Source organism: Aegilops tauschii, chromosome 1, assembly GCF_002575655.3.
Source record: "Aegilops tauschii subsp. strangulata cultivar AL8/78 chromosome 1, Aet v6.0, whole genome shotgun sequence".
NCBI lineage: Eukaryota > Viridiplantae > Streptophyta > Magnoliopsida > Poales > Poaceae > Aegilops > Aegilops tauschii.
In genome coordinates this window covers 5,423,252-5,495,340 of record NC_053035.3, presented here as the reverse complement: position 1 = coordinate 5,495,340, position 72,089 = coordinate 5,423,252, and the positions used below count along the sequence as shown (strand labels likewise).

The window sequence follows — 72,089 nt, the reverse complement described above, 5'->3', positions numbered from 1 at the left end:
AGTGACGTGCTTTTCCATGAACCATTTTATACGGAGACATACCCATAGGATTTTTATATGCAGTTCTATAGGCCCATAATGCATCATCAAGTTTCTTGGACCAATTCTTTCTAGATCTATTAACAGTCCGTTGCAAAATTATTTTGAGCTCTCTATTACTCAATTCTACTTGATCACTAGACTGCGGGTGATAAGGGGATGCAATTCTACGATTAACATCGTACTTAGCAAGCATATTACGGAAATCACCATGAATAAAATGTGAACCACCATCAGTCATTAAATATCTAGGGACTCCAAACCTCGGAAAAATAACTTCTTTAAGCATTTTAATAGATGTGTTATGATCGGGACTACTAGTTGGAATAGCTTCTACCCACTTAGTAACGTAATCAACAGCAACTAAAATATGTGTATATCCATTATAGGCAGGAAAAGGTCCCATATAATCAAAGCCCCAAACATCAAATGGTTCAATTACAAGTGAATAGTTCATAGGCATTTCTTGACATCTACTAATATTACCAATTCTTTGACATTCATCACAAGATAAGACAAACTTACGGGCATCCTTGAAGAGAGTAGGCCAATAAAAACCGGATTGCAATACCTTATGTGCAGTTCTATCTCCAGCGTGGTGTCCTCCATAAGCTTCGGAGTGAAACTTGCGTAGGATCTATTCCTGTTCATGCTCAGGTACACAACGTCTAATAACACCATCTACTCCTTCTTTATAAATATGTGGGTCATCCCAAAAGTAATGTCTCAAATCATAGAAAAACTTTTTCTTTTGCTGGTATGTGAAACTAGGCGGTATAAATTTAGCAACGATGTAATTAGCATAATCAGCATACCATGGAGCAGTACGAGCAGTATTTATGACATTTAATTGTTCATCAGGAAAGCTATCATCAATAGGTAGTGGGTCATTAAGAACATTTTCTAACCTAGACAAGTAGTCTGCAACGGGGTTCTCAGTTCCTTTTCTATCAACAATATGCAAATCAAATTCTTGTAGCAAGAGAACCCATCTAATAAGTCTAGGTTTAGCATCTTTCTTTTCCATAAGATATTTAATAGCAGCATGATCCGTGTGAATAGTTACTTTAGAATCGACAATATAAGGTCTGAACTTATCACAAGCAAATGCGACTGCTAAGAATTCTTTTTCAGTAGTAGCATAATTTCTCTGAGCATTGTCTAGAGTTTAACTAGCATATTGAATAACATTTAATTTCTTATCAACTCTTTGCCCTAGAACAGCACCTACAGCATAATCACTAGCATGACACATAATTTCAAAGGGTAAATTACAATCAGGTGGCTGAACAATAGGTGCAGAGATCAATGCTTTCTTAAGTATTTCAAATGCTTCTACACAATCATCATCAAAAACAAATGGTATCTCTTTTTGTGATAAATTAGTTAGAGGCCGAGAAATTTTTGAGAAGTCCTTAATGAACCTCCTATAAAATCCGGCGTGACCAAGGAAACTTCTTATACCTTTGATGTCCTTGGGACATGGCATCTTTTCAATAGCATCAACCTTGGCTTTATCAACCTCAATACCTCTTTCAGAAACTTTATGCCCCAAGACAATACCTTCATTAACCATAAAGTGACACTTTTCCCAATCAAGACAAGATTAGTTTCTTCACATCTCTGCAAAACTCGATCAAGGTTGCTCAAGCAACCATCAAAAGAGGATCCATAAACGGAAAAATCGTCCATGAAAACCTCACAAATATTTTCACAAAAGTCAGAGAATATAGCCATCATGCATCTTTGAAAGGTAGCAGGTGCATCACATAAACCAAAAGGCATACGTCTATAAGCAAAAGTACCAAAAGGGCAAGTAAAAGTAGTCTTTGATTGATCATTGGCTGCACAGGTATTTGAGATAAACCAGAATAACCATCTAGAATGCAAAAATGTGTATGTTTGGATAATCTTTCTAGCATTTGATCGATAAATGGTAAGGGGTAATGATCTTTTTAAGTAGCCTTATTTAATTTGCGGAAATCAATTACCATCCTATAACCTGTAATAATTCTTTGCGGGATCAACTCATCTTTATCATTAGGAACGACGGTAATACCTCCCTTCTTAGGGACACAATGGACAGGACTTACCCACTGACTATCAGCAACAGGATAAATTATACCTGCCTCAAGGAGCTTTAGTATTTCTTTTCTTACTACTTCTTTCATCTTAGGATTCAGCTGTCGTTGATGATCACGAACTGGTTTGGCATCTTCCTCCAAATTTATTTTATGTTGACATAGAGTGGGACTAATGCCCTTAAGATCATCAAGAGTATATCCAATAGCAGCACGGTGCTTCCTCGGAGTTTTCAATAATCTCTCTTCTTCATGCTCTGAAAGGTTAGCACTAATAATAACAGGATATATCCTTTTCTCATCAAGATAAGCATGTTTAAGAGTATCAGGTAACAGTTTAAGCTCAAAAATGGGATCACCCTTGGGTGGAGGAGGATCCCCTAGGATTTCAACAGGCAAATTGTGTTTCAGGATGGGTTCCTGTTTAAAGAATACTTCATCTATTTCCCTTCTTTCATTCATAAACATATCATTTTCATGGTCTAGCAAATATTGTTCTAAAGGATCACTGGGAGGTACGGAAATAGAAGCAAGACCAATAATTTCATCCTTACTAGGTAATTCCTCTTCACGGTGTTGTCTACGAAATTTAGAAAAGTTGAACTCATGAGACATATCACCTAGACCAATAGTAACAACATCCTTTTCACAGTCTATCTTAGCATTAACGGTGTTCAAGAAGGGTCTACCAAATATAATGGGACAAAAGCTATCTTGTGGGGAACCAAGAACAAGAAAATCAGCAGGTTATTTAGTTTTCCCACACAAGACTTCAACATCTCTAACAATTCCCATTGGTGAAATAGTATCTCTATTGGCAAGTTTAATTGTGACATCAATATCTTCTATCTCAGCAGGTGCAATATCATGCATAATTTCTTTGTATAAGTCAAGAGGTATCGCACTAGAGCTAGCACCCATATCACATAAGCCATGATAACAATGATCTCCTATTTTAACAGAAATAACAGGCATGCCTACCACAGGTCTATGTTTATCTTTAGCACAAGGTTTGGCAATTCTAGCAGTTTCATCACAGAAATAAATAACATGCCCATCAATATTATCAGCCAAGAGATCTTTAACAATAGCAACATTAGGTTCAACTTTGATTTGCTGAGGAGGTGTATAAGTTCTAATATTGCTTTTACGAACCACAGTTGAAGCTTTAGCATGATCCTTTATTCTAACAGGGAAAGGTGGTTTCTCAACATAAGAAGTAGGAACAATAGGATCATTATAAGTGATAGTCTTTTCTTCAACTTTAATAGGTGCAGCTACTTTTACTTCTATGGGAGGATGATATTTAAACCACTTCTCCTTAGGGAGATCAACATAAGCAGCAAAAGATTGATAGAAAGAAGCTACTATCTCAGAGTCAAGTCCATATTTAGTGCTAAATTTACAGAAAACATCGGTATCCATAAAAGATTTAACACAATAAAACTTAGGTGTCATACCTGACTCCTTACCTTCGTCGAGATCCGAATCTTCAGAGTTGTGTTTAATTCTTTCCAATAAATCCTATTTGAATTCAATAGTCTTCATCATAAAAGAGCCAGCACAAGAAATATCGAGCATGGTGCGATTGTTATCAGAAAGCCGAGCATAAAAACTTTGAATAATTATTTCTCTTGGGAGCTCATGATTGGGGCATGAATATAACATTTATTTAAGCCTCCCCCAAGATTGAGCGATGCTTTCTCCTTCGCGAGGCCAAAAATTATATATATAATTGCGATCACGATGAACAAGATGCATAGGATAAAATTTCTGATGAAATTCCAATTTCAATCGTTTGTAGTTCCATGATCCCGTATCATCGCATAGCCTATTCCATGTGAATGCATCTTCCTTCAAAGATAAAGGGAAGACCTTCTTCTTAATAACATCACCGGGCACACCTGCAAGCTTAAATAATCCACAAACTTCATCCACATATATTAGGTGCTCATCAGGATGCTTTGTTCCATCTCCTGCAAAAGGATTAGCTAGCAATTTTTCTAACATACCCGAAGGAATTTCAAAGTAAACATTTTCATCTTCAGTAGGTTCAGTAGGTTGAGGAGCAACTCTTTGCTCTACTGGTTGGGGTGAAGATACCCCGAACAAGCCCCTAGAGGATTACTTTCCATAGTAACAAGTGACAGTAAATTCAGCACACTATATAAATTTTTCCTTACCAAAGGCGCTTCACTCCCCGGCAACAGCGCCAGAAAAGAGTCTTGATGACCCACAAGTGTAGGGGATCTATCGTAATCCTTTTGATAAGTAAGAGTGTCGAACCCAACGAGGAGCAGAAGGAAATGATATGCAGTTTTCAGCAAGGTATTCTCTGCAAGCACTGAAATAATAGGTAACAGATAGTTTTGTGATAGGATAATTTGTAACGAGCAACAAGTAACAAAAGTAAATAAAGTGCAGCAAGGTGGCCCAATCCTTTTTGTAGCAAAGGACAAGCCTGGACAAACTCTTATATAGAGAAAAGCGCTCCCGTGGACACATGGGAATTATCGTCAAGCTAGTTTTCATCATGTTCATATGATTCGCGTTCGGTACTTTGATAATTTGATATGTGGGTGGACCGGTGCTTGGGTGCTGCCCTTACTTGAACAAGCATCCCACTTATGATTAACCTCTATTGCAAGCATCTGCAACTACAACAAAAGTATTAAGGTACACCTAACCGTACATTGAAACATATGGATCCAAATCAGCCCCTTACGAAGCAACGCATAAACTAGGGTTTAAGCTTATGTCACTCTAGCAACCCAGCATCTAATTATTACTTCCCAATGCCTTCCTCTAGGCCCAAATAATGGTGAAGTGTCATGTAGTCGACGTTCACATAACACCACTAGAGGATAGACAACATACATCTCATCAAAATATTGAACGAATATCAAATTTACATGACTACTAATAGCAAGACTTCTCCCATGTCCTCAGGAACAAACGTAACTACTCACAAAGCATATTCATGTTCATAATCAAAGGAGTATTAATATGCATATAGGATCTGAACATATGATCTTTCACCAAATAAACCAACTAGCATCAACTACAAGGAGTAATCAACACTACTAGCAACCTACAGGTACCAATCCCAGACTTAGATACAAGAATTGGATACAAGATATGAACTAGGGTTTGAGAGGAGATGGTGCTGGTGAAGATGTTGATGGAGATTGCCCTCTCCCGATGAGAGGAGCGTTGGTGATGATGATGGCGATGATTTCCCCCTCCCGGAGGGAAGTGTCCCCGGCAGAACAGCTCTGCCGGAGCCCTAGATTGGTTCTGCCAAGGTTCCGCCTCGTGGCGGCGGAGTCTCGTCCCGAAAGCTTGCTTATGATTTTTCTTCGGACGAAAGACTTCATATAGCAGAAGATGGCCACCGGAGGACCAACAGGGGCCCACGAGGCAGGGGGGCGCACCCAGGGGGGTAGGGCGCGCCCCCCACCTCGTGGATAGGTGGTGGCCCCCCTGACGTATTTCTTCCGCTCAGTATTTTTTATTATTTCCAAAAATAACTTTCATGGAGTTTCAGGACTTTTGGAGTTGTGCAGAATAGGTCTCTAATATTTGCTCCTTTTCGAGCCCAGAATTCCAGCTGCCGGCATTCTCCATCCTTATGTAAACCTTGTGAAATAAGAGAGAATAGACATAAGTATTGTGACATAATGTGTAATAACAGCCCATAATGCAATAAATATCGATATAAAAGCATGATGCAAAATGGACGTATCAGCAACCCCTCCGCCGAGGATAACGGGCCAGGTGGTGGGTCCTTGTGGCGTCACCAGTGGCGGAGGATCTTGAGATCCCGCTCGCTGGGTCGTCGCAGGATGCACATGGCGGTCGGAGCTTGCTCCAACATCGATGGCGCTTGACGCGGGACCGTGGCGGCTGTTGCCGTTATATGGGCGGCAACAGCGGTTGGCGCAGGGGTCGGTGCTTCCTGTAGTTCCCAGAATCAGGGCAGTGGCCCCTCTTCATCCATGGCGGCAAACTCCATGGTCGTGTGGGCAACGCGGAGTTCGAATCTCGAGGTGGTTATAGTCTTTCTGAGGCTGGTGGCAGTATGGGACATCCCCTCAATCAAGAGATCGGGTTCGATGCGGCTCAGTAGGTGACACATGTGCCGCTTTCGGAGTTGTCGGGCAGTGCCTATCGTTGGCAGGTGAAGCCACCAGTGGATGCGCTATGCGTGGATGCTACACACAAAGTCTTATGCGGAGATTTCATCTCATGCCTGCTACTGGCAGGTCATGCATGGTGACTGTAGTGGCGGTCGCCAGTAGCCGGAGGTAGGCGGTATTGGACGTCTTTGTCTTCCTACATTTCATTACGTTTTTTTCTGTGCTAAAGTGGATATATATATATATATATATATATATATATATATATATATATATATATTATAGAAAATTCTGAAAATGTATGCCCTAAGTTCAAAAAATCTAAACTATGGCCCCCATCGACCACCCTTAGGCCGAAGAGTTACTCTTCGACGTTCTTTTGGCCCAAGTGGATCTTTTCGGCCACCATTAGATCGAAGAGAGTTGTTTACTTCCGGCCCAAGATCACTGAACCAAGGCCGAAGAGCAAACTTCAGTCTACTCCAGGCCAAAGAGTGCTAGGGGTCCCATTTCTTCGCGTAAACGGGTGGGCGAACATGCATGTCCCCTCTCTTCGGTTTCCACAAGGCTGAAGAGAGCTCTTCGGTTTTCTTTCGGCCGAGGATTTCCTTTTTTCCATTTTGATTCCTTATTCAGTACATTGTTTCTCCCCTTAACTATTTAACGTTCCCGCTACTTTCTCCCGCCATATTCTAGTTCCCGCTCCTTTTCCCCGACATATTCACGTTCCTGTTCTTTTTACCCGCCATATTCTCGTTCCCGCGCTTTTTTCGCACCATATTCTATTTCCCGCTCTTTTTTCCCGCCAACCCCTTACCCTCATTCTATAAAACCAACCCCTCGCCTGTTGTCTTCTTCATATTTGCTTAGCAAATATGTCCAGTCATGTTCAGGCCCAAGAGTGCTGCATCAGCGAGGGGTGGCACGAGTTCCAAGAAAGTGGATGAAGACGATGATGATGACTTCATGCCAAGCAAACGACCTCAGAACAGAGGCAAGGCTCTTGTTGCATCTGAGAGTGGTGGTAGTAGGTGTAAGAAAGTGAAGAGCAACGATGATGACTTTATGCCAGGCAAGAAACCTAAGAACGGACCCAAGGGTTGTGCCAACACAGAGAGTGGTAGATCAAGTAAGAGCTTAGCATCATTGAAAGGGCGCCGATGCTGGTTACGATTCCGCTAATGAGTTTATGCCAGGGAATCAAGTTCAGGTAACATTCGGACGCAATCGTCAAGACCTTTGGAAGCCCCATGTTAGCGAGAATAGTGATGATGACTGCATGTAGTTTTTCCACGACGTTGCGGGATCAGTTTGTAGTGTCTAATTATAATGTACTATGTTATTCTAGTGTATGAGCATTATGTTGTATCTTAATTTCATGTTGTAGCGTGTCGCAATTTCTATTGTTTTTCAATCTCTTCACCAGAGTTGTCATATGAAGTAGAAAAGATGAAAATAACATGAAAAAAAATATGCCAAATACATAGACAATGGCTCACAAATGTAAGCAAGTGCGATAGTAACACATACATAAAAAAGTATATCTTATACATAGATAATGACTCACACATGAAAAAAGTCAGAAACTATCATGGATGGACATATGTGTCATACATAGATAATCATATCACTCCTTGGGATGACGATGAAGTTGTGGCTTCCCCTGACGAGGACCGGAAGGCGATAAGAGATGAGTCGGTGGACCAGGCTCATGATAACCACGGCCATAGATACACTCATCGTTCGTTGTCTGTGTCTCCTGTGTGGGTAGCGGTGGTGGAGTCTGAAACACTATCTTACTGGAGTCATAAGTTCGTGCAGCTTAGTCATCGTGATCGTTGAAGCCCTCTAACAACGAACCAACACCACTTAGGATCGGTTCCTGCACGAAATGCATGAACTGTGGCGATTGCTTGCTGACTACAGTGGAGTTGCACATGTAAAATTGATTTGTGAACCTGCAATGTTGAAAAGAAAGTACAAAGTAGTCTTACATGGTCCCATTGGTTGATACCAGGACGAGCTTCCTGGTTGTGAAGGAGTTGGCGTGGGGGTGAAGCCATCGTCGTGGTTCCAAATGATGCACCGAGGGACGTGGCCGAGGATGTGTTGGACGAGGAACTACAACATCCGAAGATCGTCTACATGTAACTGATGCGTAAATCCCTCGTAGTTTCTCATCAAAACGTCTCAGCCATGAGAGGTGCTCTGGCCGTGGGATAGTACCCACTGTTTCACTATGGCAATCTTTAGTTGCCTGAAAAACCATACACAACTCTTAAAGTTCTCACTGATTGCTCTCTGACTATAGCGCCAGAAAAGCTCCTGTCTGCTAGGACTATGTTCTTATTTCCCCAAAGAGGAAGGGATGATGTAGCATAGAGAAGGTAGGTATTTCCCTCAGTGAATAAACCAAGGTTATCGAACCAGTAGGAGAACCAAGCAACACAACGTAAACAACACCTGCACACAAATAACAACACCTCGCAACCCGACGTGTTAACGGGGTTGTCAATCCCTTTCGGGTAACAATGCCAGAAATTTATAATAGATTGAAATAATAGATCGCAAATAAAATAAAGTGCAACAAAGTATATTTGTATTTTTGGTTTAATACATCTGAATAAAAATGCAAAGGAAAAGTAGATCGCAAGCAAATATATGAGAAAGAAGACCCGGGGGCCGTAGGTTTCACTAGTGGCTTCTCTCGAGAAAAATAACGAACGGTGGGTAAACAAATTACTGTTGGGCAATTGATAAAACTTGAAATAATTATGACGATATCCAGGCAATGATCATTACATAGGCATCACGTCCAAGATTAGTAGACCGACTCCTGCCTGCATCTACTACTATTACTCCACACATCGACCGTTATCCAGCATGCATCTAGTGTATTAAGTTCATGGAAAAATGGAGTAATGCAATAAGAACGATGACATGATGTAGACAAGATCCGTTTATCTATTGCGTAGATATAGATCCCATCTTTTTATCCTTAGTAGCAACGATACATACACGTCGGTTCCCTTTCTGTCACTGGGATCAAGCACCGTAAGATCGAACCCACTACAGGGCACCTCTTCCCATTGCAAGATAAATAGATCATTGGCCAAACAAAACACAAATATCGGAGAAGAAATACGAGGCTATAAGAGATCATGCATATAAGAGATCAAAGAAACTCAAATAACTTTCATGGATATAAAAAGATATAACTGATCATAAACTCGAAGTTCATCAGATCCCAACAAACACACCGCAAAAAGAGTTACATCATATGGATCTCCAAGAGACCATTGTATTGAGAATTCAGCGATAGAGAGAAAGCCATCTAGCTACTAACTATGGACCCGAAGGTCTACAAAGGACTACTCACGCATCATCGGAGAGGCACCAATAGAGGTGGTGAACCCCATCTGAGATGTTGTCTAGATTGGATCTGGTGGTTCTAGACTCTGCGGCGGCTGGATGAATATTTCGTCGACTCCCCTAGAGTTCTGGGATTTGGGGGTATTTATAGAGCAAAGAGGCGGTCCGGGGGCACCCGAGGTGGGCACAACCTACCAGGGCGCGCCTGGGCCTCCTAGCGCGCCCTGGTGGGTTCTCCCCTCCTCGGGACTCCCCCCAGGTGCAACCAGGCCCAACTTCTTCCTTTTGGTCCATAAAAAGTCATCTTGAAGTTTCCTTGCATTTGGACTCCGTCTGATATTGATTTCCTGCGATGTAAAAACATGGAAAAAACAACAACTGGTACTTGGCACTATGTCAATAGGTTAGTACCAAAAAATGATATAAAATGACTATAAAATGATTATAAAACATCCAAGATTGATAATAAAACAGCATGGAACAATCAAAAAGTGTAGATACGTTGGAGACGTATCACTCACCTCCACAAATGTCGTAGCAAGTGGGATCATTTTTTCATTCACATCCACAACACTAGCAGTAAGGATCTACCCTCTATATTGACCGGTCAAAAACGTACCATCCACACACATCATGGGATGGCAATGTCAGAAAGCTTGATGCATATAGTAAAAGAGAATAATACTCGATTCAACACCTTAAAACATGGTATACTAGGTAGAAATATGTGTTGTAAGCCAATATAAGTGTCGGGATTCCTCTCCTCCAATGTACGAAGTAGACATACAACATAATTGTATGAGTCTATGAATGTCCCAAAACTTTCCTTCATATCCTTCTGCTTAGCCCTCCAACCCTTCCCGTAAGGAATGTCATACTTCCATCTAACCTTTACTGATGAATGGATTTGTTTTGCTTCCATGTCTTTCTTCTCCACTATCTCAGTACACATGAGTTGAGAAATGAGAGTTCAAGTCAGGTTTGGATGATTCACCAGAATGTTCTTCCTGAGAGAGTTATGTGGGACTTTATCAATGACAACCCAGTGGATGTTCCCCTCGGCACATGCCCGTGCACCTTCCTAGGACAACCATTTTCAACACGTTTCACTGTATAGCTTGCTGGACTTGATATATGTTTCCAGAAAACCCTCTGCGTAGACATATCCCACTTTGTCATTGTATACTTCAATGTATTCTTTGTATCATACATAGCCCCTATATGGACTTTGTTGAAATGGTATTGCCATGGAGTCTCATAGCCATTACTGACCATAAGGCCAACCGATATATCCTGATCCCATGAAGAAAAAATGGCACCTCCACTTCTTCGTCAGAATTATCAGAATCTAGATCCTTCACCAATCCATCCCCATCATCCTCCTCTATCACCCTCTTCATTTCCTCCCCTGCCTCATCCCCACCAGCAAAACTACTACCGGAAAATATTGTGGACTGACCATGCAAATTGTGTACCACATAATGTGACTCTTCCACAGGATGGCTAACATCAACATCTACGGGTTGTGACCCGGATGGATCAATCTCGTTTGATGCTTGACTGCCCTATCCGGGTTCATACCCCCACCGACTTCAACGGTATTCTCCTCCTTTGAAGTGAATCCCCACAACACCCTTCTTGATACTGATGCATATGTAATTAATTCTGAAGTAAGTCTTTCTTAGTACATTTGTACTCACGGTTCCTTAATTAATGTTTTTTGCAGAGGAGGCTTTAGTATCACTAGTAGTTCCACATGGAGTTCAACATTGACCGAGCAGCTTGTTTTCCAGCTACGATCGTGTACCCTTGGGAGGGTCTTGTAGATAGTCAGGCTTCTCAACCTTCTTCTGTTTTAGTTGTCTGCACTCCGACATGTTTATGCTTCCGTTGCTCTTATGACTTTGTATGTTGGGTCGTGAGACCCATGCATGATTGTAATGTCATGTTATGTATGGCTCTTCCGAGCCTTGTCTATACTTCGAGTCATAGAGCCATGTTGTGATGCCATATTATATATACACATATCATGCATATTGTGTGTACGTTTGAAATGCATTGGTATGTGTGGGATTCGACACCTAGTTGTTTGCCTTCGGTAGCCTTCCATATAGGCAAATGACTCTTTGCGCTTGCACTGAGCCTTGGTAGTTCGCTACTGCTCTGGACACATCGATTGACTGACATCTATCCTTCTTTGCTCCCATGTCCTCATACATCCATTTTGCATCATGTTTTGATACTGTTATTTATAATGTTTTATGCATAATAATGCCTTTGGGAGAAATTCTAATGCCTTTTCCCTCATAATATGCAAGGTTTACATAAAGAGGGAGAATATCAGCAGCTGGAATTCCGGACCTGAAAAACCACGCCAAAGCTACCTCACAACTCCAAATAAGCTGAAACTTCACGAAGATTTTTATGGAATATTTGAGAATTATTGGAAAAAATAACTACTAGAGAGGGCCCGCCAGGTGGGCACAACCCACCTGGGCGCGCCATGGAGCCCAGGCGCGCCCTGGTGGCATGCCCCCTCGGCCCATCTCCGGTGTCCAACTTCTGGTATATAAGTCATTTTGACCTAGAAAAAATCACGAGAGGTATTTCGGGATGAAGCGCCGCCATCTCAAGGCGGACCCTGGGCAGGAGCACTTTTGCCCTCCGGCGGAGCGATTCCGCCGGGGGAACTTCCATCCCAGAGGGGAGAATCATCATTATCATCATCACCAACAACTCTCCCATATTGGGGAGGGAAATCTTCATCATCTTCAACAGCACCATCTTCTCTCAAACCCTAGTTCATCTCTTGTGTTCAATCTTTGTATCAGAACCTTAGATTGGTGCTTGTGGGTGACTAGTGTTGATTACATCTTGTAGTTCATTACTATATTGTTTATTTGGTGGAATATTATATGTTCAGATCCATTATGCTATTTAATACCCCTTTGATCTTGAGCACGATTATCATTTGTGAGTAGTTACTTTTGTTCTTAAGGACATGGGAGAAATCTTGTTGCAAGTAATCATGTGAACTTGGTATGTGTTCGATATTTTGATGATATGTATGTTGTGATTCCCTTAGTGGTGTCATGTGAACGTCGACTACATGGGACCTCACCTTATTAGGGATTAAGGGAATTCATTATTGAGTAGTTATTAGATGATGGGTTGCGAGAGTGTCAGAAACTTAAACCCTAGTTTATGCGCTTCGTAAGGGACTGATTTGGATCCAATAGTTTAATGCCATGGTTAGATTTTATCGTAATACTTTTCTCATAGTTGCGGATGCTTGCGAGGGGGTTAATCATAAGTAGGAGGTTTGCTCAAGTAAGAACAACACCTAAGAACCAGTCCATGCACATATCAAATTATCAAAGTAGCGAACACGAATCGAATCAACATGATGAAAGTGACTAGATGACATTCCCGTGTACCCTCCAGATGCTTTGCTTCTTATAAGAGACTGTTTTGGCTTATCCTTTGCCTCAAAAGGATTGGGCTACCTTGCTGCACTTTTGTTACCATTACCGTTACTTGCTCGTTACAAATTACCTTGCTATCAAACTACTCGTTACTTATAGTTTCAGTGCTTGCGGAGAATACGTTGTTGAAAACCACTTGTCATTTCCTTCTGCTCCTCGTTGGGTTCAACACTCTTACTTATCAAAAGGACTACGATTGATACCCTATACTTGTGGGTCATCATGTTCCTACGAGGAAATGTCACGCAGTGCTTACTAGAGTCCTTGTAGCTTGCTACAACACGTTTACACACGCTGATGACCCACATGTGCATTGCTGGGTTACCTATGTTTGTCCTTGTATGTTTGTGCCACATTGGTTTACGACTAGTCATGTCGACCAGGGTTCTTTATCATATGGATACTAGCAACATAATCATATATATGAGCCAAAAGACGCAAACGGTCTCGACCAAGGTAAAGGTGGCAGCCGTGGGTTACCGTGTGTGAGGCCACAAAGTGATATGATGTATTACATGCTAGATTCGTGTAACCTAGGATCAAGATCCAGATAGCGTTGGTATCAAAGACTGACTCACTTTAGGATTACCAAGCGAAACTGGTCGATGTCGAGTCTAGAAATTGCTTTAGTTATATAGAGGAACGCCCCGCTAGCACCATCTAGGCGCGTCAAGGAGGAGGTGGCAAGCAGGATGTGGCTGCGCGTGTGCGAGCGCACGGCGAGCACCCGCCCCCAGTCCTCCTAGTGGGATGGTTGTGGGTGACTGGTACTGAGCACCAGATGGCTGCACAGTGCTGGGCCAGGTAAGATCTTTTCCTTTTCCTTTTTCTGTTTTCTGTTTTTCTGTTTTTGTTTTGATTTAGATTACGGACTAAAGCATTTTTGTAAATTCTGAAAATTATTGTGGATGCTAACTGAATTAATCGAGAGCCCCACATAAGGTTTTAGAATATTTGGAACAATTAAATTATGTATAGCATTTAAAATGGCTCCAATTCAAATAATTTTGCGCTAATTCAAAATCCAAAAATACTTATAAATATGTTCATCATTTTTGGCAGAAGCTTTCACCTTTTTCAAAAATACTGAACTATTCTGAAGGGCAATTTGGGTTCGTTGATTTTTTTTATTTGAACCTAGTATATTAATGTGTTTCTAGGGTTTATTCAATCCCCATTTAAAATTCAAATAAATTTAAACATGATGCAACACAGGAAAGGCTACCCTAATGCATGCCAGAACTAGGATGTGACATTCGGCCAGAAAAACACCGAAGACCACCTATTCAGTCTAAGGGTGGCCGATGGGTCATAGTTTTGCTTTTTGAAATTAGGGCATACATTTTCTAATTTTTTTAAAAAAATAATATTTAAAAACTCGTTGAAGTGCCCCTTTAAACAATAAGAAATCTCCCTGCAATTGTTAATCTATCGGCGGGTGACGAGAGGGGCAACCCTTGCCGCTGGCGACTCCTTCCTAGCCACCCATCCCCCACCCTCGCCGCCACCAGCAAGTGCCTGCAGGCAAAGCCAGGTGGCGTCGGCGGCGGCGGGTAACTCTTCCTCCTCGATTCGGCGCTGGGCCAGCGAGGGTAGGCATATTTGATGGGGACGCGTATTTTCATGGGGCCCATGACGCGGCGGAAGGAGCGGGCCGCGGCGGCGTGCGTTGTGCGGCAGGGTCGCGCACGAGGGCTAGCCACACGATGGCTGCAAGGTCAGGGGCCGCGGATCTGTTGTAGGCGGCGCCCGTGGGTGGACAGTGGCGCCCCAGCGTGCGTGTTGGGTGGCATGCGGCGGCTAGGCAGGGCGTGGCAGGCAACGACGGTCTACAAGCCGGTGCTTGTGCTGGCGGCGGTAGGGCACGCCCCGGCATGTTCGAGTTGGAGGCTCCAGCTTGCTGGCCTCTTCGGGTGACGCAAGGCGACCTCTTCCCTGGCATGCTGTTGAGGGCTTCGTGTCATGCCTGGCCGTTGGCGGCTGTAGTGACGTGCAGGGGCTCCGGCGGCCAGTGTTATGGTGGATCTAGGATTAGGGTGTGGAGGGCCTCGAGGGCTAGACCAGATCCGACCCGTGGAGGCCCGCCGCTCCGGTGGCCCGTCTTATTGGGCTGCCCCGGCGACGATGCTGGCTAACCCCAATGATCCGCGCGCCCCGACCGAGGTGGAGCTCCCTGTGTGTTGATCGGCATGAGGGATGTTCGGTCATGACTGATGGCAGTTCCGCTCTGACGTAGTCCGTGTCCGGCTACCGGTCCTAGGTCGTCATGTTGCTTCATTGGTGGTGGTTGGTTCATCTTGGATGTCGGAGCGACGGCCTTGGATGGTGAGGTTGCACGGGTGGCTCTACGGCGGGCAGCATGTTAGCAGTGGTGGCGCCTTCACCTGGCTGGGTGGGTAGCAAGGGGAGGGGTGGCGGGTGGCCCTAGTGCCGTTGTCACAACGCTTCGGCAATGGTGATCCCCTAGCTAGTATGGATGTGGAGGCCTAGCGTGAAAGGCCACGACTCCCCCTCTTGGGGTGTGTCGGCAACCTTGAGTCCGTAGGTGGCACTTGTGTGGGTCCGAGCAAAAACTCTATGCTCCGGCGCCGGCAACGACGGCACCTACAGATGTCGCTTCCCTCTTGGGGGCGTTGCATGGGTTTCCTCAAGGTGCCAGGGGTCCGGGGTGAAAACCCTAGTCCATCTCTTGGACTCGACGATGGTGGCGCTCGGTGGCATTACCCTCTTGAGAGCATTGTTGTGGACTATCAGTTCCTGACGACCGCAGATGGCTTCTAGCGTCGGGTTTGCCTTCTCGCTAGCGAGGGGTGTTGTCGATGACCGCGTATCGTTTAGCCGTGTCCTCGTGGTATCCTTTCTCGGTCCTTGCCATCCCTTGGCAGGAGCGGCACTCCACGGCCCAGAGCGAGGGGGTCGTGTCGACGATAAGTCATTCCTCTCCGGAGATGGCTCGGTGTGTTTAATGTGCTTACCAACATATAGCCCTGGAGTGTTTTTTCTCAATCATCATCACTTACTACACAGACACAGCCTCGATACGAAATTATCACGACTCAATAAGGAAAATACTCCTGCCGGTCCATCTTCCCGAAGCTGCATCGTGATTCTTCGGACGCTCATGAATCACTGCGAGCTGATCTGCACCCACCGAACGCCACATCTCTGCTGTTGGAACAAGCTAGTTCTGCAATGTCCGCTTTGCCCTCACTTCCCGCCGGCAGCACGTAGATATCTTCATCCACACTCTTTGGGTCTCCAGTCAGCGCTCCATTGCCGGCCTACGCCGTCGGCTTCATTCGCCTCCACTACACGGGCTTCCTCGTACGGGAAGATTTGTAGCCTGAAATCACAACCAGGGGTTCCGTCACACGGATCAATGAAATACCGGTCTCGAGTAACTCACCTGTCAATTGCCGCCGCCACCGCAAGAACCCGAGAAATCACCCAAGGTGTGCAGATCTTTCCTTTTTCCCCACCACCACCACATCGTCTCAGGGGACCCGAGGTGGTAAGTCGACTGCATTCACTCGTGTCTGCTAGCAAGTGGTCGTCGTCGAGTTCCTGTACCACGTAGTACAGACGGATTTCCGTGTCATGTCCGATTGGCACTGCCTGTGCCCCAAACTGTCCACCTCGCGACTGTGGATCTTCACGTGACGCGCAGCCAGACGTATAGGATATAGGGAGTCATTTGGAACGGAGAGCCAAAACGAAATTAGTCAAATGGCCGCACCGAGACACCTACAACCATATGAGACAATGTGCACTTCAATTACAAAGCGTCCACTTGGAGATAGGGAAACAGTATACGTCAGGACGTCCAGACTATTGCAAGTGGAGCATTATCTTGTGTATTTATGTCAGTACATCCAATGCAGTTTTCCAAGGTGCCGTTCCAGCCGCTGTGGCCTTGGCAAATGATACGAATTTTCTTTCCAAATACTATAAAAATTTGCAGCAATGCAAATTAAACAATTACCTCCACTGACTAGATGTCGGACAACACATACACCTGCCGTTCAACAACAAAATATAATAATTCATCTCAAGCACCTACCGCTCATGGAGGGCCACAATATTGGTTGGTTCTCGTGAATATAGAATAATGCATCACATGCTTACTGCTGAAGAGAACAGACCCACAGGCAAGTGGTTATTTTCTTGTCCATCTTCTAGTGACTCCTCTAATTAAAATTTGAGTACATGATTGATTCACAAGTGGTCACAATCTGCTGGCAGATGATTATTTATTTTTCATATGGACATATATAATAATATACTGACATGGTAAAAGACAACATAGCAAAGATATGTATAAGTGTACAATCCAGTTTGGTGAGCTTAATATAATTCGTTATTGTGAGACGGTGAAACCCAGCATAAGAATCAGATGATTTGTTATTGTGAGCCCTATGAGATTCTTTTTATCAGCTTAACAAGGTCGGCTTGACGAAATCCTAACTTTTTGACCATGCAACAGAGGCAACCAAGACAAAGAGAGCTAAAACAGCAGTAACGTACATGCTACTCCCTCCGTTCCAAAATAGATGACTCAACTTTGTACTAACTTTGTACTAACTTTATACTAAAGTTAGTACAAAGTTGAGTCATCTATTTTGGAACGGAGGGAGTAGAAGATAATTCCAGTGCCCTTTTACATGAACTTCCTAAGAGCTTTCTTCTCGGACATCAAAGAGAACGGAACTTCCATGCCAACTACAGGAGGAAATTTGATGATTACTTCAAGTGGCATCCACGTAAAGAACAAGGTTATTCAGCTAGGACAGCACAGATATACATCACTTTCAGGCCACACAGCTGAATTCTGCTTCCTGACCCTCCTGATTCACGCATCTGGCACGTACATGGGTGTGCCTGTTAAGTTGTGCGAATCGGATCAAAGAAGAGATGGACGAACAGGATTGATAACTTATGTTGACGGGAAGGCCGGACTACGTGATTTTGTCAGGATTGATAACTCTGACATTTTTGTTTTCCCTTGTCAGGATTGATAACTCTGGCATTTTGATTTTGCACATAATATTATTGGAGATTACAGGAGCATATTTTGAGAATTAGAACAAATTAGGCAGCGCAACAACATATTTGTTCCACAGATTAGCACAGTCCTCATGCTGAGACCAAAATAGCCCAAATAGCCCCCAAAAGAATAATACACGGATTAGCTGAATATTCGGGATTAACACATTCACAAATTAGCACATTTTTCGGTCTTAAGCCTAACTTTGCAACCATACAGTAGAAGCAACAAAAATAAAGTTAGAGCTAGAACAACAGTGACGTTAGAAGATAAATTACAGTGCCCTCTTATTGATCACTGCCTATGGCAATATGAATGAGGTCTGGGAACTCGGTCTGCTCCAACGCACATTTCCTCCGATGTGCATATGAAATGTGACAGTACAAGACAGAAGAGACGCCGATATATAGGGAAGACAGGATACTTTAATTTACTTGGATATCACTCTAGTCCACCGAGCTGACGAACTTCGTAAGAGCTGTCTTCTTGGACATCAGAGAGAACCGGAACTTCCAAGCCAATTGCTTCTCCTGTACATGTATAGCGGGCATAGGCGGAAATTCAACAATTATTTGAAGTGACATGCACATACACAAAGCTATTTTCAGCTAGAAAAGTCACGAAATCTACAGCACTGTCAGGCTACGCAGCTGAGTTCAGCTTAATGAGATCCATATAGAATTCTTTTTATCAGCTTAATGAGATCGGCTTATAACTAACTAAAATCAGATGAAGCCTAACTTTGTGACCATACAACAGAAGCAACAAAAATACAGACAGAGACCTCAAACAACAGTGGCGTTAGAAGATAAACTCCAGTGCCCATTTATTGATCGCTGCCTATGGCCATATGAATGAAATGAGATCCGGGACTCGGCCAGCTGCAACATGCCTCTAGAAAGAACATTTCCTCTGATGCACATAAGAAATACGACAGCACAAAACAGAACAAACACTGAGACTATACAGATGACTGGAGGCTGTAACTAACTTGGATATCGCTGCACCCAAGAGGGACTTCTCGGACATCAGAGGGAAACTGAATGTCCTCCACTCCACCTGCATAGCGCGCAAAGGCGGAATTGATGATTATTTGAACTTTTGAAGTCACATCCACAGAAAGCACAGAGTTATTCATCTATCAAAGCCACATATGTACATCGCTGTCAGGCTACGCAGCTGAAATCTTCTTCCTGACCCTCCTGATTCAGGCAGGTAGCATGGAGATGGGTACGCCTCTCGAATCCATGTGAATCGAATCGCTGGGAGAGACGGACGGACATGATTGATACCTTGCGTTGACGGCGAGGGGAGGCCGGACTGGCTGCCGTCGACGTACGGCCCGCAATCGACGGAGGAGCTTCAAAAGTGACCTTTTTGTTGAGCGGTGGCAGTGGTGGTGGGGGCCCGATGCGAACAGCAGCCGAGTGAACTAGTTTTTTTTATGGACAAGTGAACTAGTTTACATACATAAGCAAATAGCCACTAAAAAAAGCAATCAGATTAATCGGTTCTTAAAAGAAATATTTCGGACAAAACAGATAATTAAGACACATAGGCTAATGCATGAAACACTCAAATCATAAAGGTGCTTATAAACAGATAAAATACAACATCTAGACCTTCCTGGCACGCTTGATCATGACACTGTGGCTGTCCGTGTACTCGTCGGTTAAGGGAAGCAGACACGCCCTCATGTCCAAGATCTGCCTGTACATGTCGTAGCATGTGTATGCGTCCTTGGCCGTGTAGGTTATGTAGGCTAGATTCAGAGGTACATCCTGTTAGGAATAAGCAACTTGTATTCCCATGAGGCCATAGGCCGATATATATACATGTACAGGTGTGGTACATATGCAGGAAACCCCTTATACTACGGGATAAATACAAAGGGGTATACATGACTTATATTATAACTCTAACACCCCCCCTCAAACTCATGGTGGAGGAACAACGCTGAGTTTGGAGAGATAAAAGCCATGTTGTGCTCTAGTCTGGGCCTTCGTCAGGAAATCCGCCAACTGTAACTCGGAAGGCACATACTGAAGAGCAACGACCTGATCCTGCACAGCAGCGCGCACATATAAAGCATCAACACCAATATGCTTAGTGAGCACATGCTTCATAGGATCGCGCGCAATGCTGATAGCACGTGTACTGTCAGATAAGAGCATAGTCGGTGTAGTGACAGAAACACCAAAGTCCTGAAGTAACCACCGTAACCAAGTCACCTCTGCCGTCAAAAGAGCCATAGCTCGCAACTCAGCCTCAACACTCGAAAGGGAAACTGCAATCTGTTTCTTCGTCTTCCAGGCAATGAGAGAACCGCCAAGAAAAACACAGTAAGCAGAAAGCGAACGGCGATCAGAAGGATCACTAGCCCACGTAGCATCCGCATAGGCCTGAAGCTGTAAAGAACTGGAGCTAGGAAAGAAGAGACGGTGAGAGATCGTACCCCGAAGATATCGGAGAACACGAAGGAGATGACTATAATGAACCGATGTGGGAGCAGAAACAAACTGACTCAGGATATGAACCGGATAAGAGATGTCCGGACGAGTGACAGCTAGATAGACAAGACTGCCAACGAGATGACGATAACGTGTCGGGTCAGGGAGAGGATCACCATCAGTAGCACGAAGGTGAACATTGAGCTCCATAGGAGTCTCAACAGTGCGCTCGTCAGAAAGAGCAGCACGAGCAAGAAGATCCTGGATATACTTTTCCTGGGATATAAAAAAGCCATCAGAGGTAGAAGAGACTTCAATCCCAAGAAAATAGCGAAGAGGTCCAAGATCAGACATAAGAAACTGCTCACTAAGACGGGCCTTTACAAAGGCAATATACTCGGGGTCATCCCCAGTGATGACCATATCATCAACATAGAGAAGAAGAAGAGTCCGGCCACGAGGAGAAAGGTGAATAAACAATGCGGGATCATGAACACTTGCTGAAAAACCAGCAGTAGTGACCACAGAAGCAAAACGCTCAAACCAGGCACGAGGGGCTTGCTTAAGGCCATAGAGAGAGCGACGAAGACGACACACCATGCCATCAGGAACAGAATACCCAGGTGGTGGCTGCATGTACACCTCCTGACGCAGCTCACCATTAAGAAAGGCATTCTTAACATCAAGCTGAGATATAGACAAGTGGCGTGCAGAGGCAACGGCAAGAAGTGTACGAATAGTGGTCATATGGGCCACAGGAGCAAAAGTCTCATCATAATCACGACCATGCTCCTGCTGAAAACCACGAGCCACGACACGAGCTTTGTGACGCTCAAGAGAACCATCGGAGCGAGTCTTAACCTTGTAGACCCACTTACAAGTGATGGAACGGACTCCGGGAGGAAGAGAAACAAGATCCCAGGTACCGGTGCGTTCAAGAGCAGCAATCTCCTCCGCCATCGCAAACTGCCATTCAGGATGAACAACAGCCTGACGGTAAGAAGTCGGCTCAAGAACAGCAGCACCAGCGGTGGGAAATCCAAAGCGATCAATAGGCGGACGAGGACGAGAACGCAAACCATAAGTAGGCTGAGAGAAAGAGGACGACTTATCCAAGGAAGCATCCACAGGTCGTGAACGACGAGTGTAATGCTGCGGAAGAGATGGAACAAGAGAAGGAGGAATCGCCAAGGTAGAATCAGGGGGTGGCGACGAAGAAGTCACCGGAGATGAAGGTGTAGAATCCGGTGACATGCTAGGTGAGGAGACCGGGGAAGATGGTGGCGGTGAATCGACGAGGGGTGGAGAAGCAGAGGGAGTGGGACGAATAGGTACAGGCGCGACGGGAGGGAGAGGGGAGTCAGGAAAAGTGAGAAAAGAGATATCCTCCACTGAAAAGACCGAGGAAGATGGTCGTGGGTAAAAAGGACGAGACTCATCAAAAGTCACATCTCGAGAGATACGCATCCGACGACCGACAGGATCCCAACAACGATAGCCCTTATGCTCATCACTGTAGCCTAAGAAGACACACTCAACAGACTGAGCGGTCAGTTTGGTGCGTTCGCGAGGGGCAAGAAGAACATAGCAAACACAACCAAACAAGCGAAGCATCGAATAATCGGGAGAGCGATCAAACAGACGCTCAAAAGGAACACCACCCTGCAAAGCAGCAGATGGCTGAAGGTTGATGAGATAGACAGAAGTGGAGATAGCCTCGGCCCAAAAATGAGGCGGAAGAGAGGCGGCGATCATCATAGCACGAGCCGTCTCAAGAAGGTGACGATGCTTGCGCTCAGACACACCATTCTGAGCATGAGCACCAGGACAAGAGAACTGGGCAAGAGTACCCTGCTCAGCAAGGACACCACGCAACATCTTAGAGATATACTCACCAGCGGAGTCAGCACGAAAAACACGAATGGGTGAAGAGAACTGAGTATGAACCATGGCAGCAAAACGCTTATAAATAGACAACACCTCACTACGTGAAGTCATGAAATAAAGCCATGTGTAACGAGAAAAATCATCGATGAAAATAATATAGTATTTATGACCACCTTTTGAAGTGAAAGGAGCCGGACCCCATACATCAGAATGGACTAAATCGAAAGGACGCTGAGACACTGACTCACTATGAGAATATGGTAGCTGAATCTGCTTGCCAAGACGACAACCCTGACACTCTAAAGAGACATCTCCTGAGACAGACCCCAGAAGGCCTCGACGAACTAAAGACGATAATCGAGAACCACACAGATGACCAAGTCGATGATGCCACTGCTTGAAGGAACCAGTAACAGAAGCGACAGCAGCGGAGGAACTGGCGATGGTGGTGGCAGCGGAAGGAACATGAAGCCAGTCCAACTCCCAAAGACCCTGAGAATCACGGCGGCGAGGGCCAGCCCCAACCAGAGTGTGCGTGCGACGATCCTGGACAGAACAAGAGTCAACATCAAGGATGACACGACAACCAGAATCAGTAAGTTGACCAGTAGAATACAGATTCATGGTAAGTCGAGGAACATGAGCAACATCAGGAACAGAATAAGAAGGAGTAGAAAGATGGCCTCTACTAGCAACAGAAAGTGGAGTACCATCAGCAGTGAAGACATGAACAGGAGAATCCAGCGAGCGAAGAGAAGACAAAGCGGAAGAATGTGAAGACATATGAAAAGAAGCTCCAGAATCCAGAACCCATGGGGATGTACCTAACTGTGTAGAGGGCGGGTGCTCAGTGCGGGAAGCATCAGTCACAGAACCAGCAGTACCCGGCGAGGAAGAACCTGAAGACGCGAGCAGACGCTTAAGTCTCAGAATATCCTGCTCGGTCAAAGCAATGGCTGAAGCTGGCGAGGGAGATGACGCAGTCCCTGATGATCGCGCCTTGCGCAGGTGTTTCCGCTTGGTGTAGCACTGGGACTCAATATGACCATCATTCTTGCAGTAGTCACAATGTGAACGGGGGCGACCTGAGCCTCCAGAAGGAGTGGGCAAGAGCTGCGGAGCACTCGAGCGAGAATGGGGCGGTGCAGCAGGTGGAGTGGAAGAAACCCGAGTAGCGAGCACAGAGGGAACCTCCAGCAAACCAGCACCACGTAGGCGAGTCTCCTCAGCACGAATCTCTGAAAGCGCCTCCATGAGAGAAACACGGCCACGAGCAAGCAACTGAGCATGCCGGGGCTCAAACTCCTTACGGAGCCGAGACAGGAACTCGTAGGCGCGATGAAACTCCAAATCGGCCTGGACAGCCTGGCAGCAGGGACAAGTACGACAACCAGCACTGCGGAGAGAATCAAGCTGGCGCCAGATAGCAGAACTCTGTGCATAAAATTCATCAACAGTAGAGTTACCCTGCTGAAGAGCATGCTCCTGACGAACCACAGAAAGGTATAAGGCATCAACAGAGGGCTCATAGCACTGACGAAGACAGGTCCACATCTGGAAGACAGTAGGAAGACCCAGAAACTCAGAAGCAAACTGAGGCAGAACACTAGCAGTGAGAACAGCTGCAGCACGAGCACCATCATCAAGCCACTGGGTGTAAACAGACAAAGCACCATGATACGTCTGAAGAGCCTCCTCATAAGCCAAAGCCCTCTCATCATAGGCACGATCAGCAGCCTCATCAGCAATCTTAGCCGCATCCTTGGCGGCCTGATTAGCATCCGTAGGAAGAACCAATGGAGTCGGCGGAGTAGGGGCCACTGGAGGAACCGGACGTGGCGGACAGCAGACCTCGCCAGAAAGAACACCCTAGAGACGGATGCCACGCATGTGAATGCGCATGAAGCCAGCGAACTCGGTGTAGTTAGTACCATCGAAGATCACCGGACAGCGAGGAACAACGACATAGCCCGATGCAGCAGACATTTTTTGTTTTTTTTTGCAAAGATCGAAAGCAGCAAAAGCCGGACGAGACCAGCGGCGGGGAGCGGGATCCGGCAGGGGATCTCGATCAGGGCCGGCTAGGCGGGAGCTGCGTCGATCAGGGGCAGCTGGGAGCTGCGCCGAGCGGGACGGGCTTGGCCCCTGGAGATCGGCGAGGCGGGAGCAGGCCGAGCGAGGCGGCAGCAGGGGCCGAGCGGGACACCTGGAGAACGGCGAGCGGGAGCAGGCCGAGCGAGACCAGCGGGACGCCTGGAGATCGGCGAGGCGGGAGTTCGGCGCCGAGCAGGACCAGCGGGCGCCTGGAGATCGAGTAGGAGCCTCCCTGCGGCGATCGACGAGGAGAGATAGCAGCGACGCCGAGCGAAGGGAGAACGTGGCGACGGCGGGAGTGGATCGAAGCACGAGTTGCGCGTGCGGGAAAAAACCTAAAGCTCTAATACCATGTTAGGAATAAGCAACTTGTATTCCCATGAGGCCATAGGCCGATATATATACATGTACAGGTGTGGTACATATGCAGAAAACCCCTTATACTACGGGATAAATACAAAGGGGTATACATGACTTATATTATAACTCTAACACATCCCACGTGTTCAGGTCGTCTTCTTTCATGTTGGCGTATCAGGGGTCGATGATGGTCTCAGCGAGGTCAACCACGGAGTCCTTTTCCTGCCCATTGCTGATGATCTTGTATTCCTTCTGGATGTCGACAAGCTTGTTGCACCAGATGGCCGAATCGTCGCGTTCTTCCTTCTCTCCACCGTAGCGAAGGTGCAGTCGGCGCTGCCGATGAAACGGGCGAATACTCCAGAACCTGGTGCAGCCGTAGGACTGAGGTGAGGCAGAGCTTCACCGAGTACATATCATTGGTGTACATCACATTCAACTTGGTGCAGCCATAGGACTGAACGGCGAACTCAAAGAGGAACTCCTTGCTGAAGTCCATATCCAGCAGGTTCACCCCTCGGATCGCCATTGGAGTCTCTTCGAGTGAACGAGTGTGTAGGCGGCGGCAGCAGTTCGTTTTTCAGCTCTTGGGGAACTGGATTCAACAGTAAGCTGAGTGTGTAGAGGCGACAACAGTTACTACCCCTCCCTCGTCCGCCGCACGCCCGGCAGAAGATGCACCCTCGGCCACACGTCGGTTCACGAGCGGGTCTCTATTGGTACTGTAATAACAGGAGTTAGTGGTCAGTTTACTTAAATTTAATTAGCTTTAATAGAAATTTATACTTAAAACAAGCAATGTATTCGCTCGTTCTATCAGTGCCACAGGATCAACATGCACAATAATTAGAATTATTATTCTCAGGACGCACACGATCAGCACATTTGTCGCACTTTAACAAAGATAATACTACCAAGTTTGAACTGTTTGTTATGGTTGTTGTCCTCTGCATCATCATGCCGTGTTTCCCAGCTTGCAAGATTCAGAACCAACAAATAAAATCCAAATAATAAGTACAACAAAGATGCCTGCACATCTCATTGATTCCCAGCTTGCAAGATTCAGAACCAACAAATAAGATCCAAATAATAAGTACAACAAAGATGCCTACACATCTCATTGATTCCCAGCTTGCAAGATTCAGAACCAACAAATAAGATTCAAATAATAAGTACAACAAAGATGCCTACACATCTCACTAATTCCCAGCTTGCAAGATTCGGAACCAACCCATTAGAGCCTTTTGATAAAGTGAATATGGGGATTAAATCCATCTTGGCTAGCCATGTCATACAATCGAAGAACTTGGCGAATGCTCTTGACCGTCACAACATCTGTAGTTGAGTATTCCTGTTTGCACAGCATGTTTGCACAGCACAAACAAGGAGACAGGAGAGCATGATTTCGCTTTAATAGCGGCCTCCGTGAACTCAACCTCCAGCTCTACTTGGATGAGGTCTGCCTGGAGTTTCATGATTCAATTCATGCGCCTTTTTCTGCAGTTCACCTGAAATGAAGCAAAGATTGCATCATTCAAGTAGCAAGAAGTACTTGCTCTTGTGAGCTGGCAGGTTCTTCTTTAGTAGTTGCACTAAAATTGAGGAACATTAAGGTTGGTTGTCCGGCTCATGTAAGGTGCAACTATAATTTTCTTATCCTTTTGTGCAGTTCCACTAAAATAAAGTGCCATTGTGGTGACAGTGACGGCTCCATCTTGCAAAGGCTAATAAAATGTTGCACGAGATTACCAGCAGAACTTGACGGAGATTTTGGAAACTCCAATCACCATTTTGTGCAGTTCCACCAAAATTGAGAGATGTTGCCCACGTGACATTTTAGTTGAACTGCACAAGACACTCATTCCAAAAAAAGTGTTTTGTGCAGTTCAGCAAAAGGTCACAATAGCAACAAGGTGAAATGGATATCCTATCTGCACAAAAAGATAGAAAGTAAACAGTTGCTGGTCAATAAGAATATATGAAACATATACAAAATGAAAAGAAGCATCTTAATTATGTTCATGGCAATCACGCAAGGACAGTAGAAAATTTAAAACGTCAGCAATGCTTCATGTTACCAGAAGCATTACGATCAACAATGAGATTCCTCAAATATGGGATTACTTTAATGGTGGCATTGCTTGTTTACCAGACGCAGTAAATCAACAGCAGCTAAAGAGTTGGTTTAAGGGCATGGGACCGTGGGGATACCAGGACACTCAGCAGCGTAAAGGAGCAACTTACTTATCGTACTGGGGAAAACAGCAGCAGTGCCATTTGTAACACAGTTTAATTGCATCTTATCACTGGAGGCATTAGATTAACAATAACACTGGTTAGACATGTCCCTAAGGTAACAATGTGATCGCTTCATTTTACATGCGCCCTTACATTAACAACAGCAAAAGGTTGGTATAAGGACATGCGACAGTGGACGCATCAGCACAAATGTACCTACAAGGAGGCATAAAGTGGTGATGCCCAGTTTGTTCATGCTATCTGAGGGCAGCAAACCTAATCCTGGAGACCTTGTACTATGTGAGGGCAGCAAATCTAATCATGGAGACCTTTTACTATGTGAGGGCAGCAAATCTAATCCTGGAGACCTTTTACTATGTGAGGGCAGCAAATCTAATCCTGAGACCTTTTACTATGTGAGGGTAGCAAATCTAATCCCGAGACCTTTTACTATGTGAGGGCAGCAAATCTAATCCTGGAGACCTTTTACTATGTGATGGCAGCAAATCTAATCCTGGACATACTCTGTTGACTTGTCCACCAGCCGCCACTTTCTATCCTTTTTTCAACCAATAATAGATCTGTTCCTTATCCAGTTTGTACTGCGTTTTCCCCTTATTTCCCTTTTCAACCAAGAGACCGGTTGGGTATCCGGTCTCCACTACTTTCACCATATTATTTCCTCTTTGAATCAAGTCCTAGATTCATGCTATAACTTTCCCCCCTTTCTTCATTGTTTGAACAAAGCCCTAGATTCGAATGCATGAAGTAGCTTTACCTCTAATAATACTAAAAATTTAGGTGGCTTTGGAAGAGCTGATGGGAGTAGAAAAAGATGCACATGCAGAAACGTGGGGAGCTGGGGCAGTAGAGCAAGGCCGCTTTTGAAGAACTTATACCTGAGGGTCGCCGGGATGTTGGCGGCAGCAGGTCGGATCTGCGGACAATACGGCAGGGAGGAAGAAGGGTCGGAGGACCTCCCGAGCCGGCGCTGTGTCGGAGAGAACGGCACGGGCAGAGGATCGGGCCCCTCCGGCAGCTATGGGTTTCCTCCCTCGGCGGCGATGACCGCGTGAACGATGCACCTTTTAGTCCTCTACACACACCGGCCGAAGGGATCCGGCCGGATCTGTGACCAGCGGTGAGCAGAGAGAAAATGTCGCTACCGCTATCTTGTTTATATCTGGAGAGGATGAGAGAATGAAGAGAGCAACCCTAGTAAATCAAGCGCTCAGGCCCCTGCGTCCATATATAGTGGAGTGATTATCTTTTTTCTCTCCACAACAAGCATTTCAATTTGTGTACGTGGCATTAAAGAAAAGAAACTCTCTATTTAAGGTGACTACTGTATGACTCCTACTTACTACTAGTAGTACTACATCATTATTCACTTGTGCTCCCCGCCCCTCCATTCATTGAACAACCCCACGGGTGAATAAACATATAGTAAGTACTGTATTTATATAGAACGAACAAGCTCGAACTATTTTCGCGTAGTTACAAGTTGAGGGCGGGGCTTTTCCCGGGCAGTACGCGCGGCAGTTTTCGGGTAGGCGGTTTGACAGAGAGGCGAGGAGGGTGAGCGAGTGGGTCTGTGCGATTTGACGGCGCGTTACTGCTGGAAAGACTTGTGATATGACCACTCACTATAGTCATGAATTACTGGCGCTCCGACCGGGGTGATGCCCCCCTTCCGTTCGGCACTCTAATCTAGTGCATGACATGTCGACCCGGATGCTGGCTCTCCCACATGTCGGAGTAGTAAGAAGGAGCAAAGAATGATGCGGTATATACTAGTACTATACTACTCCCTCCGTTCCTAAATATAAGTCTTTGGACAGATTTCACTATGGACCACATACGGAGAAAAATGAGTGAATCTACACATAAAATGCATCTATATACATCTGTATGTGGTCCACAGTGAAATATCTACGAAGACTTATATTTAGGAACGGAGGGAGTACTACTCAGGTCGGAGGAGTGCGAACCACGACAGCCCAGTGAACCAGCAGTGCGAACCACGGTAGCCCAGTGAACCAGCAGTAGAAAACAATATGGTGATATGGCCATAAAAAACAATGTGCTACGGTCCACACTCTAGCATGTACAATAACACTCCTCTTTGTTTGGATCCCTGAGTTAGAGCTATTTTGGGTTGAAATAGCCTCAAATTATCGAAACAAGAGGGGTTAGTTTGAGCTAGTTTGCTCTAACCCAGCTAAAAAAACTAGCCCGGTGGAGAGGTTCTAATTGGATTAGTTATCCTTGGGCCCACTAAAAGAGAACTAAAAAATCTCCCTTGCCCGCACCAGATTGCTCCCCCCTCTCGCACGACTCCTCTCTGTTCCTCATAGGGCCGCTCGCCCTCTCTCTCCTCCGGCCGCCCTCTCCTTCCGGCCTCCGCCGCCCTACTCCGGCCGCCCTCTCCCTCTGGCCTTCGAAGGTCGCCCCGCTCCCCCTTCACTAGTCTTTTTCTCCCTCTGTCGTGCGCAGCGGTGGCGCATCTACCAGGGAGGTCGCGGGAGGGGTGAGTTTGTTCGTTCCTTCTCTGTCTCACGGCCATATCATTGATCTTGCTTGCTCTAGCACTAATTCTGATTTGGAAAAGTAGATCCTGATCAAACTTGGTATAGTTTTGTGGTGCACGCATGGAATTGTTTGATGCTGCTTGAGGAGGTAATAAATCTTTCTAGAGGCCCAAAGATTCTGGTCACCTTTCTAGGTATTTCAATTTCAGGCTTGCATTATTTCTAGAGGCCCAAAGATTCAGTTCACCTTTCTAGGTATTTCAATTTCAGGCTTGCATTATTTCTAGAGGCCCAAAGATTCAGTTCACCTTTCTCGGTATTTCAGTTTCAGGCTTGCATTATTTCTAGAGGCCCAAAGATTCAGTTCACCTTTCTAGGTATTTCACTTTCAAGCCTGCATTATTTCTAGAGGCCCAAAGATTCAGTTCACCTTTCTAGGTATTTCAGTTTCAGGCTTGCATTATTTCTAGAGGCCCAAAGATTCAGTTCACATTTCTAGGTATTTTAGTTACAGGCTTGCATTATTTCTAGAGGCCGAAAGATTAAGTTCCCAGTCGGCGGCAAGTGGCCCTGCTACCCATGCCGGTGTCGACCTCAACTTGCAAGGGCCGGCGTCAGAGGGGTTCCCGGGGCTTGGGCTCTACAGAGCCTTCCTCCAGAGCGACGATGGCGAGCTCCTCCCTCGGTGCGTGAGGGGCTCCGGGCTCCCTCCCTATCGTGAATGACTTCCGTGATGAGTTAGCTCATTCTTTGTTTCATGAAGTGTTTTTTTATTTTGTGAAGCTTGATTGACGACTTGTATGTTTAAGTGGGATATCTCATTTGTATGGACAAAGTAAAAATTATCATGTTTTGCATGCTTGATTTGTATAGATGGTTCGTTTATGTCAATTGTGAGCGGGAGGAGGCCACAAAAGAGCCGGCCACACCAAGAGGGTGCTTGGATCCAAGGGACTTATTTTAGTCTGACTAAAAATAGTCTCTTTAAGAGGCTAAAGTTCCAAGCACCCTTGACTAAAGAGGAGCTAAAAGTAGTCTTGAGACTAAAAAAATTTAGTCAGGGGTACCCCTACTAAAATGTGGATTAGTCCTCTCTCTCCTAATTTAACTCCTCTCCTTTAACACAGGCGAGTTCTGGATTGGAGGGTTTGGAGGATAATAAATGCTCATTAACTTGATTTTAGTCTCTTTAGTATTTGCATCCAAGCATGGGTGAGGCTAGCAAGTTTTAGTCCCACTACTTTTAGTCATGGAACTAAAACGTATCCAAGCACCCTCCAAATCCGGCAGGAAATAGGGTCCAAAGTAGTCAAATGATTGAGATGGAGCATTTATTGTCAATCTAACCCTGCCATCCATACACCTCTTTGGTTTAGAGTTAGTTCAGGGTTAGAATCTAACTCTAACCTCTAACTGAGTTAGAGTTCTCCTCGTCTCGGTTCATCGCCATCATACTTTCCCCATTCTTGTGTTTTCAGTATCCTGCGAATCAAAGAGGCCCTATTTTGTGGGAAAAATTAAAGGGGCCCTTAGACTGGTTTCGGTCCGGTCATTTTTTTATAAAAGTGTTATGTCCAAAATTTAATGAACATGCTCCGGTTTCCATGAAAATAATCCGGTTTCATGTAGTAATTCATTCATTTATCTATTCTTCTGCGGGGGGTTTGCATGTAATTCGTGAGGTCTGAAATGTAAAGTACCCCGGCATATGCTCCGAGTCGTGCATGCACTATGACCCAGATGCTCTATGTCCCACATGTCGGCGAATGGGAGCACGTGGAAATAGCCTAGGAGTACATATAGGAGGATAAATGCATGAAATAATATGTACTGTGAAGCGTAGTCGCGGTTCGAAAAGGAGACCTAAAGTGATGACAGCTATAGGTCGCATGCACCCAACTAGTGGTACTAGACATACGACTAAATTTTCCCTAAAAAAAAAAGAGGCACGAGTGCTCAGTACTCCTATTCTATAAACACGAGTCCCATCTGACAACAGCATCCGTGCTACAGCTAGCTCTCCTCCCTCGTTTCTCTCTTCTAATTCTAAACTCGGCTGACGCCCGGTGGGCGGGATGGGTTTGCTCAACTGCGGCCCCACCTCACAGTGAAAACGTTACGGCTGGAAAAAAAATTCCATATACTCCCTCAGTTCATAAATATAAGCCTTTTTAGATACTATTTCAAATGGAATACAACATACAGATGTATGTAGACATAGTTTAGAGTGTAGATTCACTCATTTTGCTCCGTATGTAGTAGTCACTTGCTGGAATCTTTAGAAAGACTTATATTTGGGAACGGAGGGAGTACTATACTAATAAAACATTAAGGCCGCGAGGCGATGCAGTGCTGGTTACAGGAGGCAAGAAGAGATGCATCCATCGACGATGTCCACCTCCTCGACTCAGGGCGCCGGCCGACCAAACAGCGCCTAAGTAGCAGCGGCTTTCGTGGCCAGGTCGACGTGCTTCTGAACAATGGCGTCCAAAGATTCAAGCCGCTGGAAGAAGGCCAACGTCTTTCTGTCCCCGCTTGCCTTGTAGTGGCCTATGTAGACGATTTCCTCGTAGACGTGGATGTGCAGGTCGACGGTTTCTTGCATGGCGAGGCGCTGTGCGGCGAGCGCGGCCTCGAGGTGCACATTCTTCGTCGCGACCTCCGGCACCTGCAGGGCCACCAGGGCTTGAAAGAGTTCGTCACCATGGAGGCCGATGAGGGTGGCAGGCAATGAGGAGCCTGGGCGCGCGGGCTGGAGCAGTACGGCAAGGTCGTCCACGCGCTTCTTGACGGCGGTGAACTTGCGGATGGAGTTGACCATCATGTCGTCCATGCGAGAGGCGAAGCCGGCGCCGGCGAGGGCTACGATGCCTGCGGTCACCAGCACCGTCTGGAAACGCTGCACGGTGCGGGGCCGCAGGCCGACGCCTTGTATGATTTGGCACAGCCGACTGCCGCTCGCGTCCATCGCCTCCATAGGTGCTTATGGCTTCTGGTCACTTGGTCTTGGATTGGAGTGAGCAGTGTTGCGTAGAGACTTGGGAGTAGATGGATTGGAGTGGTGGGGCGCCTTTATTATATGAGAGTCCAAACTCTGTTGCATTCACATCGTGCTGGCTCTATTCTGCTTCTCCAATTAATTCCCTCTGGATGTAATTGAGGATGCATCATTGACCGTTCAATGTCTCGGGAACCGCTACCCTCTCCCTCCTTGGCATTCAAGCACCTATGGACCCGTCAACGACGAGGTGCCTATGGTGACTTCGTAAATTTCAAGATGATAGTGCCGTGCGTGTGTGCGTTCATAGGGGTGAGTGTATGCGCGTGTATATGAGCGCTTGCGTCAGTACTATGTAAAAACACGTAAATGCGTATCAAAAAGAGACTAGTCAGTATACTCAATACTGTGCACCTCGGAGAGGAAAACGATAGAACTAGTACGTATTTATTTACGGTGCAGATTCACTCATTTTGCTCCATAGTACTCCGTCTCGGTGTAGTCTAGTCACTTGTTGAAATCTCTAGAAGGGCAAATACTCCTTTCTGGTTTACAGGGCTATACTAGCAAGTAGTTGTACGTACTAGTACAATAGTGGGCTCACATAGCAATTCTGTCTCATGCAAGAGCCTGGCTATATGCGTGCTCCAATGTTCGCAACTGCAACGTTCGGTTTGCGCTTGGCTCTTCGCCTTTTCGAGAAGACGAACAATGATGTTACTACTACTGCTTCTATAGTGTCGGATCCACTTCTGCATGTCCGTCCACCGCGAGCGGGACGGATAGCTTGTTGTAGAAGTACTAATCCCTCCATTCCCTTATACAAGGCCACAAACTCAAATTACAAGTACCAAGGTAAAATTTAATAACCGCTTTGTAATCCAACTTTTCTTCTTGTTAACCGGGATCATTAATGCGCCCACATGCATGCAAGAAAGGAATGAGAAGAAAGTAGCATAGTGTCATTATGACTACATGCATGCAAGTGTTAGACAAGTTGCTACTACGAGAAAACATCATTAACTTTTACCTCGATTGCTGTTAATGGCCTTGTATAGATGTAAAATGTATTTTTCATAGTGGCCTTGTATAAGGGAATGGAGGGAGTACTAAGCAAAAGCCTATCCTCGTTTGCGAGCAACCGCGCGCATGGGTGAGGGAGAAGGCGTGTAGTAAAATCAAGCTTCTCCTCGTTGTACGAGTTGACGCGATACATCATAGCACTGGCCCCACATGCTTGCCTCTAAACTTGGCTGAAAGACCCGCAGTGTACAATATATTTGCTGCAACCTCTAACATTTACCCACCACAAATTAAAATATATGTGGCCGTATGCATCGTTCTGATGCAGAGGCCGGGGAGTCCCCCCCTTTTCGGAAAAAAACAAATTAAAATATATATTCCTGTCTTGACCAGATGAGCGTGCAAACTACAATCACCAGGGTGTCAGGTAGGGCCAGAAGACTATTCTATTTTTTTAAAAAAAACTTCTAGACGGCCACATAGCATGGAGCTGACCCCAACGATTTTAAGCTTATAGGCACGGTACACGCTATCCTAGACTACTCTACACATGAAACTGCCACACGAGCGTCCGGGCTGCGCTTGACTCTTCGCCTCTTCGGGAAGTCGAACAATGATGGAGTACTACTGCACTGGAGGAGTACTACAATACGCTTCTGGCCATCTGACACCGATTGAACTGCTGCATGTCCACCGCGTGCGGAGGGAGAGCGTGTAGCGAAAGCTTCTCCTAGTCTTGCCAGCCACCACGCTCATGGGCGAGAGAGGGACACTCCTGCCTTTGCGTGTATGACAGGTGGGCCCGGCAGGTGTGTGGCCAACCTGTCATACAGCCAAAGGCAGGTGCATTTAAGTCCGCGAGGGAGAGGATAATCAAACTTCTCATTGATGTATGAGTTGGCGCGACACATCAAAGCACTACACTCGATATATTTCAATAATTTGTGTTTACCGATGCATTAATTACAATGCATGCATGCATGCCGTGACTCTCCTTTTGATAGTGGCATGTGTTGATTTAATGCACCTTGAAGTAGTATAAAATATGTGACGGTAAAGCTTTGTAATACCCCGGCCCAAGTCGAGAGATGGTTGTGCACGAGGAGGGCGAGATCATGCAGACCGAACAGGACCCGACGATGGAGCTCTCTAAGGTCTCGATGGACCTCACCGTGCTCCACTGCCCCTTGTGCCTCCGCCATTTGATGCCTCCAGTGTATGAGGTTCGAATACACCTCATCTGTTCGGCTGATTGAGCAAGGTGTAGGTTTCTTGATTGATGTGCTGTTCGATTGATTTCTGCAGTGCAAGGGAGGGCACCTGGCCTGCGCGGACTGCCGCGTCGAGCGCCCCGGGAACCGGCGGCAGTGCCAGAAGTGCGAGCGCGGCGGTGGCTTCGACATGCGGAACACGGCGGTGGACTCCGTCCTTTCGTCGGTGAGGGTGGAGTGCCCGCACGAAGGCTGTGGGATCTACGTCATTTACCACAAGCTCGCCGATCACCAGAGCGTGTGTCCGCTCGCGCCCCACAAATGCCCCGTGCCCGTCTGCGGCTACGAAGGCCCGCTGCCGGCGCTCTACCACCACATCAGCACCGCGCATCCCCTGCCCATGCACAGGATCCAGTACGGCAAGGTGCTCCTGCTGCAAGTGCCACTATCGGAGCCACGACTCTTGCTGTTCGCGTAGGAGGACAGCCGCGCGTTTTTCTTGGTCGGCGGCGTGCTCGACATTGGTGCGCCTATCGCCGTGTCAGTCGTCTGCATCAGAGCGGGGCGTCCCTACTGCCGCACTACATGGCCAAGCAGTGGGCGAAGGGCCCGCCGGGGGAGCCCAAAGGCACGACCGATGCCGTCAAGGTGGAAATGGAGGTGACAAGCAGCAAGGATCCCGGCGACGTCGACGTGCAGGAGCTGACCTTCTTGACAGTTCCGCCCAAGCTGCTGGCCAGGGCTAAGCTTGTGTCCCTGCACATTCAGATTGACAAGCTCACGTCCTAAATGTTTCTACAGTGCCTTCTGTTTATCTTAGTAATATGCTAATATAGGGATTACCTTGGTCTACTTTAGCTTAAGAAATGGTGGGTTTTGGTGGCGATGCAGCAATTACTTCGACATCAGATCAATAATTTCCAACAGCCGAACGGATATTTTGTGTCTATTGGATATAAAGTTCCTTTGGGTAAGAAGTACTACTTGTCATCAAAATGGATAAAAGGAGATGTATGTAGACGTATTTTAGTTCTAGATACGTCCCTTTTTATCCATTTTGATGACAAGCACTCCCTCCGTTCCACAATACATGCCTTCCATTTGTCAAAATATAGATGTATGTAGACATGTTTTAATATATAGGTACATCCGTGGTAGAGCCAATCGGATGGTTGAGAACACTACAATTCGTAGCTACAGATGCGTGTGTGACTCCCAGATGCAGAGGCCGGGGGTCATCATCCTCCTTTTCGAGAAAAAACAGACACGTGTGTGAGAGGACGAGTGCATGCGTGCACCTTTTCTCTTACTGTATAACGTACTACTAAACTCAGAGTACAAGTTTTTGTGGGTGGCACGATGGTGCGTGCGAGAAGTCCCGAGAGATAGGTTTAATGCATCTGAAAAAAAGACTAGCCTAGAGCTCGCCACGCGGCTATTCCTGTCGAACGCCCCATTAACCGTAAGATATCTATGCGACGGTGCCAGTTATTGCACGTACACAGCAGTACTCCCTCCTTTCCGGTTTATAGGGCTTAATTCAAAAATCTCACCAACCAAGATGGTGAGTGGTGGAATATTTTTTATAGTTTGCAAAAGCACCTAATTAATGCTCTTGTTTTTCTCAAAAAATTACGTTTATCAATGCATTATTTGCAATGCATGCATGCATAAAGTACATGCATTGGTCAATTTTCTCTTAATACTTGCATGCAATGATTTAATGCACCTTGGTATCTGAACATGTGTTGGGGAACAACCAAATTGAGCCTTATAAAATGGAAAAACTAAAATCTTGAGATAAGCCCTATAAAACCGGAAAGGAGGGAGTGAAAAAAGAAGTACTCCATCCGGGAATAGTGCTGCACTTCGAAACTAGAACCGTCAATAAATTTTGAGCTTGCGTCTCGTCACATTCCAAATTACTCCACGCTATATTGAATTGCAAACCTGTTAACACCGATCACAACCTAAACGGTTTCCCACTTAGGAGCGTATTAGTACCACGCTATATTGAATTGCAAACCTGTTCACACCGATCACAACCTAAACGGTTTCCCACTTAGGAGCGTATTAGTACTCGGTTATAAATACTAGTATGCCAAGATGACTGCAGATTCCTCCTCAACTCCTCATCCACAAAAACAAACAAGTCATTCAGCATCCTTCCCTTGCGTCTGCCATGGCCAGCGTGAGTTCTGGGTCGAGAGATTGCCACCAGGGAGAGGCGAGCATGGAAGCGGAAGCACGAGAGATGCCCCGCCTCGCTATGAGAGCAGCCGACTTGTCCCGCCGCGCGGAAGTAGCAGCACAGAGGCCCCGCCACGCCGCTGAAGCAGCACGGAGGTCCCGCCGCACCGTCGATGCAGCAGACTGGTCCGGCCGCGCCGTGGAAGCAGCAGAGATGTCCCGCCGCGCCACGAATGCAGCAGAGATGTCTTGCGACGCCGGGGCGGCCTGGGAAAATTTCTCGCGGGCAGGCGACGACTGTTACAGGCGCATGCATGCGATCGTCCATAGCCAGATGGATCAGATCTCCGGCTGGGCAAGGTTGCAGGACGACATGAAAGCCTCGTTTGAACAGGCTACCGGCGTCATCCGGCAACTAAGGGACGGCAATGAGAGGCTCCAGGCCGAGCGCGACCTGCTGAGGGAGAAGAACGTCCGAAGTGCAGACCAGCAGGAGGAGACCAGTGCCTTGTTGAAGAGGACCGGCGTCATCATCAAGAAACTTATGGACGAGAATGACATGCTCCGCAACGAGCGCCAAAGGCTGGTGGAGGAATCCGTGGATGTTCTCAAGCAGCGTCTTGAGGACACGAAAGATCTCATTGCTGCTCTCCGCAGAGACTAGTTCCCGCGGCCTGCAGCAACGCATCAAGAAAGTAGAGATCAGCGAGCCGGATCCTTGTCTTCCTTCTTCTTTTGCCCTTGCGTATTTCGGGCGTAGCCGCATGTGGCTTTTTTAATTATATTTCTAATTATGTAAGACAATTAATCGTCCTTATCTTTCTGTGGAAGATCTATGTTGCGAGACTGGAATGAAGAAAACTCTTCCTGTGGCAACCCTGGCGTTGCTGTTCTTCTAGTTGCTGCTGGGCTTCCTTCAGTTTCCGTGTTTCTTTTGATGTAATAATCGGTTTAGGATGTGGATTGTGTCGTCGGTTGTGAAATGTTGGGTTCTAGCGCGGATGTTTGGCCTTTGTTGGCCTCTTGGGATGTTGCGATTTCAATCTGGTAGCTTTTAGTCCTTCGTGTTAGGTTGGAGTTGTGCTGAACTTCTTGTGAATTGTGGTGGTTTTCAGTAATGAAAATCGGAATGGGCAAGCCCTTCTTTGATAAAAAAATTAACCATCCTTATATATTCATCAGTCTTGCTATAAGTCGCAGTAGATGCTATATAGGTCCGTCGGATCTTACATCAAGATCCGTGCTTTCAGATTTTCTTTTTTCTCTCTTAAATCTCAGTCGAGTGAGACATAGCCACGCCATTAAACAGAGGCTCGGGCGCCATTAATGGAGACCTTGGGAGAGAGGTGGACGGCAGATGGAGGTTAAAGGGCTCTCCTCCCGATAAGCACGCGGAGGGGTCTGATCGCACGCCTCTCGTACTCAAATAGCTACCCTGCACGGCACCTCGTAGCTAATAAAAAATGGGGACGCGTGGCGGCACGTAAATGGTACTAGTAAGTACAACGCCCACGGTTTCAATAATACTTGTGTTTGCGATTGTAACGTGACAGCACTTGTTGCAAAATGACTTTGTTGATTGTTAATGTGTGCGCCTTCGCAAATCGGACTGCAAATTTACCACAACATGTTGGTGCCATGTCATGGCACCAACCCAAGTTTCATTATTTTCATGCGTGTTTTGGATTTACAAGAATTAAAAAACTAAGTTTCTCAATGTTTCCAACCCAGCCACGACGCCCAGAATTTTGAATTTCCTTCCCATTTCTTGCATGGAACCTAGAAATTTACCCGAGGACACACATGTGATTTTTCAACCAACTTTGGTGCACTGGAACATGTGCTTGTATTTCAAATTTTAATTATGCACACAAAGGTGACACGTTCCCTCCCAGAACCACGAGCCTTCTTGAGAGAAGCTCCGATTTGCAAGAAGCTTATACCAAAATTTGTTCCTATTCGGCCAATTTTTTTTACCACGGCATGGTACTACCATGACATGACACCATGCCAAGTTTCATGATTTTAAAACCAAGTTTCTCAATGTTCTCGACCGAGCCACGATGCCCAGATGTTTGGATTTTATTCTCATTTTTTGCATGGGACCTACTCCCTCCTTCCATCTATATAGGGCCTAATGTGTTTTTCAAGACAGCCTTTGACTATTGACAAGATTAATAGCACATGAGATGTATACTATGGAAATTATATTATTGGAAGCTCCTTTGACAAACAAATTTGAAGGTATGCTTTGTGTATGTTGCATGTCATATATTATTGCTCTAACGTTTGGTCAAAGTTAGCCTCGAAAAACGCATTAGGACCTATATAGATGGAAGGAGGGAGTAGAAATTCACCTGAGGAAACAAATGTGATTTTTCAACCAACTTTGGTGCACGGGAGCATGTGCTTGTAGTTCAAATTTGAATTATGCACATTAAATGACCAAAAACTCAATTAATGTGTAAATAAGGCCAAACGAAGCCGGAATAATTCCAAAATTTAACAGGGCACTCATGTAGTTCTATGTTGCCTGTGTAAATAAACTCAAGGGGGACAACGTATATCGTTTCGCACTCAAAGGTGGCACGTTCCCTCTCAGAACCACAAGCCTTCTTGAGAGAAGCTTCGGTTTGCAAGAAGCTTATACAAAAATCTGTTCCTATTCGGCCAATTTTTTTACCACAACATGGTAGTACCATGACATGACATCCATGCCAAGTTTCATGATTTTCAGACGTGTTTTGGATTTACAAGAATTTTAAAACCAAGTTTCTCAATGTTCTCGGCCGAGCCACGATGCCCAGATGTTTTAATTTTATTCTCATTTCTTGCATGGGACCTAGAAATTCACCCGAGGACACAAATGTGATTTTTCAACCAACTTTGGTTCACGAGAGCATGTGCTTGTAGTTCAAATTTGATTTATGCGTATTAAATGACCAGAAACTCAATTAATGTATAAAAAACGACAAACGAACACGGAATAATTCCAAAATTTAACAGGGCACTAATGTAGTTCTATGTTGCCTTTGTTAAGAATCTCAAGGGGGGGGGGGCAGCGTATATCATTTCACACTCAAAGGTGGCACGTTCCCTCTTAGAACCACGAGCTTCCAAATCAGCCCAATTTTTTTACCACAACATGTTAGTGCCATGACATGACACCATGCCAAGTTTCATGGTTTCCAGGCAAGTTTTGAATTTACATGAATTTAAAATCAAAGTTTCTCAATGTTCTCGGCCGAGTCATGACGCCCAGATGTTTGAATTTCATTCTCATTTCTTCCATGGGACCTAGAAATTCAACCAAGGACACACATGTGATTTTTCAACCCACTTTGGTGCATCGGAGCATGTGCATGCAATTCATATTTAGATTATGCATATTAAAAGTCCAGAAACTCAATTAATGTATAAAAAGGCCAAATGAACCCGAATTAATTCCAAAATTTAACAGGGCACTCATATAGTTCTATGTTGCCTCTGTAAATAAAATCAGGGGGGAGGCAGCGTATATCGTTTCACACACAAAGGTGACACGTTCCCTCTCGGAACCACGAGGCTTGTTGAGAGAATCTCCGGTTTTGCAAGAGGCTTATACCAAAACTTGTCCCAATTCAGCCAAAAATTATACGTATGAAAACAGGGTTTAGATTATCCCAAACATCTCGCTACCCAGACCAATAAAGTACTATGATTTGAATTCAACATAAAATGGATACAAATATTTGAATTGGAGAGCGTATGGTACATGTAGTTCATAGTGAAATATGATTACTGCTATATGTATGTTTTTTGTTATCAAGATAATATTTAAGTTATTGTATAACTTGACAACAATCCTCTTCAAATAAGGAAAATCGATTCAAATTTAGTCCATATGGTAAACGACAATATATATGTTCACATGGTGGAGTAAAATGTTCATATATGATGGAAGATCAAAATGTACGACTACATCAATTATAAACCGCAAGGTCACCTAACGATATATTCGAATTCAACATAACATGGATTCAAAAATTGAAATTCGAGATCACGGCATCTGTAATCATATAAAAAGGGACATTACTCTTTCTTTGGTGGGAATTGATTTGTTTTTTGTTGTTGTTGAGGGAAGTGCGAATCGATTTGGTAGTGTGCAGGGTAATCTTGTTCTTCCGATTTTTTTTACATTTTTCTTGTAGTTTTTTCAATGGCATCTATAGCAATATAGTAAAAGGGGACATGACTCTCTTGTGTCTTGTATGAATTGTTTTTTTTACACGTTAAGTTTGTTCTGCCGAACAAGGAATCCGCACCTTGTTATCCCAAAATTTTCAAGCTCGAGTATCTTTTGTCTCACCTGCTTTGAAACTCCCGCTTCTTCAACCCGCGCCGCGCCTTGTTATCCCGAAATTTGGACGCGCGCGAGAACTCCCTCCTCATCCGAAATCGCTCCCGCAGCCCAGACACGCGAAATCCCCCTTCTACCCCTCAGCCGGAAATGAAGCTCCACGTCGCGGTGTCAAAACCGGTGGGGGTACGCTGGTAACTTACCCTACATTTCGGACAAGCGTGTCCCTAAGCTTGGCTCCCCCTCCACCTTCGCTCCCCCATTCGTACATCGAGGTCGCCAAAAGCCGCGAAGCCCCACGCTCCTCTGTCGGCCTCCCGACCGCCACCCAGCCAGAGACTCTTCCCCGACTACGTCGTCCACCGCAACAGCTCGCCGTCCCTCATCCACTGCACCGGATGAGGATCCGTTGTCGATCTCGTCGTCCCGCCGAATCAGCCGCCCCGTCCTCCACCTCCAAGGAGCTGCCCCGATGTTCGCCTCGTCTATCGCGCCACCTCAATTCCCACAACGCCGTCTTGACCTGCCCCACCGGAACCGCAGCACCTTCACCAATTCCTCCGATGAAGCCGAGGCCAACTCGGCGCCACCAAAGAGGTTCTGCACTCACCGCTGCATTTTATCTTTTATTCAATCTCACGGGGCTTCCGGTGCTCGATACCGAGCAGACATGGCGTGTCTCCATCGACGGCGCCGTCGCCGGCCACATCATCCACGGCGTCTCTCCCCCATGTCATTTCTTCCTCGGCGGCGACTTCCACAACGGCACTAGTTGCAGCTGCTCCGGCTCTCGCTCGCGCTGTGGCTCTGTTCTTGCTGTCGCTCGCGCTGCTACACTGCTCCTGCCTTCGTTCATGCTGCTGCTTTGCTCTTGCTCTCGCTTGCGCTGCTGCTGCTGTTGCACGACCTCCGGCAGCTACAGGAGTTGCTGCTTTAGCACTTGCTCGCGGTGTTACTGCATGACTTGCTCTCTGCTAGAGCGTTCCCTGCTCGAGCGTCTGCTGATTTAGATCACTGCTTCTCTGCTACTAGTGCTCGAACGCCCTAAACATCTATTGCAATGCTCTGTTACTAGTTCAATCGGTTTCGACAGTAAAATTTAGTTTCGACTGTGAAGTTCATTTTCTTCAGTTAAGTTCAGAGTGAACAGTACTTACAGCATCTCTCGGAGCGGCCATGGCGCGGCTGATGCGTTTTACATGTAGCACTTTTTGGTGATGTATTTTACATCATCTATTGCAGATGATATTAGGGTCCCACTTCAGATTAACGTTGTCTGTCTTGTCATGCTTCAGCCTCGTCGCCGTACACCTTAGCGGAGCTGCTCCAACAACGGAACCGTCCATCACAGCGGAGCAGTACCCTCGGCGCCGTTTCCAGAGGCCTCGGATCTTCTTCCCCGCCTCCGACAGTCACACCAGCATCATCACCATCCTCCACGTCCAACCCAATGATGCTGAGTTCCACAAGGCTATGCAAAAGAGGTTGTACACTCGTCGCATCACTTTGTTTCTCCATTCCTCTGTTCTTCCCATTCATGTGAGCCAAACACCCAGGTTGACTGAAATCCTATGTTTCCAAATGCTCTATTTTGCACATGCATTCCTATCCTATTCCTGTGTTTTTCCTGTCCCTGCGTTTATAGAATCCTCCAATTCCAAGGAGCCCTTACAGATTTACTTCATTTTCAGATAGGCGTCAAAGAAAACTCTGTGTGTTATGCCCTGCTCCTGCCGTGCCGTCATCCACCCCACCTGAGGTGCCCCTGTAGACTTCCTTTCACCGCCTCAGATCATCTTCCCCGTTGCCGGCAACCACGCCAACTGCATTACCATCATCGACTGAGCAGATGAACCAGAGGACTACACAGTTCCGGAAGAGAGGTCGCAGTGTTTCGTGTTTGCTTACGTTATACATCGGTTATTATTACCTGCTACTTTATCGTTCAATATTGAGTTTGGAATTGCCCATGGGTCTCATATCGAGCCAGCAACGAATAGTATTTGTCTACTATCTGGTTCATCTAGGGTCTTCTATGTGGTTCATGTTGGGTGGGCAACAAACAATAGATGATCCATTGTCTATCTTTTTAAACTGAAGCTATAATATACCTGCTATCATTAGTTTTGGATCCATCCACTCGTTTGCTACCATCAGTCTTGATTTTTGCATGCACCCCTTAGGCCTTACAAAATCTAACTATTTTTTTATTATACATGTCAGATATTGTACACAATCGTACTGAACATGTAGAGAAAAAGAGAAGACCGTTGTGTGCGAATATAATGTCATGCAGACACCGCTCCATGGTGGGCGAAGTGCCCCCCCCTCCTGCATTTCCAGATTGTATTCCAGAGGAAGATAACTATTCAGATGGAGATTCAGAAGGAGCCGACCACGCCTGTTTACCACCTGAGGTGTTTGCTCTAACCTGGCATGCTGATGTTGGTCATATCATGCATATGGCACCTTGCATTGCTTACATTATACATCTTATATGTCATCAGCTTAGTTTAGATTTGCTTTGTGTGAATGCCACTTGTTTGGTTTCTATATCATACTCCCACCATTCCTAAATATTTGTTTTTTTGGAGATTTCAACAAGTGACTACATATGGAACAAAATGAGTGAATCTACACTCTAAAATATGTCTATATACATCCGTATGTGGTAGTCCATTTGAAATCTCTAAAAAGACAAATATTTAGGAACAGAGGGAGTATATGGGAATTATGCAATTCCATCTTCGTTAGCCAGGCACCATATACGTGAATCATGCAATGCCATCCTGTTTAGCCAGTCATCGTATATGTGAATTGTATTGTGCCATATTTTTTCCATAATGTATTCCATTTGTCAACAATGTTTATACATTCATCTACTCCTCCTGTGCATCAGCCATTTGAGTCGGTCATGGGAAAATCTGGAGTGAAAACAAGGTCTTCTGAGCAGTCAGTGCTACCTGTCGATGCAGATTTCTTGCTGGTTACAGATAGCTCCTCAGAGGAGGATTCAGAGAGAGATGACCAGTCGTATTCCCCCCCGAGGTGCATGCTCTAACTTGGCTGGGTTATATTGCTCATATGATTTATATGGTGTCTTGCATTGCCATGCCATCTGCTTAGATTAGACATGCTTTGTGTGAATGCCTCCTGTTTGCTTTCTATATCAGATATGTGAATTATGCAATGCCATGTTTTTCAGCCAGTTATCATATATGTGAATTATGCACCGCCATGGAGCCAGGCATCATATATGTGAATTATCTCATGCCATCGTTTTTTTCATTATGTATTCCATTTGTCGACGATTTGTATATATTGAACTACTCTTCATGTGTATCAGCCATTTGAGCCGGTTATGGAAAAATCTGGAGTGAAAACAAGGTCTTCAAAAAGGTAATGGTACCTGTTGAAGCATATATCTCGATGGTTACAGGGAGCTCGTCAAAGGAGGATTCAGAGACAGACGACCAGTCCTATATCCCACCTGAGGTGTATGCTCTAAGTTGCAATGTTTATATTTCTCATATGATGCATATGGTTTCTTGCATTGCTTAGTTTAGACATCATATGCACAATATTGAATTCTATCTGCTTAGTTTAGAGATCATACATGCGAGTGCTAGCTGCTTAGTATATGAATCAATTGTGTCAATTATATCATGCCATCCTGTATACTTAAACAACATGTATGTGAATTATTTCATCCCAACCTATTTTAGAAAGACATCATATAGTTTTGTCATGTCATCTTGTTTAGGTACTCATCATATGTTGAATTATGTCATTATATCCTGTTAAGTTATCCATCATATATCTGAAACTATGTCATGCTATCCTGTTTAGTTAGGCATCATATATGTGAAATTGTGTCATGCTGTCCTGTTTGGTTAGACAACATATATGTGAATTACCACATCTGTCTATCATACAATGTCTGTACGTTCAGTTTTCTTTCTTGTTTATCAGCCATTTGAATTGGAGGGGGTGATGGCAGTATCTAAGGGAGGAAAAACCCATTCTTCACAAAAGACAGTGCTACCCGTCGATGCAGATAGAACCATGGTTGTACTGGCCCACAAACTAGCCCCACCACACATAATTGAGACTCTTCCAGATTGCACACTTACACCATTGGGCAGAGAACCAGCTACAACCCATCTAATCGCAACCCCAGCGGATAGTAACCCACTTATAGTTGACAAAGCACCATGTCCACCACAGAGTACCCCCACACGAGCAGTTTGTAAAGCTACTACAGTGCCAAAAGCACGAAGACCACCACAGCTAACCCAAACTCCACGTTTAAAGCAGAAGAGCAACTGTTCTCAGGTCAGATTCCGTAGCTATGGTCCATACTCCTTTGCTGTTGCATCACTGTATTTACACATACCAACTACTTTCGAATTTGAAGGATCCAATTGAACCTCCAATGGTGCAACAGGTATGTTTTAAACCTATTTCTTTAACTGGATTGCTGTTCTAACTTCTTGCTCTATGTTGATTTCAGTTTAAGTTGTATAAATAGTTATGTTCTCATGTGATGCACATTACAAGTGCTGCCAATGCTGTGTAGTTTCTCACACTTATATTCTGTCTATGCTGCTGTGTCTTAAAAATATATGAGTTGAACTGTGTCTCTATCTTGATTAGGGAACATAAACTAGAATGATATGGACAATACAGTGACCATAGTACATAGAAATATGTTTGTTTCATGCTGTTATCCTGTCCACCTTACTACTGAACCGGTTTATCAAAATGAGTTTCGTATACTACGAGCTAAACCTGTGATGTGTCTGCTTGTTTCTCTTGTAGTATGCAAACAGAATATTGGAGAAGAGCACCCCACTATGCAATGGTAGAGAAAGTAATGCAGATAAGGTTCAAGATAGTGAGACAACCCTGTTGGTCTCCAAGAAAGGTGATAAAAACGATCTTGTAGACAGTGAGAAAACCCCACAGTCCTGCGTTGATGTAGTGTTCGAGTTACTGGCCAGTACCGCTGGCACAAGCTCTTCGAACTCGCTGCCTAAATCTCTTCGGCTTCTTCAGTCTCAGCTACAAGCTGAAAGGCATCAGTCAGCTGTGCTGCGGCAAGAAGCCGAAGGACTGAGGAAGTCCCTGCGGAATTCAGATGCGTACTTTCTTGTGCAACAGCAAGCGCTGGAGGATTTAAGCGCCAAACAAGAGAAAGTTAATAAGCTTGCTAAGCATCTTGCCAGCATTATGGGTACCCAGGATATTGTTTCTTGAACTCTTCTGAAGTGGTTTCAGTTCTGGACTTGTTTTGCTGCGGTGTTTATATGCTGCTTTGTTCCCTATATTTGCACTGGTGCCGAACTTTGATGCCCAGTGGATGTAATATGTGTAATAGCCGTGATAGCCTAGCATAAGTTGCTTGCTTATTTATTTCCTTGTTGTCTTGTTTATTTGTTTGCTTGTAGTCAGTGCAGTTCTTTTTCCGCGGTTTGCTAGTGGCTGCAATAACCTATTTTTTAAATCTAGGCCACAATAGCCATGGGCTAATATTTACTGTAGTGACACTAGGCCTCCTAGGGCCGTAGAAACAGTGGGCCTTCTATGGGCCGTAGAAACAGTAGGCCTTCTATGGGCCGTAGAAACAATGGGCCTTCTACGGGCCGTATCATCTATGGGCCTTTTAAGGGCCGTATGATCGATTGGCCAAACATGGGCCAATAACAGGCCGCATTATGGCCGTAAACGGGCTAGAGTTGGAATCGTCCGTTCATGGGCCGACCATAACGGGCCATCATTAATAGGCCGTATTTGATGACGCTATGAAAACGGCCCAACGTATTAACGGAGCACAAACGGGCCGACTGTAACCATGGGCTGAATTTGGCCCACAAGCAGAAAATGACAGTAACGTGCCGTAGGTAAACAAATGCTGGAAATGAGCCCAAGAATAAATGGGCTCTGAGAAGGCCGAAAGATAACATGGGCGGGAAACGGCCCAACGGAATAACGGGCCGTTAATGGGTATAAAGTGATACACTGTTCATTACGGGCCAGTTTCACCACGGGCGTTAATGGGTGTAAAGTGATACACTGTTCATTAGGGGCCAGTTTCACCACGGGTCGTTAATAGGCCAAGAGTTACATAGGGCCTCATATGGGCCGAAAGACATCATGGTCCATACATGGGCGAGAAGTGAAAACGGGCTGGAATCATATTGGATGGCCCAGATGACGCTACTGTTCCTAATTCAGATAGGGCGTAACGGGCCTTGGGTTAGCGGGCTGTAAATGGGCTATATGCGAACAGGCCGTTAACAGGATTTCCATGGGCCGGCCCGCCACCTTTTGACCAAGTCAAACGGGCCGGCCTTTTCACAGGAATGGGCCTCTGTTGGGCCGTGCCATGTGTCGACGTGTCATAGGCGCCTTCTGTCCAATGAGTGGATGACATCTGTCCCAACGATGAGCCGACACGTGTTTCCTCCAACCAATGATGATTTTACATGTGGAAAATCCCCATTGGTCGGGGCTGTTAATGGGTTATCGGATCCAAAACCCGACCCGATAGCTTAACGACATTCCGTTACGATGGATGCCACGTGTCGGTCACCCTTGACGAAAGCACTTCTGTGACGCGCGATTTATCGTCATGGAAGTGCACACTTCCGTGATGATAATTTTGGTAATTTCATGGAACACTAAATCGTCATGGAAGTGCACACTTCCGTGATGATAATTTTGGTAATGTCATGGAACACTTGTACGACAGCACATGTATGACTATCTTGATTCTGTCATAAAATCATCATGGATGTACATACATGACAAAAAACGCGACCTACTGTGATAAACACGTATCATCACGGAAGTGTATTTTTTTTAGTGAAATGTGGAATTAAACATATTGGCTATGATCATATTTGCAATGCGGGAACTTGGTATGCACGCTCCAACATGCGCGCTGAAAGCATTTTTCCTCTGATGCACATATGAAATATGACTAGTAGAAAACAAAAGAAACACAGAGATTATATGAATGATTGGATGTTTTAACAAACTTAAACTTATAATCCACCGAGCGGACGAACTTCCTATGAGCTTTTCTCTCGGACATCGATAAGAAACGAAATATCGACGCCAACTTCTTCTTCTCCATCTATATAACGCGTGCAGGAGAACTATTTTGATGATTATTTGAAGTGGCATCCACATAGAGTACAAAGCTATTCAGCTAGAAAAGCCACAAATGTGCATCACTGTCAGGCTACACGACTGAATTCTGCTCCATGACCTTCCTGATTCATGCAGCTCATGAATTCATGTGAATCGGATCGCGGAAGAGATAGGCTTTCAGGGTCGATACCTCATGTCCATGGGGAGGCCGGAGAGGCTGCGCCGACGTACGGCCTGAACCCAACGAGGAGCTCGGAGACCTTCTTGTGGAGACCATCTGCGAGAGAAAGAAAGGAAGGAGATCAGAAGAGGATACAAGAGAGGTTGAGGTGGGGAGGAAGGGGAGGTGGCTGCGCCGGCGAGCAGCCGCGGCTCGAGGCGGTCCGGCCGGCGAGGAGGACGAAAAAGGGAGAGGAAGATGCAGATCGGCAGACTGCGGGCTGGGCTCGTGACTTTGGGTTCTCAGAAAACCATAGCCCAGTTCGAATTTGGTGCCTGTGACACAGCGCTTATGTTGTCCCTAATCACGCACTCCAACCCCAACTTTGATTTCCCCCTCAACGAAAACAAAAAATTCAACCCTTCTCACTCCCCTCGATGACAAACAACAACAACAAAAATATTTGTATGCAAGATCAGGAAATATCTATAATGGGCATCCAGAACGCACGTGAATTGATCGCTACAACAATTTGGTATTTATGGCAGGATAGACGTAAACTAGTTCACGAAGGAAAGTTTCAATATGCAAAACCAAACTTCGGTGGAATCTCGTGCCATAATAGCAAACTATGTTAATGCCTACTCTCCTAAGGCAACTAGTAAAATAGGGGGATGGAATATCCCTCCCCCTAGGAGTTTTGTGAAGTTGAATGTTGATGCCTCTTTTGATAATTATCTACTTCAGCATACAGCAGGGGCGATTCTTAGTAGAGATGACAAAGGTAGGCTCATCGTCGGTGGAAACTGGAGGATTGATGTATGTGCTGATGTATTAGCAACAGAAGTTGTGGCGCTAAAGTTTGGATTATTCCTTGCACATAAGACGGGTTGCAATCGTCTTGTTGTTAACTCGTACAATACGGAAGTGATTGACACAATGAAGAATGAAGGACACTCGGCCGGAGCGGCGGCTACAGTTTTCTATGATTGTTTTTTTTTGGCTTATGATTTTTCCTTTATTAGATTTGAACATTGTAATAGGGAAGTAAATAAGGTGGCTCATGAAGGGCCTGTTATGGTCTCCTCTAGCTTCCCAAAACTTCACAAATTCAGCTTCTCAGAGTAGCTTCTCACTCCACGCAACGATGAAAAATCTGTTCGGCTCGGTTTGCAGCTTCTCGCGGCACTACAGCCCAGCTGGAGGGCTGTGGCCTGTTCGGGCTAGTTGGGCAGACTGGAGGCAGCCCAAATCGGCCTTGTAGAGGACCAGCGAGGGAGCACGAGCGAAGGAATAAGGAGTGATCAAACAGATCGAGCGTACCGGTTCGGCTCGTATGACTTGGCGGTGGCAGTTCACTTGTAATATCTGCCAACATCAGCTTTCCGGATCGGTGGAGCTGGGCCGAGTGTGCTTCACGGTTTTGCACTGCTGTCAATCCTAGCTTCCTGAAGCTAGCTTCTCGCTGCTATTTCGTTCGGCCCGTATCTGCTCCATGAATTTGCGAAGCGTGGAGTGGGAGGAGATCAGAACAGGCCCGAAATTGCTAGGATAGCGAAAAAAATTGTCACTAATGATTGGTTTGAGGAGCCTATGAATGAGATTTTACCTTTTTTATTATGATGTAACAATTATTTCTAATTAATAAAGTTGAAGTTTTATTAAAAAAACATCAACAAAAGACCTACTCATCTTGTCCGAGGGATCCGAAACCTCAGTAGGCTTGCATCTTTTTTTTTGCATGGCATGATTTTGTTTGTTAGTAGCATGTGTTGTTGGCGGCAGCTGCTCGATGTTAGAGGCGACATGTGTGGACGGATGATTGTTTCGACTCCATATATGTTCTGATAGCCTTCTTAGGTCCTGTACAATGCTAGGTGCTTAGCATTAGTAGAAAATCTACCTTTGATCTCGAGCATTAGTCCCGGCCAGCTTTGGGCCCGGGACTAATGGGACCTCTAGTCCTGGTTTCAATGGCTAGGAGCGGACATGGGTGCGGCCACCTCTAGCCCCGGTTCAAATGGGACCTCTAGTCCCGGTTGGTTATATCAGTCGGGATTAAAGGGGTGGCAGCAATATGGGGTCCTGCAAGCACCTTTAGTCCCGGTTGTTATTACCAGCCGGGACTAGAGATGGACCTTTAGTGCCGGTTGGTTTCACCAACGGGGACTAAAGACATCCCTATATCTAGATGCTTCATTCAGCCCGAGCCCAAGCTCTCCTTTCTCTCCTCTATGTTTACTTCCCCTAGCTTTAGCTCATCCCCATTTTTGCCAAGATTTGTCAAGATTCGACGCACCCCATCTATCCAAGGGTTGTAAAAGGTTAGCAACTTTATCCTTTCATCTCTCATTGCTAGTTTAGCTCGTTTCATGCTCTAAGTATAGTGATTTATGGGTTTTAATTTGTGAGTAATTATATATGCATAACATGTACAATATGTAGTAGCGTAAAATACGTTTGAAATGAAAAGGAATTGAATGAAAAACACAAAATAAAAAGGAAAATAAACCATAAACCTTAAAACTCTAAACACCTAAACCCCTAAACCCTTAGTCCCGGTTGGTGTCACCGGGACTAAAGGTCCCCCAGCCCCTACCGCGTGCTCGTGGCAACGTGGAAAGGCTTTAGTCCTGGGTCGTGGCCAACCGGGACTAAAAGGTGGGGGCCTTTAGTCTCGATTTATTTGTTCCGGTTGGTGACCCGATAATATGGCCAGCCGTTCCTCTACTAGTGTAGGCATGTGCTTAGAAAAATAAACCGAATTTTTTTAAGCATCAGTGTCTATTTCTAGTGTAGGCATGTGCTTAGGTAATTAAACATCTACCCTGTACAAATAAACATCAATGCTTAAAAAAATACTGGTTTATTTACCTAAGCACCTTTCCTACGCGCCTTAAGTTGTAACGTTCGAGAGCTAGTGGTGTTTTGGTTTCTCTTGTTTCTGTCACATCAATATCATTCTTTGGAATGGGTCATGGGTCAACCAAAATGGGTTTGTCTCGCGACACGGAGGCCGTAAGAGTCGAGCATCACTAGCCAAAGAAGACCATCGAACATAACATAATGGGGCCTTTTTTTTTCTTGCCGTCTTCTCCTCCTAGTCCACTATGTCTCCTTCAACACCAAGGTGTATTCTTTTTCTCTACAAACACCTCGTATCGACCTTACGTCCTGCAAATCACTGATGGTAACTTCCATCCTATCACGATAACAATATTCTCTTTCAAGAATCTGCCTTCCTCAACTTACTTATACCATGTTAATTGTCGATGCTGAAATTAATAACATCGACCGTCAACCGCACCCTTGCAAACATTAAAACACGTGGGTCCAACTTGGTTCAAAACCCATCGATCGATGATAGTCGGTCATGTGGGATTCCGATCGACTTAGACATTGAGGTGTTACAGGCGTGGAGTGTTTGACAAAAAACTACCAGTTTAGGGGTTCGCGTCCCACAAAACCACCATTTTTTTAAAAGTGGCCGAAAACTACCAAAAATACGAAAAACCGTGACTAAAAACTACCAGGTTGACTGAATGGTTGTTTTGACCGTTTCAATCGTGATTCTGACTTGAGTGGCCCACGTGCCAGGCTGGCGGCCCGCCTAACGGCTAACGGCGCGCGCGCGGGGCCGTTAGAGCCGCTCGTCGGTCGCACCTGGTCGTGACCAGGTCATAACCTGGCCGACCGGGCCGCTCGTCCCCACCAGCTCTCTCACTCTCCCCGAGCTCACTCCACTCCTCTCTGCTCTCCTCTGCTTCTGTTTCTTCTTCTCGTGCTCCGGCGACACCGCGACCATGCCGTCGTGGCCGAACAGCAACGAGACGTCGGACGACGATGACGAGTACATGAGCGAGTTCAGCAGCATGCAGATGGAGTACTTTGTAAGTCAGCTCAGTCTATCCTCTCCCTCTCCTGTCTGTTGTGTTCTAGGGTTAGGGTTAGGGTTTGAAGATATTTGAGATTTTTCTATTTAAGTTGATATATGTGAGTTGTTCTTGATATAGATATGCTTTTGCATTTGCAGCAAACTCCTGACACTGTGATAGACCCTAGTTTCTGTGGGCTTGTGACTGAATCTGACAGAAGGTGCGTCCTGCACAGGCAGAGGGCGGGCAAGTTTGTGGCATTTGAAGGCACTGACACTGGCAGGAGATTCATAGGATGTGCTACTGAGGTAATGGACCAAGTTGGTGTGGATTTGATTAGCTTGAATTTCTGCTATGTAGTGGAAACAGACTGTTTAGTTGCTGTTTTTCTGAATTTTGCTTAAGTCTGAAAACATTGGTATGTGTGAATACTGTACTTGTAGTAAAGAGCACTGGAAACATATGAAACATATTGATGTATTGTATTTTTAGTATAGAACTAACTAGCTAGTGTAGCTTATATCATTATTGTTTATGATTTGTTATTCTGAATTTGCTTGTTCACTGTAAATTTAAATTGATTTTCAGGATGGTGTGAACTGTGGTGTTCTGGAGTGGGTAGATGCCCCCTGGCCTGTAATTCTGCAAAGGTGCTTAAGCAAGCTCTGGGATATGTATCATGAGCAGAACCTTGGTAGAGCCCAGGATAATGAGGCTCATGGGATAGAGGTTGCAAAACTGCAAAAGGAGCTTGATTCTCTGGCCAATCAGTATAGCCAGCTGGTGGATGATGTGTCCAAGTTGTTTGATTTTCAGGATGGAATCATATCTCATGACATGGATTACACAAGCCAGGCAATCAATGAACTGAAGGAGAAGAAGAAGCAACTTGAGGAGCAGGCAAAGATTGAGCTTCAAATGGAGAAGCTTAAGCTCAAGAAAGAACAAAGGTGCATCCTTCAGAGTCAAGCTGATATAATCCAAAACACAAGGAAGGCCATGAAGGAGCTAGAGGTGGAGAAAGATCTCCTTAAAGAAGAGAAGAAGAAGCTGGAGAATGTCATTGCTGAGCTCCATAAGGTTGGTCATGGGTGCAAGGAAAAGCTAGACAAGATAAAGGAAGTTGTGATGGAGGAGTGAAGTGGCAGCTCTGGATGGTAAGTATATATGAGGCCTATATATATAATTGGCCTAGGAATGATCAGTCTGATGCAAATATGCCCTGATCTACCTATGAACTACCTTTGAACTACCTAAGAACTGTAATGGGTTCAGATCATTTTGGTTGGTGTGGGGGTTGTGTTTGCCCTGATCTGTACTGCCCAAATATTATCCTGATGCTGAGAACTGGTGCTAAGTTAAGTTAAGAACTAAATTATCTAAGTCTGATGTAGTTTATTTGTGTGTGTTGTATCATACACTATTAGGAAAAGGCCTACTAATGGCGCACCTAATTTGGCTATTAATGGCGCATTAGTGGTGCGCCATTAGTAGCACGCCATTAATATATTTTACTAATGGCGCACCACTCGTGCGCCATTAGTATCTGGTATACTAATGGCGCACCCCAGATGCGCCATTAGTATATACAACAGTGCGCCATTAGTATGCCTCCCAGGGGGCCATCTATACCCAGGTGCTTTGGCATACTAATGGCGCACAACAACTGGATGCGCCATTAGTAACTTCGGCATACTAATGGCGCACTGTTTAGTGATGCGCCATTAGTATCCTCTGGCATACTAATGACGCACTATGATGTGATGCGCCATTAGTATGAATATTAGGTTTTTTTTATTTTTTTATTTTCTGTTTTTTGCACAGGTTACAAAATGTATAATTGGACAAAATATAGACAGCACACATCAACAACAGATTCATCGAATACAATAGAAGATTAGTCTCTGAATACAATTCATCATTTTAGTCTCCGAATACAATTCATCATATTAGTCTCCGAATTGAAAAGACCGAACAAAGATAGAACATTATATTACAAGTCTTGAGACCGCGAGTTTGTCTTCACATTACAAGTCGATATCGATCATCTAAACTACCATCACATAGAAGAGAGCTGCGGTCATCACGATGAAACCTTCATTTAGGAAGAGAGTGAACCTTTGGTGGGTTCTCTCCACTGCTCCCAGAGTTGATCCCAGATTGTATATTTGAACCGACATTGCTTGATTCGCTTTCTTCAGGAAATGCTGCCCCATCATGCGCATTGAGAATCACACAATAGCAGTGTTCTGGGTCTGACAAAACCTGCTCAAATTTACAAGATCACTTTACTCTTTATGGTTAACTTAGAAAGTATATGGTCAAAGCCATCTGAAGGAAAACCACGGAACATCAGTGATAAAACCGCAGGCATCTACAATATTTGCAAAGTATTGCTAGAACACAATGTTATGTAATTTTTGGGAGAAGTAAATCAGAACTCACCACAGCATCAAAAGGATCATCGAAGTCATCAACTGAGAAATAAATGTTCGGATATGCAGGTACTGTCTCTACAGCCTATTAAAGGGATGTGAGTTACGACAGATTATTTATATTGAAAGGCAGTCTCTCTGAAAAGATGATGCCAGAAAAAAAATTACCTTTCTTTGATCAAGGCGGAAATTTACACGGCTAGGGGATGCATATACAGTTTTTGAAACCTTGTAAATTGGAGGCAACCGCTTGCTTTTGTCTGCACGATTGCGAAGATTGCTGATACTGTGGAAGTAGATTAGAAGAAGCACATAACCAACCATTAAATATTACTGAGGGGAGTTATGAAAAAAAAGGTTTTGTTGTGCATGACAATTGATACTACTGGCACTCTAAGATTTGTGAGTCCCTTAACATTCCAGGGCAAACTCAAGCTGAAAGATAAATTTGTGGTCACAAATTGTTCAGCCAGCTAATGAAAAAAGTGTGATTGTACCAACAACCCAGACCCGTTTCGCAACATTTAGTTGAAACAGAGAATGCTGTTTCAATACGGAATTAGATGACATGACAATCATTATTTGCCAACCGTCTCAGATTTTGATAAAGGGTGAGAAACTATGAACCAAAAATCTGGGGAGTTCTTTAACTGACTATAGCTAACAGACAAAAAGTGTTGTATTAATATAAGGATTTACTTCATTTAGCACCCCGTTGCCATTGGCGATCTGCCAAGACGCGATGAAGATAGTAAACACGAAGGCTTGGAGAAGAAGAGGAATAACTGAGAGTAGGAGGCTAATTGGTAGATTTCTCTCAATTTGTTCAGCTTAACCATTCTCTAGGTACAGACTGGCTTATATAGCCTACAGCTCGACACAAGGCCACATCGATGCTGAACACACACACACACTCTGCACCACCGTTATTACACCTCTTCTATACGGTGGCGCCTCCTGAATATATGTCTCAACTCCAGTGTCTCGCACACCAGCCATAACACCTCAATAGATCACCCAAAAAGGTTTGCAGTTGTTCTTATGCATAGTTATAGCTAATTGTTCAGAGCATACAAAGCTTGTAAGATCTTAGCAGAAGTGCCACAGAAACATACCTGCACAATGCCACTGTGACAGTATATGACGTGTGAGCGACTAAATTCAAATAGAAGGAACGTTCCCAATCAACCTCAGTTGAATTAGCATTTATGAGCTTTTCAAGCTGGCAATTGCAAAAAAGGAGCATATTTAGCCCAGTAATTCAAGGGAACGTAATTGTTCCCATCATGGGTTCTCCAACTAACACTATGTTATGTTAACTAGATAAGACATAAAAGAACACCGATAAGGATTTCCCATTGTCACTAGTTTTAAAAATTACACCTCCCAAATATGAAAATTACTGTATTGATTGTTCATCTGTTCATGCATACAAAGTTAAAAATGGTAAGGGATCTAACATTGTCGTCATGCAACTCACAGATAAAATTTTCCAGTACTGTATGTTCATTACAGTTATACATATGAAAATTGCGTAGCATGTACCCAAAAAAGGCTCCTTCGGCAATTAAGGACAACAAATTAGAATAAATTTTCTATATATATATATATGGTTAATGAAATAAAACAATGGGAACATTTTCCCTTACTTAAAAAAGCAGTTTATTTTAACAATAACTACAAAAACTGTTAGCTGAACTGAATACAGAGCATACTTGTTATGGTTGCAACTAAATTAACTCAACAGTAGAGAACATACAAATAAAAAAAAGTGAAGAAAGAATGAATAAATTTTATAAAATTTTCTTGAATCTACACTACCAAGGAAGCCTAAAGAATTGGCCAAAAAAATCTTTAGTAAAGTGGATTTAGTGTACAAGCTGGGACAAAAAAAAAAGAAGAGAGAAAATAATTCATTATGGCAACAGCAACCGACTGGGACAACCTGAAATACTGCTAGTAACAAGCTGGTCCACCGACTGTTCGACCAATTGCAAAACAAATGAAGTTTCATGGCCTGGTGCATTAACACTAAGAATTTCCTGAGCCTATTGCAAAGCATTGAAAGCAGCCCTGTCGAAAATGTAACCTCATGAAAGCCTACGATGAATTGCATATCCTACACATACACACAGTTTCCAGCATTCCACAGAAACAACTCCATACCATACGTGGTGCAGTAATAAAACATATGCACAGCGGCAATACTGGGCCAAACAGAGTGGGATGCTAAGTTGACACTGCAGCTGCAAAACCAACAACGCTGCTCGAAATTATCACATGGAACTAACAACACCCATCACTTAGTCCTCGGTAAGTGTTGTTTTCTCCCAATTCTATAACCTGCCACAGCAAGCACGTACGGACCACCAACTGTTCGACATATTGCTTCGGCCAAATCCAGCCACAAAACTCCCTTCCACTCCACAGATCAAACCCACGGAGGCGCAAACTCGAATCCAATACCACGCATGCCCGCTCAATCGGCAGCTAAAACGAAGCAGGAAACGGGAAGGATCGGCTTACTGTCTGCTGCATGAAGTAGCCCTTGGTGGCGGGGTCGACCTCGGCCTGCAGGCCCGGGTTGTTGGCCGGTGCCTCCTTGGCTCCCGACGACGTCGACATGGCGGAGGCGGCGAACGCGGCCGGGTAGGACCGGCGAGCCCGGGCGAACCCCTGCACCTGCAGAACCCCGATCAGAAACCGTGAGCGCGAGTGCGAGAAGCGCGACGATCTAGTATATCAGTTCGCCCGGAGACCTTGGGCTGGGCGAGGCGGGGGGCGCGCGACGCGGAGGTGGAGGCGAGCCGGCGGAGGGCGCAGGAGGAGAGGAGGGCGGAGCGGAGTGTGGCGGCGGCCATGGCAGAGCGGTACGGCGGGGTTATTTAGGGGAGAAGAGGATAGAGGAAAGGCGCACTAGTTACTAATGGCGCTGGTGCGCCATTAGTATGTTTGGACAGGCGCACTAGTTAAAAAAAAAATGATACTAATGGCGCACCCTGGGCCAGGTGTGCCATTACTAGTTACAACTAGTAATGGCGCACTGTGTCTGGATGCGCCATTAGTATGTTTGGACAGGGGCACTAGTTAAAAAAAAATTTGATACTAATGGCGCCCCCTGGGATAGGTGCGCCATTACTAGTTACAACTAGTAATGGCGCACTGTGTCTGGATGCGCCATTAGTATGTTTGGACAGGCGCACTAGTTAAAAAAAATTGATACTAATGGCGCACCCTGGGCCAGGTGCGCCATTACTAGTTACAACTAGTAATGGTGCACTGTGTCTGGATGCGCCATTAGTTAAAAAAAATTTGATAATAATGGCGCACCCTGCGCCTGGTGCGCCATTAGTAGTTTCAACTCTAATGGCGTATCAGAAGGTGGTGCACCATTAGTATATACTAATGGCGCACCGCTTGTCTGGTGCGCCATTAGTGTCAATCCCATCTATAGCCCTTTTTCTAGTAGTGATAAGTTCTTGCTGAGATCTGTTTACTTCATAAATTGCTTCATCACAGGTTCAGGCAAATTCAGAGAAGTTTGGAAGACATCTAGTCTCCCATAGATAGCATTTAGTCTTACATAGATAGGACATGGACACTGAAATTGTTCAAATACACTTAAACTGGCAGAACTGAATCTCACTGAGATTGCAAACACCCTGATAAACTGATAGAACTAAACTGACAGAACTGAATCTCACATAGATCTGGCGATAACTGCTGTAACTGAATCTGAAACTTACAGTTTCAGATTGTTAGGCCCCTGCCCTGCTATGCGACCTGACCGTCGCACCTCTTGCTTGACTTGAGTGGTAGGTGGCAGCTCTGGCACCTCCTCTTCGTCTCCATCGATGACGATGATGGGAGGAGGACGTCGGCGAGCCAACAGTGCTGGTGGGGCGATGATCTGCAGGTCCTCGTCGTCGTTGCCCATAGTAGTTGGAGTTGTAGCTTGTGCTGGAGGGATATAGCGTTGGGCTGCCCACCGTTCCGTCTGCCCAGCATCGCCGGAGTCCGCCTCCTTCATTGCCCACAGCAACATGTCGATGGGCATGATACCCTTACCTGGGGTTGCATAGCGCTGGTCCATGCGCTGCTTCTCCTCAATCGTCGCCTTCTTCCTCACCTCTTCTGATGCATCCACGAGCCCTTGTGCGCTGCTGTATCTCATGGCAATCTTCATGTAGTCCAGGAAGAGGTCTTTGTCACCGCGAGCCGACACAAAAAGCATGGCAACCCAGCCCTTGCCGGTGGGGAAGGGGTTCAGCCATGGGTCTGGCGTAGAGGAAGAACCAGCCATGGATGTAGGTGGAGTGAGGTTTTCGAGAGAGAGGTAGAGTGAGCAGAGATAGAGTGAGTTGTTGGGCTACTTAAATGTTGGAGTGGAGGAAGTGCGGTGGAGTGTGACAGTGGGGAACTGGTAGATTGAGTGATGAGAAATGGTGGTAGTTGTGTTGCAATTAAAGTCTTTGTTGAAACCCAGCAACTTGGAACTTGTGTGCTCAAACAGTAGAGTAGTTGATGGCAAAGTATTTCAAAAATTAGAGTGACCAAAAAATCACATTTCAGCAAAGCCCAAGTATAGAAACATTCAGATAAATGCAGATAGATGGATTCAGGCATAAGTTCAGACTTAAAAATATTGTGCCATGGATACATTTCTTAGAAAATAAGCATAGTCTTCATCATAGATTTTCCAACAACCCAAACATAGATAGTTCAGAAAATAAGCATAGTTTTTAACATAGATTCAGGCAGCCACATTGCATCGTCTTCATCACGGTTGGTGCATCTCCTGAGCTGCATCCTTCACTACAATCATAAAGTTCAGAAAGTTTAGAACAAGACAAGATTCAAAGCAAGACTAAGAACAAGATTCAGGGCAATATTGAGCACGAGACAAGCAGATTCAGAAACACCACAATTTAGTCAGAAACTACCGCGTTGAACTAATCCCAATCTTGTCTTCCTTCTGCTGCAGCCAGGATCTGAGTCCATCTCTTCCTTGTTGCTTGGAATCGATGGAAAGATGCCCTGTCTCTGGCCCACCAGATGATTAGTTCATCTGTGATGTTGGTCCCTTTTGGGAACACCTCCTTGAACTGCTTCACGTCATTCTGGTTGCGTTCCGCCATAATCATGGCAGCAATCCACTGGCGTCACTCCTGTGCCTGTGCTCGACGGTTGGCCCTCCTTTCAGCCCTAGCAACCTCGTCTTGTTCATCAACTACCTCTGCTAACTGTGGATCCATCAGTGGCGGCTAGGTTTCGCTCAAGGGGAATGAGGCGCAGGGATCCAGTGGTTTCTGGTGGCCTCTCTTACGTAGACAGTGTGGCAGGCTTGGTGGGTTAGTTAGGTCCAACACGGAAGCCCACCATCAGGCCCACATTACACCACAAATTTGATAGAAGTACAGTTACGTTCGGTTAGGTTCACACAAATTCAGACATACTCATGCAGAAAAGTACAGACATGTTCAAAACAAAGTGAAATAGGTTTTAAACTAATTCAAACAGGTTCAAAGAGAGAAGTTCTACCTTTTTATAGTGTCAGTTACCACTAGCATACAAATAACCCCTCAATCTGCTGCTTGCAAACCTCTTCCTTTTGTTACTAGCCAAAACATCTGAAGTTGCAGCAACAGATCTTGGTGCACTGAATCCCTTGCCTCTCCCTCCACCTGCAGGCCTACCCCTTTTAGCTATTGTAGTAGGAGCTGGTGCAGATGCAGCAGGAGCTGGTGCTCTTGCATGTGGTGCTGGCGCTGATGCAGCAGGAGTTGGTGCTCTTGCACTAGGGGTTGGTGCTCTTGGAGTTGGTATTGGAGCAGATGGAGCAGGTGCATAGACTGCCCTGTTTTCCTAGATTGAAGGTCCAACTTAACTTACATTACACTATGTAAAAGGAAACATTGCTCTGATGCTTGATAATTACCTGGTGTTTGTTTTTCCTCATTTGCACTTTAGGCCTAAGAGTCTTATTGCAACTTGTATACTTGTGTCCTTCCAACCCACAATTTCCACAGGTAATTGTTCCCATCCTACTGGTGTCTCTTGGGGCAGGAACTTCAAACTCTCCTTTCCTCCTTGCAGTTTGTTTTCTGCCTGCCTTTTCTTTGAACACAGGAGGTTCAATGTCTGGAGTGTTTGTGTGAGGCCAGAAATCTGAACCAGGAACAGGGTATATAATTTCTTTGTATGTCTCCAAATAAAGTGGCTTTTTGAAAAAGTCATTGACATAGTCCTCAGGATGCAGCTTTTGCTTTGTCAGTACAGATATGACATGACTGCAAGGTACACCAGTCATGTTCCATCTCTTGCAGTCACATGTATACCCTTCCATGTCCACACAATACTGTTTTTCTTTGCTAGTAACTTGCCAAATTGTTGGACCAGCTCTGTCAGCCTGACAATACTTGGCATACTGCTTGTTCTCTTCTAAAATCTCTGAGTAGGTTGGTGTGATTGTCCACCTGCTAATCTGTAACTTCTTCCTAGTTTGTTGCCTCTTGATCATTTGCTTGGTCCTAATCCCTTCAAACATTGTCCTTATTGGTTTGGCCGTAACATCCAGTATCATCTTGTTGAAGACTTCACTTAGATTGTTCACAACTAAATCTGTTTTGCAAGTATGATCCATAGCAAACCTAGCCCAATTAGAGACCTCAATTTTTTTGAGCCATTTCCAAGCATCCTCAGACTGTGCTTTCAGCTCTGCCATGCCTAGTTCATGCCCATGTTTAGTGTAGGAGTAGCTAGCCTTGTCAATACACTTCTTTAGTTCCTGGCCTCTAAATCCAGCAGATTGAAAATTTGCATATATGTGCCTAAGACAATACCTTTGAGGTGAATCAGGGAATACCTCGTTTATTGCCTTAAGCAAGCCCTGCACATTCACAAATTATTAATACAATTGAAAAAAATGAAATAATTAAAAAAAGTAATAACATAAATTGCTCAATGAAATTCTTCCCAACCTTTTGCCTGTCAGACATGATAGTGTATGTTCCAAATTTGTTGCCACTGCCAATGCCACATCTCAGTTGAGTTAAAAACCAATTCCAACTTTCACCATCTTCCTTGTCAACCCCACCAAAAGCTATAGGATAAATATTGTTGTTTCCATCCCTTCCTGTGGCTGCAGGATTTGCTGTCCACTGGTTAACTTGATGAAGCATCCATCAAGACCTATAAATGTTCTGCAACCATTAAGGAAACCTTCCTTTGAAGCTGCTAAACAATAGAACATATACTTGAATCTAGGAGTAGGTGTTGGGTTCTCTGGATCTTCAAATGTTGTTACTATACACCTGCTACCTGGGTTTGTGTCAAGAACTCCTTGAAGATAATCCCTAAGCCTCAAGTACTGCTGCTTGTGGTCACCTTGAACTACATCAACAACCTTCCTCCTTGCCCTATATGCCACACTTCTTGATACATCCACTGCAAACTTAGTCTTGGTCTTCATAATTAATGCATCCACAGGAGATCTAATATCTTCTCTCAATGCTGCCTCTACCGACCTTGACATCCACTTAGTAGTAACCTTTGTGGACTCTGCACATGCTCCACAAGTGTGCAACATATCACACTTCTTGATGCAGAATGTTTTTTCATGAGCCAACTTAGAGGCACATATATAAAAATCACATCCCTGGGCGGCTCTCTCTGAGCACCAAACAATAATCCTATCTGGGGCATTTCTGTGGTATTGAAAATTTCTCAAAGTCCTAATGTGAAAATCCCTAAGTGCATCTCTCAACTCATACACAGCGGTGAAGCACAAGCCCTTACAGAACTGTTCTACTGGTCCTTGAAGTTTGTGATCATACCATATCCTGTCTTTCAACTTCTTATTCCTTCTCTTCCTACCACTTGGTAGTTTATAGGATCCTTCAGGCTCATCTTCTTCATCACTGATGCCATAATCACCAGGGAAACATTTTTCATCTGCTTCAGGGAACCAATCTGCTTTCTCCATTTTCTCAACCTCATGGTGGGATCTACTAGTTGGACCAGGTTTTCTCACTACCTTCAGTTTCTGTACCACTGCTGTATCTTGTTTTGCAGCTTCATCTTCAGAGGAATACTCTGACTGAAAATCCACATTGTTCCCATCTGAACCTGAATTTGCAGCTTCATCATCACAAACAAATTCAGACAAATCAGTGTCACCTTCAAAATGGTTAAGTTCAGCCTCTCTCTGCACCATGCTTTTCTTCAGCTCTTCCTTTCTGTCCATGCTTATATCCACCACCTTAGTGCAACTTTGTTGAGTGTTAATGCAATGTTCAGCAAAATAACTATCTATGTTTTCATGATTTTCATCTGCATTACATTCCTCAAGAGCTCCCACTACTCTTATGTTCAGAAACTTTTCATTATGAGAGTGTGCCAGCATCTGCTGCTCATCATCTTCACAGCATATTTTATCTAAAACTTCTAATCCTTTCTCCTCATCAAATACATAGTACATATAATCATCAGCCACAAAGCCCTCACTCCCAATAAGAGAAAGCATTGTCAAATATGATATGTCTGACTGGTATAAATTTCGAACCACAGATTCTCTGGCATTGAAATGGAACCAAATTGACCACTTTGGGTCATCAATTCTGAAAATTATAAAATGAAATACCTTTATTAACTGAAAACAGGATAACTGAACCTAACTAGGCACAATATTGAGTTTCTGTCAAACTGCATTTTTCAGTTTCTTACACAACAAAGTATGCACAATACTAACAATTTCCAAGGTCACCATAACTGAATCTAACCATGCAAAAAACTAGCCTAATTTATTGATTCTCTGAATCTCTGAATCTCTGAATCTCACAACCATGCAAAAAACTATGCCGTACCTGCCGCCGCCCGCAGAACGAGGAAGCTTCTGCCGACCTTGAGCTCTGCTTCTTGTCGTCGGCGGTGGTCGCGCCGGCTCCGACCAATCCAACCTCTGTTGCGCGCCACTAGCGGAAGGATTAGACTCGGACTGAGAAGGCTGCTGCGCCGCGCTGCCGCCCGGAGGTATGTCTGAATCGCCGCTGGAGTTTGCATCCACAGCCGCCATGGCTGGCGACGGCTAGGGCTAGGGAGTGAGCTCGGGGGAGAGTGAGAGAGCTGGTGGGGACGAGCGGCCCGATCGGCCAGGTTATGACCTGGTCCCGACCAGGTGCGACCGACGAGCGGCTCTAACGGCCCCGCGCGCGCCGTTAGCCGTTAGGCGGGCCGCCAGCCTGGCACGTGGGCCACTCAAGTCAGAATCGCTGTTAAAACGCTCAAAACAACCATTCAGTCAACATGGTAGTTTTTAGTCTCGTTTTTACGTATTTTTCGTAGTTTTCGGCCACTTTTAAAAAAGTGGTAGTTCTGTGGGACGCGAACCCCGAAACTGGTAGTTTTTTGTCAAACACTCTACAGGCGCGTAGAATATTTTCTGCAAGAAAATAGATAATATATTCATCTTCAATCATGACAGTACAACGAACACGAGATATAATAAAAATTCCAACCAGATCGGTAGACCACCTAGCAACGTCTACACCATAGATTGCGACAAAGAAGATGAGGACTGATCCAAATACTTAATCACAAGGTGCATTCGTCGTTCGTTTCATCATCACCTCCCGACTGGTATAGGCACGTCTGGTTCACGTAATACCCCACATAACACTACAGTGGTTGCATGGCCGGGCGCTAAGAATAGATGGAGGGCGTGTAGCATTTTGCTGAGCTCAATCGCCGTGCAGCCGATCAAGTTTAGGCAGATCAATGTTCCACAAAATTACATAGGCGACAAGACAGCGATAGGCGATAAGACAGTAAATAAAGGGAAATTTTACGATGCATTATAATACACTAGAGCACGTGTATTATATGGGCGATCTAACGGATAACAATAACTGGGCCTTTTTGAGTCCAAGGGTATTTTCGACCTAAACTTTTTTGTACTTTTAATCGGCCCAATTAGGTCCAGGGGTAGTCTCGTCCTAAATTTTTTGATTCAATTAATTGCATTAATAAAGCACTTCATTATAGAGGTCCCATCATCGTGCATACTCTTTTGAATTCCGGTTCGAGCGGTTCGTCCTCTCTCCTCCTCTCAAGCCCTAACCTTGAGCCCCCTCGATTGCCTCCGGCGCCCTCGATCACTGCCGATCGCCCCCAGAGCCCTCGATCGCCGCCGATCGCACCCGCCGTGTCTACCCCTCCTGCTCCTACTCCCCCTCCCCCCTCCATCGCAAGTCACCCCACTCGGGTCGCGGCGCCAGATCTTCCGACGAGCCGCTAATCCGCTCCTTCCCCGAGCGGACGCCACCTTCCCCGACCCGAGAGGCCACATCATCCTCATCGACGTGCATCAACTATTTCACGCCGGATCTTTGCTGTAAGTGCCTACCCATCTAAAATCTTTTCTGGTCCCTTCTGCATATAGCACCAATAGGGGTCAGATTTGATTCGGGTTTAGGATATGTCACTAGTAGAAAACTGGGCTTTGGTCACAGGGCAATATTCACATTAGTCCCGAATCAGTCACGAACCGGGACTAATGTGAGCATTAGTCCCGGTTCGTGCGGCCAGGGGCCTGCCGGGCCTCGTGGGGGCATTGGTCCCGGTTCGTTCGGACCCTTTGGTCCCGGTTGGTGGGACAAACCGGGACCAATGGGCCACGCTCCTGGCCCACAGCCCTTTAGTCCTGATTCATACCACAAACCGGGACTAAAGGGCTGGTCCTAGTTGCGGCCAGTGTTTAGTCCTACCTCGCCAACCGAAGGACGCTCACACCAGTTCATAAGCCCGTCCCTCTCTGCCTGTTGAGCTCCTCTCAAAGTGAAAATAGATGCCCTTATACAGGGAATTTGACCTAAATTCACAGTAAATTTCTTTGAATTTCATAGAAATTTATTATGAATTTAGGTTGAATTTTCTCTATAGGCGCATCTATGTTCATTTTTTATAGTAAATAAATAAATAAATAAACCATAATAAAATAAATAAACCTTAATAAAATAAATAAACCTTAATAAAATAAAATAAAATAAACTATAGTAACTAAAATAAATAAACCTTAATGAATTAAATAAAATAATTAAAGTAAAATACATAAGTAATTAGAAATAAAATAAATAAGTTTTTTGTTGTAAGTAGAAAAGAAGCAAAACAAATAAAGCAAAAGAGAAAACAAAAAACAGAGAAAAAAATTATGCCACCTACTGGGCCACCACGGCCTGAATACGACTTGAAACCCATCCATGGGACAGGATTCAGGGCCGCAGAAGGCCCAGTAGGCCCCACAGGCAAAGAGAACGGTTAGGCCCGAAAGCCTGCAGTTGAGAGGAGCTCGAGAGGGTGGGCGCAGCAGCGCTTATAAACCACTCTCGAGCCCTCTCAACTAGCGAGGTGGGACTAAACTTTTGACGCGGGGCAGCACAAGGCATTTGGTCCCGGTTGGTGCCACCAACCGGGACTAAAGGGGGTCATTGGTCCCGGTTCGTGGCACCAACCGGGACCAAAGGCCTTTAGTCCCGGTTGGTGCCACGAACCGAGACCAATGAGTTCCCTATATATACCCCATCGCCACAGCAGAGCACTCCACAGTGCTCTGTTTTTTCTGGCCAGCGAGGGGAGGGCATTTGGGTGCTCTAGCTCACCTCCTATGCATATGAGGTGTTCGATGAAATGTCTGAGCCACACTAGTTAATCTTTCTCCTCTCGAAACTCGACCTCCGAGCTTCATTTTCCCCGAGATTTGTCTAGGTTTAGCGGTTCGTCACGTCCCGTCCCCGTCTTCACCACCGTTGATCGCCCGTGCCGATCTCGTCGCCACCACCACTGTGGTGAGCCTCTTGTTCTTATCTTCTTTCTGAAACAAAACAAAAATTCTTACTTTAGATAGATACTTGTCTAATTTTGTTACTTTTATTATTCCATAGTGCGATGGTTTTGGTATCCGCCCCCGTCGGCCCTCGTTCTGTCTATGATTCGGATGTGGTATATATTATCTTTTTATAACTATTTGGTTCATTTATTGTTTATGACAAATATACCGACCAACGTGACATAGATTTTATTTATCTAGGAGGTGGTTGAACCGGAAATTCTAACCGACCCTATTGTCGAGAGGTTAAATTTAGTTGAAGAAGAAAACAATTACTTGAAGGAAAAAATAAAAAAAAATTGAGGGGAGAAGATGATATTGGAGTTGCATGTTGCGGATGTCGTCGATGATCACAAGATCAAGATGGATACAATGCGCTTGAAGATTAGAAAGATTAGAAAATATGCCATTCATACCGAGACTTGGTATCATTATGCGTTGGATCAATTGTTACCTTGGTTGCGATTATGATCGCATTTGTTTTCGCATTGAAATGTTTTACATAGTTTCAATGTATGGTTTAATTAATTAGATGCTCTGGAGAGCTATATATATGTTGTTAGATGAGAACTATGTATGTACTTTGGTTTTAATGTGATGATGAACTTCTATTAATTTTGTCACTTAATTATCTATTCATGATGTTCTGTAATGGTTTTTGACACACTTAATTATATATAATGCACGCAGATGAACCGGCAATGGATGTACGGTGACAGACACACCTCCGAGTACATTAAGGGCGTGCATGATTTTCTCGAAGTGGCTGAGGCAAACAAGCAGAATGGTTTTATGTGTTGTCCATGCCCTATATGTGAGGATACGAAGTCTTACTCTGACCGAAAAATCCTTCACACCCACCTGCTTTACAAGGGTTTCATGCCACACTATAATGTTTGGACGAGGCACGGAGAAATAGGGGTTATGATGGAAGATGGCGAAGAAGAAGAGGACGATGACAACTATGTGCCCCCTGAATACGGTGATGCTGCAACGGGGGAAGCTGCTGAAGATCAAGAGGAACCAGACGATGTGCCCAATGATGCTGCAACGGGGGAAGCTGCTGAAGATCAAGAGGAACCAGTGCCCGATGATGATGATCTCCACCGGGTCATTGTCGATGCAAGGAGGCAATGCGAAAGTCAAAAGGAGAAGCTGAAGTTCGATCGCATGTTAGAGGATCACAACAAAGGGTTGTACCCCAATTGCAAAGATGGAAACACAAAGCTCGGTACCATACTGGAATTGCTGAAGTGGAAGGCAGAGAATGCTGTGCCTGACAAAGGATTTGAGAAGCTATTGAAAATATTGAAGAAGAAGCTTCCAAAGGATAACGAATTGCCCGACAGTACATAAGCAGCAAAGAAGGTCGTATGCCCTCTAGGATTGGAGGTGCAGAAGATACATGCATGCCCTAATGACTGCATCCTCTACTGCGGTGCCTCCAAGGATCTGAACGCATGCCCGGTATGCGGTGCATTGCGGTATAAGATCAGACGAGATGACCTTGGTGATGTTGACGGCCAGCCCCCTAGGAAGAGGGTTCCTGCGAAGGTGATGTGGTATGCTCCTATAATACCACAGTTGAAACGTCTGTTCAGAAATGAAGAGCATGCCAAGTTGATGTGATGGCACAGTGAGGACCGTAAGAAAGACGGGAAGTTGAGAGCACCCGCTGACGGGTCGCAGTGGAGAAAAATCGAGAGAAACTACCGGGCTGAGTTTGCAGCTGCCCAAGGAATGTATGGTTTGGTTTAAGCGCGGACGGCATTAATCCTTTCGGGGAGCAGAGCAGCAATCACAACACCTGGCCCGTGACTCTATGTATGTATAACCTTCCTCCTTGGATGTGCGTGAAGCGGAAGTTCATTATGATGCCAGTTCTCATCCAAGGCCCTAAGCAACCTGGCAACGACATTGATGTGTACCTAAGGCCATTAGTTGAAGAACTTTTACAGCTGTGGAATGGAAACGGTGTACGTATGTGGGATGAGCACAAACAGGAGGAATTTAACCTGCACGCGTTGCTGTTTGTAACCATTAACGATTGGCCCGCTCTCAGTAACCTTTTAGGACAGACAAACAAGGGATACCACGCATGCACGCACTGTTTAAATGACACTGAAAGTATATACCTGGACAAATGCAGGAAGAATGTGTACCTGGGCCATCGTCGATTTCTTCCGACCAACCATCAATGTCGAAAGAAAGGCAAGCATTTCAAAGGCGAGGCAGATCACCGGAAGAATACCGCCATGCGTACCGGTGATCACGTACTTGCTATGGTCAACGATTTACACATAATCTTTGGAAAGGATCCCGGCGGACTAGCTGTTCCGAATGACGCTGAGGGACACGCACCCATGTGGTAGAAGAAATCTATATTTTGGGACCTACCCTACTGGAAAGAGCTAGAGGTCCGCTCTTCAATCGACATGATGCACGTGACGAAGAACCTTTGCATGAACCTGCTAGGCTTCTTGGGCGTGTATGGGAAGACAAAAGATACACCTGAGGCACGGGAGGACCTGCAACGTTTGCACGAAAAAGACGGCATGCCTCCGAAGTAGTATGAAGGTCCCGCCAGCTACGCTCTTATGAAAGAAGAGAAAGAAATCTTCTTTGAATGCCTGCTAACTATGAAGGTCCCGACTGGCTTCTCGTCGAATATAAAGGGAATAATCAATATGCCAGAGAAAAAGTTCCAGAACCTAAAGTCTCATGACTGCCACGTGATTATGACGCAACTGCTTCCGGTTGCATTGAGGGGGCTTCTACCGGAAAATGTCTGATTAGCCATTGTGAAGCTATGTGCATTCCTCAATGCAATCTCTCAGAACGTGATTGATCCAGAAATCATACCAAGGCTAAGGAGTGATGTGGCGCAATGTCTTGTCAGTTTCGAGCTGGTGTTTCCACCATCCTTCTTCAATATCATGACGCACGTCCTAGTTCATCTAGTCGACGAGATTGTCATTCTGGGGCCCATATTTCTACACAATATGTTCCCCTTTGAGAGGTTCATGGGAGTCCTAAAGAAATATGTCTGTAACCGCGCTAGTCCAGAAGGAAGCATCTCCATGGGCCATCAAACAGAGGATGCCATTGGGTTTTGTGTTGACTTCATTCCTGGCTTTAAGAAGATAGGTCTCCCTAAATCGCGGTATGAGGGGAGACTGACTGGAAAAGGCACGCTTGGAGGGGACTAAATAATATACAGGGACGGATATTCTTGGTCTCAAGCACACTACACAGTTCTACAGAACTCTACCTTGGTGACCCCGTATGTCGCTGAACACAAGAACAGTATGCGCTCCAAACACCCGGAGCAGTGTGACGATTGGATTACATGTGAACACATCAGGACTTTCAGCAGTTGGTTGGAAACACGTCTCAGAGGTGACACCACTGTTTGTGATGAGTTGTACTCGTTGTCCAAGGGACCATCTTCGACTGTATTGATTTACAAAGGATACGAGATAAATGGGAATACATTTTACACGATCGCCCAAGATCAAAAGAGCACCAACCAAAACAGCAGTGTCCGCTTTGATGCAGCAACCGAGAGGGGAAAGGACACATATTATGGTTACATTATGGACATATGGGAACTTGACTATTGACATGATTTTAAGGTCCCTTTGTTTAAGTGCAAATGGGTCAATCTGTCAGGAGGCGGGGTACAAGTAGACCCACAGTACGGAATGACAATAGTGGATCTGAACAATCTTGGGTACACTGACGAACCGTTCGTCCTAGCCAATGATGTGGCACAGGTTATCTATGTGAAGGACATGTCTACCAGACCGAGAAAAAGAAAAGATAAGGAAGCGAATACATGATACGATGAGCCAAAGCGCCACATAGTTCTTTCAGGAAAAAGGGACATTGTGGGAGTGGAGGGCAAGACAGACATGTCTGAAGATTATGAGAAGTTTCATGAAATTCCTCCCTTCAAAGTCAAGGCTGACCCAAGCATCCTGATAAACGATGAAGATTATCCATGGTTACGGCGCAATAAGCAAATGACACAAGCGAAGAAAAAGTGAAGACTTTCTCCCGCAACTATTATGATGATACCATGCCAACTTTGTAACAGACGAGTATGATACAATTGTCCGTTTTGTACACGAAGTGCATCTAGTTTTTGCCGTAACCCTCTCAACTTTCTTGCACATGCTATGTGGATGAAATGATGATACCATGCCAACTTTCAACCTTTTCAGAGTTCATTTGAAATGCTTTTCAATTTTAGGGTCTTGTAGCTCAAAATAATTAGTAAATTCATGAAAAATAACAGGCGAAAAATTAAAAATTATGCCACCTACTGGGCCACCACGGCCTGAATACGATTAGAAACCCATCCATGGGCCAGGATTCAGGCCTGCAGAAGGCCCAGTAGGCCCACATGCATGTACAGAGAGGTTAGTCCCGTAAGCCTGCTTTAGAGAGGAGCTCGACAGCTCAGGCGCACCGCACCTTATAAACAGGTGCGTCTCTCTCTCAGCTAGCGAGGTGGGACTAAACTCCCACCACCACGCCGCTATGCAAGGCCATTGGTCCCGGTTGGTGGCATGAACCGGGACCAATTCCACCCTTTGGTCCCGGTTGGTGCCACAAACCGGTACTAATGAGGCTGTGGCCCCACGAGCACCTTTAGTACCGGTTCGTGGCACGAACCGGTACCAGAGTTTGTTACTAAGCAGTGTTTTTGTCCCACCTCGCTAGCTGAGAGGCACTAGGAGCGGTTTATAAGCCCTGAGTGCAGAGACGATGAAGAAGAGGCACAATGCTCACCTTCACGTTGCTTAGCTTCAAGCCTTGAGGAATAAGGTAGACTGCATGGAGCTATGTGCAGTGCAGTCTACACTATTCCGAAAGGCTTGAAGCTAATCAACGAGCATTGCGCCTATTTTTTATTTTTAATAACTTATTACAACTCCGGACTTCTTGTGTTACGACAAAATAAAATAAACTTTAATAAAATTTATGAAACTAAAATTAACAAAGTATTTTCTGTTCAAAACATTATAAGAAACCTCTAGTATTATTGAAACACTAATCATATAAAATTGATGCAACTAAAATTATCGAAGTAT

At 45.2% G+C, this 72,089-nt stretch overlaps 1 protein-coding gene across 1 annotated transcript; it reads right to left on the bottom strand.

The window, feature by feature from the left end:
* Positions 1 to 54,483: 54,483 nt before the first annotated feature.
* On the bottom strand, positions 54,484 to 56,507 carry LOC109786959 (uncharacterized). The gene is made up of 4 exons (XM_045232623.2): positions 56,225 to 56,507; positions 55,278 to 55,395; positions 55,120 to 55,194; positions 54,484 to 54,939 (listed from the first exon to the last, which is right to left on the bottom strand). The coding sequence occupies exons 1-4, from the start codon at positions 56,353 to 56,355 to the stop codon at positions 54,772 to 54,774; spliced, it is 492 nt and encodes a 163-aa protein (XP_045088558.2). The 5' UTR covers positions 56,356 to 56,507; the 3' UTR covers positions 54,484 to 54,771.
* Positions 56,508 to 72,089: the final 15,582 nt, after the last annotated feature.

What these genes read in the sequence shown, in the direction of transcription:
- LOC109786959 (XM_045232623.2), bottom strand. Translation starts at nt 56,355, where the DNA reads ATGCTCCTTTTTTGCAATTGCCAGCTTGAAAAGCTCATAAATGCTAAT. An exon ending in TCCGCCTTGATCAAAGAAAG is followed by an intron (nt 55,195 to 55,277) that starts GTAATTTTTTTT and finishes TCCCTTTAATAG; the next exon opens with GCTGTAGAGACAGTACCTGC. An exon ending in ATGATCCTTTTGATGCTGTG is followed by an intron (nt 54,940 to 55,119) that starts GTGAGTTCTGAT and finishes AAATTTGAGCAG; the next exon opens with GTTTTGTCAGACCCAGAACA.